Source organism: Medicago truncatula, unplaced genomic scaffold, assembly GCF_003473485.1.
Source record: "Medicago truncatula cultivar Jemalong A17 unplaced genomic scaffold, MtrunA17r5.0-ANR MtrunA17Chr0c01, whole genome shotgun sequence".
Taxonomy (NCBI): domain Eukaryota; kingdom Viridiplantae; phylum Streptophyta; class Magnoliopsida; order Fabales; family Fabaceae; genus Medicago; species Medicago truncatula.
The window spans coordinates 364,146-436,234 of record NW_024340360.1 but is presented as its reverse complement, the minus strand read 5'-3'; the positions used below and the strand labels follow the sequence as shown (position 1 = coordinate 436,234).

Genomic DNA, 72,089 nt, shown 5'->3' with positions numbered 1-72,089 from the left:
GTGGTTTCAAAGGGAATTTCCAACGAAGGAAATAAAACACCTGAAGGACAATGTCGAAGTATGGAAAGCTTATTTGATTCCCACTTTTCATCTTGTGAGAATAACTACTGGCAAAACTGATTACAAGTTGATTGGCTATCATCCTCATTTGGTAGCGCGTCAATTTGGATCAAGCCAATTCAGATCAGCGACCATTGCCACATTTTGTGAGACCATTTATGAAAACTTCGACAAAATGTCAAAAGCCCCGTACCACCAACACCTTAGCGCTTTTAATGGTCTAGCCCCAACTATCAAGCCTATTTCCTTCCAGATTTCTCATGAGTGTACTAAAAGTTTATCTTTGTGGTGGCCTTCATGTTATTCTGCTCACCTTGTCGATGAGACGGCGTTGCATGCCTAGCTGACCAATGCTTTTCCTTCTTTGTAGAGCAAGTCCAAGAAACCCAAAGGTATGCACATCAAATAGATACAGGCTTTCCATAAATTTTTTGAAGTTGTGTATAATCCGTTAAATGTTGAAAGAACTGTAAAGGAGGCTGTATTGGTCTTGAAACATAAAATGCTTGAAAAGCTTCCAAACATAAAGTGTTGGTCTATATGGATAGATGGTTACCAAGCTATCCATATAAAACAATGATACAAATCAATGAATCACAATCAATGAATCAACAAGAAGCATATACGTGGAATAAGAATTTATCTTAGAATTGAGAGATTCATGATACAAATCTTTTCACATAATCAATTATCCATAATACTTGAACAAAGTACAAAACAACACACAATTTCAAACCAGACCTATATGACAAGAGCAATGATATTTGTACATTCATTTAATGACAACTTTGGTGACAACTTTGTTTTCCTCTCTTTTGATTGGTCAAAAACAATGGAGAGAGAAAAAGGAAGAGAGCGAATAATAACATCATGTGAGTATGAGAGAGAAAGTTGTCAAAAAGTTGTAGCAAAATGGTTGTACAAATATCATTTCTCATATGACAATAAACCTAATTATCAATAGAAAATACAATACACATGAAATTGAACAATTGAGTGGGTATTGCAATTAATTGATCCAAGTAAAATTGTTTTAACCTAAATCAAATGGATTTAGATTAACCTTTAAGAAAACACTACTTAGATCAAAACTAGCAATTCACTAATCAACTATTTAATTAATCAAGTGCAATATTAAAAAGTAGAGAGAGAGAGAGAGAACACCGATGTTTATAGTAGTTCACCCTTGTTCGTCCTCGCTAAGGGCTACCTCTACTCTACTTGATGAAGTACACCTTCACCAAGGTCATCTAATATGTTTGAAAAGTTGATTACAATGTTTACAAGAGTTCCGTTAAATTAAATCCCTAAATTTTCAACTCCTATGTAAAACACTCCCCCAAACTACAAGTACCCCTTGAATTTGGTGCTCCTTGAATTACTCGTGCACTCCTTCGAACTCTTCACTCGAGTCTTCAATGCTACGTCCGACAAGCGAACCCCCTTCGACTTCAAGAATGGTTAGAAAGACCCACAAGTCCTTTGGAGGTGGAATGAGATTATTTACTTCCTTTGAAGCCTTGATTAAGCCCAATCAATCTTCTTGAGAGAACAAACTTACAATCCCTACTAGCACCCTAGAGAATCTATACACTAAAAGAACAAAGTGATTCTAAGAAAAAGTGTTTAATCTTGAAGAATATATGAACAATGAGTTTTTGAGACCTAGAGAGAACAGTTGCAAATGATTCAATACCTTTGGAAAAGAGGAGAGGAGTGTATATATAGTAACGGGTGAAAAGACTTAATTTTCGCACAAATTTAACAAATTGAATCGATTCACTAAATGCTTGAATCGATTCAGACAACAAAAAGACAGACCAGAGAAGTATGAAGGATGATACGATTCAAAACATATTTGAGTCGATTCAAGCGCACCCAGGACGGAGATTGATGCGATTCAAACTTCGTATGAATCGATTCAAGACAAGTTAGAGAGTTTTGTGAGACGATTCAAATAGAAAAGAGACGACGCATACATGAATCGATTCAAATGGATGTGAATCGATTCACATGACGTCAGAGACTTTATTGAATTGATTCAGACTGTGATGAGTCAATTCAAACTGATCCAAAATGATTTTTTGATGCTTTTTCAAACTACACAAAGCAACAAGACCAAAACACATAGACTCCAGGGTGCTTTAACATGCTACAATCATCAAAGCGATAAACTAAGCTAAACTAAGCTAAGGAACATCATAAAAAACAAATAAACTCAACAGTGTAGTCTTCATAAAGTTTCCTTTTCGTGTGGGGGACATACAAATTAAATATAAAATGGCTCTAGCATTTCATTGCATAAAGTTCCCCACACTTCCGAGTGCAGACTTTACTTTGTCTTTTGAACCAGGTTATCCTTCTTGGTTTTACTTTGGCTATGATGCCATCCGAAATTCTTTAAAACCAAAAGAACAGCAGGTGACCTGGAATAAATTCGGTTTACACAATTACCCAAAAATGTTACACTACGGAATTCACCAAGTTCGCATCGAACGCTTGGATACTGATTATCTAACAGGTGATACACAAAAGAATGTTTGAGTTCAACATTTTCCTTCAAACATACTTATTGCTTTAATGTACGTATCCTTGATTTTACAGCTTCACCTCGTCTTAAGACTCAGAGCAGTGTATTGACAGAGGACATTGGCTCAGCTTCAAAAATTCAGACAAGACAAGTAAGTTTTGTAATTTTTTTACCTGTCGAAACGTAACTCGCTGAACTCTGAACAAATTTGCTCTTGCATTTTCAGAGTCGAAAAAGAGCTATTGAGGCCAAGTCTGAAGTTACCAGCAAAAAAGCTAAACAACCATCTAAGCCCAAGACCTAGAGGATCCCAAAATCCGACAAAGGCAAATCCGCAGCGGGTGCCTCTTCTAATTCCAACAAGAAAGCTCCGGACCTTGAAAGTGTCAAGGATGTTCCAGTTAAAGGACCGAAAAGTGTTAATTCTTGCCCTGACGTGTGACAAGGTAATAATTGTAAAATCTTTCCTTATTTCCATATTTGAAAAACTGAAGCTCTTTTTTTTTAATTAACTCGAATTTCATGCGACCAACAAGTGCAACTTGACAAACCGATTAGGTAGAACGTTCTGATAGAATCACCAATTAGATATTCTACTTAGAATAACTAAACGCGACTTGATTGATATATAATTTCAACAAATGAATAGGTGGTATTCAAAGAATCCTAACCGCTACTAACATTTATGAAACCAAAACAGGTAACTTGCTCTATTGCAAACAGATAAAAATTGCAATCTCTTAACCCTAAACTCTTTTATTATTTTATTGTTTAGAATAAGTAACGTGAATTGTTTGGACGAAACTAAAATCCATGTGGATACGATATTCTACTTATCACTTTATTACTTGGTAAACGTTTTGGTACACTTGCCTAATCCGACCATCACGTATCATGGAAACTTTCTGAATTGTGTTTAATCAATTCAAAATAGTTTGAATTATTTCAACCATCATCCTGAGTCTCCTGAATCGATTCAAAAATGGTCAGATACGTATCAATCTTCATAGTTCATCTGACTTGTCTTTTAGCTGTTTGAATCGATTCAAGCCTTTAATGAATCAATTCACTATGTTGTTTTTGGCCGAAATTTTGCACTTACCACCCTTTTCGATATAAACTCACTTTCACATACCACCCAAATTATTCAATCATTCGCATCTATTATCTATAGAGTCTCCAAAGCTCATTGTTCATAAGTTCTTGAGATTAAACACTTTTTTAAAGAATCATTGTGGATCTTTGAGTCATAGATTGCTAGAGTGATATAGGGATTGTAAATTGATTGCTTTCAAGGATATTGATTGAGTATCAAGGATCTAAAGTGAATTGAGTAATTTCATTCCACCTCCAAGGGTATTGGGTGTGAGATTTCATAACAAAATAATATTAATCAATGTAATTCGAATCATAAATTAACATTAACATCATATTCAATCTTAAACAACTTTGCATATTTGATAAACAATTATCACATATTCACGTATTCAATCATCATCAACAACATAGCATCATAGACACGACAATGCGACAATGCTCTTAGACTCCTTATATGCATGTGGTACCAATCGTCATCATAAGTATTAATATACTTTAAACGTGCGGAGGACAAAGCTCCTAATAAATCGTGCGGAGAACAAAGCTCCTAATAATCGTGGTGAGGACTAAGCTCAATGAATGCTAATGCATGGACTCTTATCAACAAATCACCGTAATCATCATATCAATATGCATCCAATAATTTGGAGCTAAACGTCATCTTATTCATCATATATATAGACATTATGCACTTAGTTAAATAACAGCAGCAGCATAGTCAAGTCACACAACAACAGGATGATATCATTATATCAATTGCAATTCAATAGCATCATAATATTTCATTCATATCTTACATAATGTATAATACATTAATTCATGCTCAATTAATATCAACATATCTTAAACGGCTTTACAGATTGCATTAAACGTCATCATTAGGTCTCATTACCATAAAGGGATTCACTCTTGATCAAAACGTGCGACACAGATCGCACAAACACTCAATGCACTCCAATCTGGAAGTGCTCGCGAGGCGAGAGTATCTACTCGCCATGGCGAGTTCAAGCACTCAAAGGCAATCAAGGTCTAACTAAAAAGTCGAAATTGCAAAATCTAACATGCTCTCTGCCTTAGCTCGCTATGGTGAGTAAGGTTGCTCGCTGTGGCGAGCTGTACCAAAAGGACTCGCGAGGCGAAGGGAAGGGCTCGTGTGGCGAGCGATGAAGTTCATCACTCGCGAGGCGAGATTCATAGCTCGCCATGGCGAGCGATGAATTTAGGCTCGGACTTGATGCATTTTCTACACGAAAATCATCATCTAACAAGGTTCTAAGCCTAATTTCAATTTCAGAATTCATCCTAAACATATTCTAAGGTTTTAGGATGGTTTCTACATCAATCTAACATCATTATACCGTTTGATCATCAATTCCTAGGTTTTTGACCTAATTCCAAAACTTTTCTAAATCAATCCTAACTTTGTCAATTAATCATCGGAATTACAACAACTAACATTATTGAATTATTAGTCTCACCCTTACCTTAATGTGTAGAAATCGCAGCCCTCCAAGGTCTCTCTTGCTCTTCTCTTGGTTTTCTCCCTTTTTCTCCAAAAACGTACGTACAACAATGTTTTTCTAAAACTAGGTCTATCTCTTTTATATCTCCTCTTAAATACTTATCTTATCTCACTTTCTCCCCCAAAACTATCTAAAATATCAAAACAGCCCTCAACTAAATATTTTTATTTTCTTATCAAATCTTATTTTATTTAACAATAAAATAAGTCTCATAATCTTATCAAATCATCAAAACACGTCAAATCTTTCAAATCAAATTAACTCCTAAATTCAACAAAACTCACATATATATTATAAAAATATAATATAATGGCATAAACTCGATTAAATAATTAATTAAACGAAAGTGGGCGTTACATTGGGGGTTCTTTCTAAAGTTCTTGTGTTCAAGGGGATCCAACTGTCGGACGGAGCATCAAAGATTTTGAGTGAAAAGCTTCATGGGTTGCACGGATGATTGAGGATTCGAAGACATCAAGAAGCATCGAGTTCAAAGGGTATTTGAAAATTGGGGGAGTGATTGCATATGAATTGAAGAACTAGGGTAGTTTCTGAAGGAAGGGTTGAATTGTGGTTTCTTTTTCTTTTCTCCTAAATTGAATTCACTGTTCAGAACCTGATATAGTTCAGCTTCTGAAGTGATGTTCAGATTCTAAATGCAGCGGATAAAAACAGAGAGAGAGAAGAAAGACACAAAGCAATTATACAGGTTCCTTCAACAAACCGGAAGTAGTCCTGTCCCCCTTGCACTTCCAAGGAGAGTTCACTAAAATCAATATCTGATCACAAATGCTCACTGCTCAAAATAGCAAGAGACTTCAAACTACGCAAGTACAACTGCAAGAGATTTCCTATGCTCAAGAACAATATCAAGAGACTTCATATGCTCAAGCACAACTACAAGAGACTTCTATTCAAACAGAATTACAAAGAAAATTGTTTGAGGTTGAACACTTGATATACAATCAATGGAGTTCACAATAAAAATCAGATACAGACTTTTAAGGCTCTAAAATTTCTAAGATATGAAAGTTGTTAAGAAATTCTAAGTGAACTTTGATGTGGAACAATTTCAGCAGAGGTTTGGCTCTTGTAAATTGTTGTGAGAGTCTTGCAATTCTTCAGGTCTTCACTCCTTTATGTAGAGGTGTGAAAGATATGTTGTTGATTGCCACCACATCAAAAAGAGTCGTTTGAAGCTTGATCAAATCACCAATGATCTATTGCTTGATTTGGTTATTATCCTATGAAGGAACAATTTTAAATTCATTCCATGTATAGAGGAATACCAACGTAGTCACAGCTGTTGTTCTTGTACTATTGCAGACACAAAAGAGAGTAGTGGAGATAGTGGTTGTACAATTGTACTATTATCCTTTTCCAACGCTCTTCAAGGAATAAGCATCCAATGACTTCAAATTCCTCTGAATTAGCCGTTGCTCCAGGCTTCTATTCCTTCTGCAATGATAGGCATGATTAAAACACTGCTCTTGACAAACTTTGAAGCTTCCAGTCTTTCAGCTTCAGATGATCTTCAACTTCTGATGATCTTCAGCTTCTGATGATCTTCAGAACCTCTTGTCTTCAGATGCTTCCTTGCAACTTAAGCTTCCTTTTTGTAGATTCCATTGCTCTTATTTGTTCTTTCAAAACCTATGCTTCATTTAAAGACATTCAAATTTTTGTCTATGGTCATGCACAGTTGAACAAATATTAGTATATCCAATTAACATTTTTTAATACCTTGTTATCACCAAAACTCAAAGGGTAATGTTAAACACATTTTTTCCAACAGTTTCAAGGAATTCTTGTAATTACACTGTAATCAAACATTCATATTCTAGTGGAAGTCCTTGGTGGAGTCATTTTCCATCAAGAAGAGTAGACGTAGGCCGAAGCAAGGACGAAAGGGCGAACTACTATAAATCTTAGTGTCTTCTCTATCCTTTTTAATTTCGATTAATTGTGTATTTCATTGCTTGATAAATTGCAAGCGTAGAAATTAACAGTGATTTAAGTTTATTCTATTAAACTTGAATTTGTTCTTTGAATTAGCTTTATCTCACTTTATATAGATCACACTTAGTTTCAATCTATTGTCTATTTATCAAACACTTACACAATTGTGTTCATTAGTATAATTGATTAATTGCTCTCATGTTTGGTTTGGGATTGAACTTGTTTTGTAACTTGTGTGAAATTTATTAATAATAGATTGTTAAGATTTGACTTAGAGTCTCTCAATTCCAAGTGAATCTTATTATTTGTGCATAGTCTTAATAATTTTTGTCATAGCCATTGAACCTTGCATAAATCCAATAAGTCGTAAATCGTTTTCTTCAAATCACTTTCTCTACAAACTCGATAAAATCTTAAATCTCTATTTACCCCTCTAGTGCATATTACCTTGCCATATAAACCAACAATTGGAGCCCTCATTCAATGAAGTAAATTAATAAAATAAGCTCAGTTGATAGTAACATTACATAATAATATATGTAAAATTTGGGATTCAAATCCGACCACCACCAAAATAATTAACGAAATATAAGACAAGAGGCTATATCACATAATTACAACGGTTTGGCTTTAATATATACAAAAAGTTGGTTGAAATTGAAGAATTTATTAAAAGTGGCCGACTAAATATTTTGATTAAAACTAATTAAAGATAAAATTTGTGAATAGTTCAAACCAAATAACATGTTATATAAAAGAAGCAAATAATAATTTTGTTCTTTAAATGTGTGAAACACTATCACTATAATCCTTAACCCTATCAAAATTGTGAACATGTCGTTAGCATCTTTCTTATTAATCATTTTATGAATTAAATTGGTTGAGGAAAAATATATATTTGAACACAAAATAAATTATCTAAAAACATAGTATTCTATAATCAAAATATTAATAAAAAAGATAATTATAATTAAGGGTTAAATATATTTTTAGTCTTTACATTTTGCTTTCCTTTGAAGAATAGTCCCTGCATTTCATTATTTTTAAAATCCTTGCATTTTATCTCCGTTATCAAAATTAGTCCATGCTATTATTTCTCTAACGGAATGCTGATGTGTTGGTTAGTGGATCTCAATTATTTTAGGGTTAAATATATTTTTTGGTCCCTATATTTTGCGTGACTTTGAAGAATAGTTATTACATTTTGGGATCCACTAACTGCCACATTAGAATTCCGTTAGAGAATTAACGGCAGAGACTAATTTTGATAACGGAGATAAAATGTGAGAATTTTAATAACATTGAACGAAATGTAGTGACTATTAATCTTCAAAATGGTGCAAAATATAAGGACTAAAAACATATTTAAACATGTGATTAATAGAAAAAGACATTTATCTAAATATTATCAAATGTCCCGTATGTTCATAAATGAAATCAAATACTCCTTTCGTTTTAAAATAAGTGTCGCTTTAATCTTCAAAAAAAAAAAAAAAGTGTCGCTTTAGTAAAAAAAATTTGTTTTATAATGAATGTGGCTTTACATTTTCAATGCAACTTTAATTTTTTTTCTTCTAACTTTATCCTCAATAAATACTCAAACTTTTTTCTCTCACACAATTTTCAATGTAACTTTAAGTTTGTCTTGTTGCTATAAAGTAAGGTTATTTTAGTAAAATTGCTATGACATTTAACTACTTTATTTCATTTCTTAATCGGTGTGTAATTGGCTAAAACGACACTTATTTTAAAACGGATGGAATATTGGTTAAACTAAAGAAAGAAGGAATGATGAGACAGAATACTGTTGCTGATGTTATATATTCAAGTGAGAGAGATCCGCAAGAAAGATGTGTCGGCGAGACACGTGGGTATGAGGCACAAGTAAAAGGGACACAGTTTAACAGACTAATATGACTTGGCTTGAAGAAATGATGGTATAGGGTGCTAAAAAGAGAATGGACAAATGAGTATGCGTGCCACACTCATGTTACTATGTCTATCAAGTGTTGCTTTCTCAACCTACTAATTCAATGGGAATTAGGGGACACAGGGAAAGTGGTTATTGGAGGGGTGTATTTATTGTCAAAAAGCATTGCAAAAATCAAGGGAAAAGAGAGAAAAAAAAAATAAAAATCCTTATCATCAAATGTTGTTGACAGTTCATAAAATGAAAGATTGATGTTTTTTCTTGATTTTATAACTTTTTTTGGTTAAGTGCACATAGTTAATAGTTATACTTATCATCAAAATATGCATGCGATGCAAGTGTAGATAGTAACAAGTAATGGAGTCACAAAAGAGTTTAGTCTCTTCCCTACACAATAATGCCTGCAGGAGCTAGTGCTTTATTTCTTTTCTTGCACATATCTTTTTCTCTATCACTCTTTGTTTTTTCTGCAAAGAAAACGTAAAGGAAACGCTTCTATGCACCCTCAAAATCATATTCAAAATTCTCAACTTTTTATTACTCATAGAATCTGCTTCTTCAAGCTAAGTATTTTCTTTTTTCCTTTTTTCACTCACACCTCTCTCTTTACCATTTTTCACTTTACTTTTGAAACTAAATCTAGTTTAGAGTAAAGCAATGAAGGAGAGAAACAAAGGTGTTGAAGCTTATAGCAATGACATGGATTGCTACTATTCTACTTCTGATTTTCTTCCATGTAAGAAGCATCCTTCTTCTTCTTCTTCTTCTTCTGGAGGAATCTGTGCTTACTGTCTTAAAGAACGTTTGGTCAAGCTTGTGTGTTCAGATTGTGGAGAACAAAGGCTTTCTTCTTGTTCTTGCTCTGATGAGATCACTTCGAATCGAAATTCATGCTCTGTTGAGGTAGGAAGTGTTGGAAGAGTCTCATTTCTTATTGAGAATGAAAAGAATGAGACAAACCCAAATCCATTTCAGCATTTGAATTCTAAGGTCAAGATGCAGGAGAAAGAAGAAGAAGAGGTTGTGGTGCTTAAGAGAAGTAGTAGCAGTTGTGTTGATATAAAAAGACATGGTTTTTGGAGAATTGGGAAGCTATTTAGGAAGAATAAGAAGAACAAGGATTGTGGTAGAAGTGTTGGTGGGTTTGATGAGAAGAATGAGATGTGGGTGGTTGATCATCATGGAGGTGTGTCAAGATCAAGATCTCTGTGCAGTTTCAGGGGTGGAGCTATATTTGGATCTGAAGATGGTGGTGATTCAGTTTTATCAGGTGCTAGAAGCTCTATTTCTGCAGCTAGAAGTTCAGGTGTGAATGGTGGTTTGATGTTAGAATCAGGTAGGAGAAGTGGTTACAGTGAAGCTGAACCAAGAAGAAGTGATTTCTTCTATGAATATGAAAATGGTAGAAAGAGTGGTGTAATGGAAATTGATGGAAGCAGCTACAATAGGCGTGTGTTTTCACTAAGAGAGAGTGATTTTAAAGGCATGGATGAGTCTAGTTTTATTGATTTAAAGCTTGATTATTCATCTGAATTAAAAATGGCAGATACACTCTCAGCTTTTGGAAGCATAAGAGGTGGAAATTTCATGACACATGATGCTGGTGGCGGTGGTGGTGGAGGTGATGGAGGTTCATGTAGGTTCACTATGAATGAAAGAGGAATTAAGAGGGAAAGAAGAAAAAGTATTAAGGGTTGGAGATGGATTTTCAAATATCATTCAAGTTCAAGGAAAAGAGATCAAGACCTTATGTTCAAAACCTAAGATCATCGTGAGCTTAGATCAGTTGATTTGAACAATGAATAATATATGTAAGATTCGGGGTTCAAACACTGATCACCACCGGAAAAGAAAACAAAACCTAAGAAAATATCACCAAATACATCTTCCTATGTAACTTCATTAGTCTTAGTCTCTGGTTTAAATTGTTGTAGTTGCTCATTAGACATTTTATCTTTTCTTATCTACTAATTAATGTCACATTTTCTTTCTTCAATAATCCTTAATACATAGAACTTCACATTTCTTGGTAAGTCCCTCTGTCAATTTTTTCTTCTATGCCAGGAAAATGGAAGGAAAGTGCCTATTAATCATAATATAGAATTTTCAATGTAGAAAACTGTGTGATGTTGTTGCCACAATAGAACTATGTCAACAACTTTATACATTGGTGTCTGTCTTATTGAAAGAAAATGCCAGGAAACTGAGAAGGGGATGCTATTTTGACTGGTCCCATGTTTGATTAGGCAATTTTGTCCTTAAACCATTATTGGCCAAATTTGTATTGACTTTTATGAATTAGCAATTTCATATCTAATATTGTAAAATGTAAATCAAAATAGTCATTTCTTAACTTTGGTAGTTAGAAAACACCGTGGATTTTTGGTGAGTTTAGTCAAAATGATAAATAAACATCATGTATACTATCAATTGGTCACTCACAGATTCAAACCTTGAAACTTGTTTATTGGGTGAATGTTATATCTCTAGAAAAATAACATTAAGAATTATTCAAGAATAAAGAGCATCTAATCATAATGTACTATTTGTCACAATTTAAGGAGGTGTGGCTGAAAAATAGAAAGTGAAAGAATAAATCATGTAATTAAAACTTGCCAGCTGTGTCTTGAAAAATTCTTGATGCTATTTTTCTAGAGTCAAACCAACCAACAACATGGGGATTTAAGAAAAGGGGAATTAAGAATAAAATTATTTATCAACTTATATAATTTTATATTTATTTTTCAACTTAATATGAAGTCAAAATTTAACAAAAGGAGATTCATGAAAAAAATTATTTATGGAGGTACAACACATGTTTAATTACAATGATTAGTGCAAAGTTGTCCACAACTAAGATAATGCGCGAGAATTTCAAATAGGATACTTAAAAGTTAAAACTAAATAATTAGAAAACATAAACAAAACCAAACCAAAATGCTTTCATGATGGACTCTACAAGCAGCCATAATTCAAAATAGAACCTACTAGCTAGGGCCTAATTTTGTTAATCGTATGAAAAGTGGACCATATTTCGACAACAACCATATAACAAAGACAATTGCTTTTCTGACATCCAATGTATCTTAGAAATACATGTAAAAGATTAAAAAATTCAACAGTAGTTAACTGCTGTTAGATTTCTAGTTAAAAAGTCAGCGTTAATTAACTATCGTTGGAGATATTTTAGTATGTTAGTTGTGTTTTTAAGAAGTTTATGCTAAAAAAGCAATTGACGATAATGAATTGTTAAAGTTGAAATGCTTGAACTACATGAACCCCACCTACGAAACATCCACAAATTTTTTTGTTTGTTTTATTTTGCATGCCTGGTCCAATCTCTTCAACTTGACAACTCAGCATCCTACTCTAATCCCCAAATTTTATTCTATCTCCCCTTTTTGGTTGAAACTGTCCAAATAGACAAAGCTAACAAAGCTTACCAAAATGGACTCTTTCATTGTGATGTGGGGACCAAATTTGAAAATCCCAAAATAAGTACTCTACTTGCTTATTGGAAAAAATTAATTTTCTTCACTAACTTCAGTCAAACATGGGCATTTTATACACGTTTGGTTAAATTATCATTCATTGACCACGTCAAAATAAAACCTCATATATATTTAAGTTCAAGTTCATCCATTTAGATCAACCTCAAACAAGTTATTCTTGAATATAAAGCTAGAAAAAAAATATTTAAGAGTAATTGTGAGTGAAGAGAAGCAAAATTAGAATATAGAATATGTATGTGACTAGGCCTCTTTCTTTGTACAAGAAGTCTGAAGAGGCTCTCTCATTGCCTCCACCAGAAGGCCCTAATTCTGGTGTTTTGGTAATTCAAGATAATGATTTGAAACCAACCTCTTGTTTTGGGTTGGGAGAGTACCATGAAGTTAAGGGTTTGCCTTTCCCTCAAAACATGAACCTTGAGCTGTTTTATAGATCAGGCATTTCTCTTAACAGAACTACTCATAAACACAATGTTGCCTTCATTCCAGTTCTTAATCAGCCATTGTCCTCCAATCAATACTATGTGATACATCTTCATGGCAAGAAAAGAGGGTAAGTCTTAATTTTGTAAAAAATAATAATTTCTTAACTTGGTTGCGTAGATCACTTATTTTGCACCAATTCAACCGAACGTCAGTTATATAGTAGTACTACGACATAAAGTTGATATAACGGGGAATATACTTAGGTGACATTGAATTTCGATGACTTTGGTGATACCAGTGTATTTTGATAAGAGATGGTTAGGAGAGAGATAGCGACAAAGTCACAAGTCACCGAAACTCAAAGTCACCAAAGTGGAACCCAAATATCAAACGAAAAATTTAATCTTGATCATCAAAGCAGGCGTCACTTAAGCGGAATTAAAGATGGATTTCTCATTTTACATTTTATAGATTTTCATCATTATTTCAACTTTTTCTAGTATTGTAGCATAAGGGTGATTCAATTCAAGTATGTGAACAAATCAAAGTCACTAAAATTTCATCATGAGTACATGTGCATGAGTTTGAATCCTCTAACTCTGTTGGACGATGCAGCGGACTTCAGAGCTGTTAGATTTGAATACAAATTGGGTTTTGATTCAAATCCAACAGTTCTAGCACTCGCTGCCACGTTCAGGGTAATAGAGATAGCCGTGTTGAACCAATTTTAAATTTTTGACATGAATGATTAACCTTCTTGACATGTTCAAGTATTATACTGATGTAATTTGGTTTTTCTTCTGTAGGGAAGCATACAATAACTCAAAGGAGGAAGATGTGGACACATTCTGTTTCTACAATTCTGTCTCTGAAGTACCACTTCATCCTTTAGATATCAGTGACAAATATCAAGAGTTCGAGATCTATCCTCGTAGAAGCAAAGTTACATTAAGGAGTGGTTTCTCAGCTAAATCTGTTGCTGAAGATGGATACCCTCCACGGTTTTTAAGTAGAAGGTGGAAATTGAGTGCTTCAACATCAAGTGATTCAAGTCTTGGAGAAGCATCAGGTGTAGATGATTCCCTCCGTGCCGGGAAACCAGAATTCAATTTCACCATAGCAAACAGATGTTCAGAAAGTGTTGTCGTGGGAAAATGGTACTGTCCCTTCATGTTTATCAAAGAAGGAACTCACAGAACATTGAAAGAAGAAATGAGAAAATCGATGTTTTATGAGATTACACTAGAGCAGAAATGGGAACAAGTGTTTTCATGTGATAATAATGATGGTAAAAAGGGAAATACTGTGAATGTTGATGCTGTTGTTCAAAAAGAAGTGGTTGTAATTGCTGGGTGGGAAGCTATGATGGATAATAAGATGGATGTAGCTGAAAGTTTTTTGTGGTTTAATAGTATGAATAATGTTGGAGAAAAGAACAGTGTGGGGTTGAGTATGGCAATTGTTGAAAGAATGAAGTGGGAGGAGGAAAGGGTTGGGTGGCTTGGTGGGAAAGAAAAGGGATTTCAAGTTAAGAAAGTGGAAGAATTTGAAGGGACTAATAAGGGATGGAAAAAATTTGGATGTTATGTGTTGGTTGAGACTTTTGTTATAAAGAGATTGGATGGAAGCATAGTATTGACCTATGCTTTCAAACACCATCATCAATTAAGGAGTAAATGGGAATGAATGTCTGATCCATGAGAATGAAAATAATGGATAGGCTTGTAGTACTCATATTCAATTTTGTGATCTTTAATTAAGAAGAAATTTGTTTATACATTCATTTTTACAGATTTGCAGTGCAACCATTTTGATATTGCAGAGATTATAAGGATAAACAATTGAGATCTTTCTCTCTCACAGTTTCTTTTGTTTTATCATCAGCCCATGCAAACCAAAACTTCTAATTTTATCATCAAATAAATATATTTTTAATGGAAAAATGGGCTATGACCCAACAAAGACAATAAAACAAATTTTCTTTTATAAATAGACTCGGGTCGTGCTCCGGTCCGATTGGTAAGGTCCGGGCCAGCTGTCTGATCCAATAAAAATGTGACACACTGTCTTTTGTCTTTTAGCAAATGGTCAAATTTTCAACTCACTTTGTACTTACCACTTTGCCCTTTTAATAAAAAAACTATCCAAATCATCTTTTTTGTGTCTTTTAAACAAACACCCCTAGATCTTCCTTAAAGAAAAAAAACCTAGATCAATTCATTTCATTCACTCGTGTTTTTTAATTTCTCAACCAAGAACCAATAACCACCACTGCCTAAGTCTTCTCTGCCACCAACAACCAGATCTGCCTCTCTGTCCAAAAAACTATGTCGTCTTTTACTTACACACACGCACAATTTCTAGTTTTCTTCCTTGTTCTCCCTCGCAAGTCATTGTTCATCATCGTTGATATCTACCCATAGTCATTGTTCATTGCAGTCTAAACGAGTTCGACCATTGTTTCTCCAAGACCATTGTTGACCATCATTCATTCAACTTCCACATGTGTGTGTTGGTTTTCTATCTTGATTTACATTATCCATCAGTGAGGTATGTATAATATCTTTCAAACTCATTATTGTTGTGATTTGAATAGAGTTTCACGATTTAAGCTATATGTACTTAGAATCAAGAATAGTTGTCAAAGATAATTGTGCAGTATTATTCATAGGTTAAATAATTTTATAGAACAAACAATCATTTCAGTCCTTTGACTATTATGATTAAATTAGGGTTCCACGATGAACCCCTTCTTATTTGTTGGAATTCATTAACAAAATTTCCATTCAGTTTATTTATTTTATTTGTGTTGAGATTTAAATTAAACTATTGCCCGTTCTTAATGCTTTTGCAATTGGTTAACTACGAGAGTAACCTTGTAAATTGATTTGTAGGGTAAAAGTAGGCACCGACAATCCGAAATCTCCAAGTTCATTGGTCTTTTTAACGACTTAATCTTTTTTAGGTTAGGTTTGTGCTGTCATGGTATTGATTTTCCTTCGTTAGCGTAGCACTTAACTCCAGTTGGTTCTACACAAGTTAACCTAGAGACTTATAACGAGTAATATCGTCATGGCACATTAAATCAATGATCATGAAATAAGTTGTTTAATTTCTCAAAAGATAAATTCCATTCAAAGACAAAGGAGGGATTCAAGGAAACCCTAATCGTCTTTTACTATTTTCCATTTTAAAATAAGTTTTTCTTATTATTGAGTTGAACGACAATCCATGTGAGAACGATACAACTTACTACTTTACGTTACAATTTAGTGCACTTGCCAATTTCGTCCATAAAGTTTCTGGTGCCTTTGCTGATGATTGTTGATATTTTGACAAGGTAATCAGTGAAGATTATTTTTTTTTTTAAAAAGTACGGTTAGGTCTAGGTAATTTTTATTTTTATTGTTTTTAAAATTTTTCAGATTTTATCTTTTTTGTTTAGAATAGGGGTCGATTTTTTTTAGTAGAAATAGAAGTAATAAGTTTGTTTTATCTTATTTAGGAAGTAGATCTTTTTAAAATTCGTTTGCTTTTCCTATTTCTTTGGCTAGAATTCATTTCTAGATTAGGTTTAAATTTATTTTCCTTATTATTAGGTCAAATTTGTTGCTTTTTCTATTTTAGATTAGTCATTTTTATTTTCCTAGTATCTAGGTTAGATTTATTCCATATTTTCAGGTCGTTATTTTTATTTTCTTATTTCCAAAAATAACAAAAATATTTTTATGTTTTATTTAATAAAAGTATATAGTATATGCTTGACCAAAAAAATAAAAAAATAAAAATTATATAGTATATTTAATTAAAGTATATCTTATTTAGTTCATACAATTTTTACACTCTCTTTCTCTTTAGTGCAAATCGAAAATTTAACATATATATATATATATATAGACACACACACTCACACAGACACACACACATATAATTCTCCTTCTAGTCTAATTCTTTGCTGCAAGTTCTTGTTCAAAAAATTCCCTTGCAAGTTAATCTATTTATATTGCAGGTTTAAGCAGTTTCCAACAAAGCAAATCATGGCATGCGTCAAACTCGAAGACTATGGGAGACTTGACAACCTAGATGAGGTGGCTCAAGGATTTCAACCTGCAAACCTTGTTTTCTTTGACATTAGAAACCCAGTTCTCACTGCTTTTAAAGTGAACCAATATTCAGGTAAGGATGATGAAGACCGTAAAGTTCATCTAAATGACTTTTTAGAAGCTTGCAGCACTATCAACCCAGATGGAGTCTCGAAGTCCAACAAACGACTAAGGTTGTTTGGCTACTCTTTGAAGGGACGTGCAAAGGATTGGTTGAACACACTCTCAAGCGGAAGTATAGCCACTAAGGTTGTTTAAAATCAGAAATCTGGAGAATCGTGCCACGATGGAGAAGCATCGCGCCACGATTGTTGAAGCAAGATTCCTGGGAAGCTACTGGAAATTTCGTGCCACGATGGCATCGCTGAAGATAAAAATAAAACGTATTTTCAGTTAGATTTGTTTCAGTTTTTTAAGGGTTTACTTTCCACTATAAATATAAGCCTTGTATCAGATGATAAAGTGTGTAGAAAAACATGGTTTAGAAACCAACATTCAAACTAGGGTTATAGAGAATTTCTCTTGGTAACAACTCTAGGGTTGGGATTGTTTTGATTCACCTTGAACAAAGCATTATTAGGATTGAGTCTCTTGGTCACGGGAAGAGGCTGGGACTTGGGTAGAATTAGGTTTGAAGACTGATTCTTGTTACTCAATATCTCTTTGTAAAGAAACTCATATCATTATAGTGGATCGGAGAGCTGCTCTCTCCCCTAGACTAGGTCATCATTAGACCGAACTGGGTAAACAAATATCTTGTGTTCTTTCTCTCTCTCTTCCTTTTATCTCTTGCTGTTTTTTTTTTGTTTGGATTATTTGCTACCCGCTTGATTTGATTACTTGGTATTAATTTGCTCCACGCATCAAGTTTTTTATTGGTGTGGTTTTCTCAACGAATTCACAACAATTGGCGCCCACCATGGGGCAAAGGTCAAATCAATAACTAGGTATCATGGGTTCGAAGTGGTATATTGAAAAGTTTACCGGTAGTAACGACTTCGGGTTGTGGAAGGTAAAGATGAAGGCAATTTTAATTCAACAAAAGTGTGTTGAAGCATTGAAGGGAGAAGCACAAATGGCTGCACATCTGACACCTGTTGAGAAGACGGAGATGAATGATAAGGCGGTCAGCGCTATCATTCTGTGTCTTGGGGATAAGGTGTTGAGAGAAGTATCAAGGGAGACTACTGCTGTGTCTATGTGGAATAAACTTGATTCATTATACATGACCAAGTCTTTGGCACATAGACAGTGTCTGAAACAACAACTCTACTTTTATCGAATGGTGGAGTCAAAACCTATAATGGAGCAACTGACGGAGTTCAATAAGATTATTGATGATTTGGCGAACATAGATGTAATCTGGAAGACGAGGATAAAGCCTTACACCTACTGTGTGCTTTACCTAGGTCCTTTGAGAATTTCAAGGATACTATGCTTTATGGCAAAGAGGGCACTATCACTTTGGAGGAAGTTCAAGCAGCTTTGAGAACCAAAGAGTTAACCAAGTTCAAAGATTAGAAGGTTGATGATAGTGGAGAAGGCTTGAATGTCTCAAGGGGGAGAAGTCAGAACAGAGGAAAAGGGAAAGGCAAGAATTCCAGGTCAAAGTCTAGGTCGAAGGGTGATGGCAATAAAACACAGTACAAATGTTTTATTTGTCATAATCCAGGTCACTTCAAGAAGGATTGTCCGGAGAGAAAGGACAATGGAGGTGGTAATCCATCCGTTCAGATTGCAAGTAAAGATGACGGTTATGAGAGTGCTAGAGCACTAATTGTGACAAGTTGGGAACCTGAAAAGGGCTGGGTCTTGGACTCTGGGTGCTCTTATCACATCTGTCCGAGAAAGGAGTACTTTGAAACGTTAGAGCTGGGAAAAGGTGGAGTAGTTCGCCTTGGCAACAATAAAGCTTGTAAAATTCAAGGTATTGGTACTATCCGTCTCAAAATGTTTGATGATCGTGATTTCCTTTTGAAGGATGTGAGGTATATTCCTGAACTTAGGAGAAATTTAATATCCATAAGCATGTTTGATGGTCTAGGCTATTGCACTAGAATTGAACGTGGTGTGATGAGGATTTCTCATGGTGCATTGGTTATAGCTAAAGGGTCTAAAATATATGGTTTATATATTTTAGAAGGTTCTACCGTAATAGCTCATGCATCGGTTGCTAGTGTTGACACTCTGGACATAACTAAACTATGACATTTGAGGTTAGGTCATGTCAGTGAGAGGGGTTTGGTTGAGCTAGCTAAACAAGGTTTGCTAGGGAATGAAAAATTGAACAGACTAGATTTCTGTGATAACTGCACATTAGGCAAACAACATAAGGTGAAGTTTGGAGTGGGTGTACATAAATCTAGTAGGCCTTTTAAGTATATTCATTCGGATCTTTGGGGTCCAGCATCTGTTAAGACTCATGGGGGAGGTTCATATTTCATGTCTATCATCGATGATTATTCTAGAAGAGTATGGGTTTACATTCTGAAGAATAAAAGTGATGCCTTTGAAAAATTCAAAGAATGGAATATACTTATAGAAAATCAGATTGGAACTAAACTAAAAGTGTTGAGAACTGACAATGGCCTGGAGTTTGTTTCAGAGCAGTTTAATGAGTTTTGTAGGAAGAAAGGTATAAAGAGGCATAGAACCGTGGCATACACACCTCAACAGAATGGTCTTGCTGAAAGAATGAACCGGACTTTGTTGGAGCGTGTGAGGTGTATGCTGTTGGGAGCTGGATTGTCCAAGAGTTTCTAGGGAGAGGCTGTTAGTACTGCAGCATATTTGATTAACAGATGTCCATCAACAGAGATAGATCTCAAGACACCTATGGAGGTTTGGAGTGGGAGACCGGTAGACTACTCTAACTTGAAAGTTTTCGGAGCTTTAGCATTTGCTCATGTGAGACTAGACAAACTTGATGCTAGAGCTGTGAAATGTATTTTCATGGGTTATCCTGAAGGTGTGAAAGGTTACAGACTGTGGAAGATGGAACCTGGAGGATCAAAATTTATTATAAGCAGGGATGTTACTTTTGATGAGACCCGCATGGGGATGAAGTGCAAAGACCTGGATACAAGCTCGGAAACGAAGATAGAAAAAATTCAGTTTTAGGTGGAGCCTATCACTGATGAAAGGGAAGAGGAGGATCAGACTCCAGTACCTGATGAGAGTGAAGGCCAAGAGATAGTTAATCTTGACTATCAGCTAGCAAGAGATAGGGCAAGGAGACATATTAATCCACCTAATAGATACGGTTATGCTGACCTTATTTGTTATGCTTTGAATGCGGCTGAAGAATTGCAAGACTCGGAACCAAAGAACTTCAGGGAAGCATTAGAAAGCAATGAAAACAATGACTGGCTGAAGGCAATGAATGAGGAAATGCTTTCATTGGAGAAGAACCAGACTTGGAAACTTGTTTCATTACCTAAGAATCAAAGGGTAGTGGGAAGCAAGTGGGTGTTTAAGAAGAAAGAAGGTATACCAGGGGTCGAAGCACCAAGGTATAAGGCAAGACTTCTAGCAAAGGGTTTTACTCAAGTGGAAGGGATTGATTACAATGAAATCTTTTCACCGGTGGTAAAACATTGTTCTATAAGGGTACTTATGGCGATTGTTAACATGTATGATCTTGAGTTAGAACAAATGGATGTGAAGACCGCATTTCTACATGGAGAGTTGGAAGAAACTATCTATATGCAACAACCAGAAGGTTTTGTAGAAGACAATACAAAAGTGTGTTTGTTGAAGAAATCTTTGTACGGGTTGAAGCAAAGTCCAAGGCAGTGGTATCGTCGGTTTGATGAGAAAGTGAAGTTTATAAGAGTTATTACTAGGCAGCAAAGGTATCCTTTTTCTAACAACTTTAATTCTAATTGGCCAAACCGTTCTAACTTCTTTTCAAGAGGAAACAACGGTTTCAATTCTTTTCAACCCACAAATTCTCAACAGCCCAAGAAAGGTAGAGGAGACTCTTGAACAATACATAAAGTCGATTCAGACTCAAATTGAATCTCTTTCAAAAAGTCAAGAAGAAACAAGGAGAAATACCGAAGCTTCCATTAAAAATTTGGAGACTCAAATTGGGTAGATTTCTACAAAAATCGCCTCTTCTGTAAAATAAAAAATGAGGAGTGTAAAATGGTGATAAGTGATGTAAAGGGGGCATGCGATGATGTCGTACCAACATGTCACGACATATGGTCCAACATCTTGCTGGAACACTTGTTTTAACAAAATGCGGCCAATTACAATATAAAAACCTAACATTCAGTAAAAACCCGATTTTTACGCATTTAATACGATTCATTGAAGGTGAGAAAAACACAGAGGAGGGGGTTGAATTGCGTTTTCTTTTTCTTGTTCTTAAACTAAGTCCAGTGTTCAGAGTCTGATAGAGTTCAGATTCAAGAACAAAGTTCAGAGTCTAATGCAGCGGATAATATAAAAGTAGAGAGAGAGAAGAGAAAGACACAAAACAATTATACAAGTGTTTGCCTATGTTTTCGGCAAACTACAGGCTAGTTCTGATTATTACAAGCAAGACCGAACTAGAGATCTCAAGGGCATGTTGTGCAATGGTTTTGAACGAGAAAGGTTTTAGAAAAGGCCACGAGATGCACTCAAGTTGCTTAGAGAGAAGGAATGGTTTAGAAGTAAAAGGGTACTGTCTCTCGACAAGTTTGAGATTGCAAGTAAAAGCAATATAAAGTTAAAGGAAAAGGTAAGAGTTTAAACACATAAACTTAAAGGAGAGGTAAAATGCATTGCATTAAAAATAAAGGTGGTCTACAAATCAGTTTACATACATTCCGTATAACTCGTTTCCCTAGACGCCGGTAGTTTGAGTGTTGTAGAATTCTATAAATGATTTGCGACCCATTTTCAGGCTTGGAAACACTTATTTATACTAAAATACCTAACTGGTGAACCACTAATCCCATGATAAGCACTTCTTCCATCTTGGAAAACCGATTGCCCATGTTCCCACTAAGGAAACCGTCTTTAAGCTTGAAATCGTGTCTTACCCACCTTCATTGCTTTCTTCGACGCGATTGCACTCTCAGGCTTGTTCTGTCGAACTTCTGACTATGCACGCTAGGCTTGCCATCCTGTCGTAATCCTCAAATTGTAATGAGAAAGCCTTTGATTCCTGCAAAGTTAAAGGTCAAACAAATGTTGACCATATTAAATGAGCCTGTCGAAATTACAGGCTAACAAAATGTCATTTTCGACAATTCTTGTTAAGAAAAGGAGAACATTGGCATTTTTGAATACTGTCTTGAGTCACTTTGAGAAGATGACATCGCCCACTCATTATCTTCCAAACATGATCTTTTGAGTTTCTCTCCCTTTGATCATTTTCGAGCGTGAGTGGGTCACATCTTCCATACGTGCGTAAATGCTTTGATAAAAATGTTCTAAAAAAATCTCTTAATGGCATTAGCTAAGTGCCGTTTTCCAAGGAAACAACGGTTAAAAAACTCCTTTTAAAGAAACTTCCCTATGTTTAGAGAAACTGCTTTGTAGTTAGTTTCCCGTTATAAGTTCTTGAGTCCTATCTTCCAAAACGTTCCTCTCTTAGTGTATCATGAGATATTATCTCGCTCATTCCTTAAACATGGAAATGCTTCCGACCGATCTCCTTATGGTTATCACCAAAAAGGTTGCTGCCTTTGGAACTCAAGACCTTTTGAATTTTAGTTCCACATCTAAACTCCACCATCAACTCGCTAACAAAAAGGCGGCGCTCAGGGCGTTGAATCAGGATTTTCTATGGTACATTGTTGATCCCACTTTGTTCCTGGCTAAATGTCGATTTGTGTGCAGGATGTCCAGTAGTAGACATTCCTCTTACAGTGTAGCGATCGCTGTTTTCATGCTTCACCAAATTCGTCCTGATTTGGAAAGAATCAAACAAGTTCTGGGGAAGGCGATGAAGAATCAAACAAGTCCTGATTTGGAAAGAAGAAAACAAGTTCCGACGGGGCTACCTATTTCAACCTCATGCTGGAGGTTTTTGCCGCAGATAATCTTCCTGGCGGTCGAATCCTTCCCGTGTTTCAAGATCTTTTTGACTGTCGTTAACTTGCGAACTTCCGTAACGCTATCCTGCATACGGCTGCTTCCGTTCGGTGCTCCCGAGTTTAAGATACCAATTTTCTTGCCCTCCCTACAAGCTTTGCAACGGAATCAGACAGATTCGTAATGTTGCTTCACCCTTTCCTGGTTCGGACGAGGACTATTCTATGACAAACTTTTGTCTGTCATGCTGCCTCGACTTCGAGCTTGCTTGGATTTTACAGCATTTCCGTTTTTTGGACCTCGGCTTCTTATGGTAGTGGGTATCCAAGATTTTTAGGCATCCATAAATTGGCATCAGCTTCGTCTTAAACTATAATGCCAAATTTTACTTCCTTTTGTTTTGGTACTGTTATGTGTTTGTGTTGTGACATAGCAGTGCCCAATTTTGTAATGTTTCGGCATTGTTTTGTATTGCTCCGTTAATTCAAAGCCAAATGTTTGCTTCTTGTCGAAATTTTAATGTTTGTGCTATTTTATTTCCACACAATAGGCTTATACTTCTAGTATGTGCCTTTGTTTCGACATATCTATCAAAGAAATTTATTCCTTCGACAAATTGTAAATTGTAAAAACTTCTAATTTTCTAAATAGTAATTTATTTGTAATAAAAGACACTTGCAAATGAACCAAAGTTTTGTAATGAAAACTTCAATAAACATAACTCTTTGCCCTCGCGTTTTGCTAATGACAAGCCTGTCAAAAGGATACTAGACAAGAATTATATCTATTTTAGTTTCAACCACTTCTTTTGGTTTCTTACCTAAAATTTTGAATATCAAGGCAACTAATGCCAAATTTCACCATTTGATTTTAAGTAGGAATGATACTAATTCCGCATCATAGATTTTTGCTAATGGCTTCTTAACCATCTTTTGCTAAATACCAGCCTCTAAGGCCTTCTTTATCTCAAGATACGGCTAAACAACCGTTATTCTGTTCTAAGCATCTTGCTTAGATGTGATGACCATCTTCATCATTCCCTAAGACTAGGGAATTCAGATCTTCCACATTAGGTGTTGTGTCGAGAGTCTCCCTTTCCCATATGAAACCATGAGTTGGATGGAGTCTTACAGAACTTGCATCTGCTTGATTAGTATCATCATATTTTGCAGATGAACATGGAGCAATATTTGCTAGATTCTTGTCGAAAGTTTTTCTTGTAATCTAATTCACTTCAGCAAAAGAATATGAAATTCTAGCACACTTGTTTTAATACATTATGTATGTTGTTTCAGCGTTTGCAATGATACGATTAATGTTTCAACATCACGCGATAAACAGAAATAAAAACAAGAAAATAAATGACAGGAAAGTAAAGAACACAATGAGTTTGTTGACCCAGTTCGGTGACAAACACACCTACTCTGGGGCTGATGAGTCAATAATTAGTTATTTTAATATAATATTTAAGTCCGTTTTATTTATATTTGAGTTTATTTTAGGGTTAATAGTGTTTTTCACCCTTGTAATATATGTCATTTCCGGTTTTCGTCTATAAAATTTTCGGTTTGAATTTCACCCTCGTAAAATTTTTATTTTCCAGAAAACACCCTTAATAGGCCATTCAAAAACCAAAATTTCTTGAAAAAAAATTCTGAAAATGGCCTATTAGGGGTGTTTTCCGGAAAATAAAAATTTTACGAGGGTGCCAATCAAACCGAAAATTTTATAGGGGCGAAAACCGAAAATGACATATATTACAGGGGTGAAAAACATCATTAACCCTTTATTTTATTTAAGTTTATTTCCTTTTTAGAACTCTTTTACTAAAATTGTAAGTTATTATATTTCATGAACAAATATTCTAAAGATTGAGTCTTGGAGCAAAAGAAAGGAGAATTGGAGTTGATTCGTGCCAAAAATATAAAAGATCTTATACAAAAATATCTAGTGCAAGGATTGAGCACAAAAATATGAATATCTCATACAAAAATATCATGTGCAAAGAATTTGAAGATCTTGTACAAATATATACAAGAGGCGCGCCCCACTTTAATCCTTTTGCTGCTTTTGCTTTTCGGACAAGCTACCTATTAGTTTATTTCTTACCTAAAAGCCCTTGGTTTCTTGTGGAACATTCTAGTGATGTATTGCTTAGGTTTTAAGTCATTATAGACTATAAATAGAGTAGCTAGCTATCATAACAATTCATCTTTTGTTCTTGGAAATAATAAGTGACAATTGTTTCTTTGAATAAAAGTTCAACCTTTATTTTATGTTGTTCTTCTTCTTCTTCATCTCTTCTATGTCTACAATGAACGTTAGTGAGTAGATTCTTCTTGTCTTAGGATTGTTGGATAAGTCTAATGACATAATCCTAATCAAAGCAAGCCTTAAACCCTAATTTTATGTAACCCTAATTTCTACTCTAAATTCACCGTTTTAACATCAATTAACAATTATCAAACTGTAGAAGCGAAAGTGGAGGGTTAGTAATTGTTAATTCATCATCTCAAATATCAATTCATAAAACGAAAGTGGAGTTTTGATATTTGAAAAAGTGAATTTAGACAAGGATTGTGAAACATGAAAATAGTCTAGCAAACCTTGAGACATATAAAGTTTTGAACTTCAAGGATTCTAATAGCAGTAATCCATGAAAATAGGCGTGATTGCTTGAGGAACACACTCATTGAGACTGAAAGGAACTGTGATAGGCTAAAGAGAAACTTGTCTTTAGAAATTAGGTCTAACATAAGGTTCTAGGTTTAAGGGTTTGGATTGAGAAGGGTTTGTCACTTTGACGGACCAATAATCCCAAGACACCCTTTTATTATTATTGTTATTTTCTTTTGATTAAAAATCCAAACTTTTTAACGTTTGAAACTTTCATCTAATCAGTATTAAAAGTTAATTGAATTCATAACTCCATGTCGAAACGATACTCTTTTTACTACTTCGGTAGAACTGTGCACTTACGGTTTTATCCCATCAAATTTTTGGCGTCGCTGCCGGGGAGTTATTGCGATTTGATTAATTTTTTTTTTTAACGATTAGACTGAAGAAAAAAAAGAAAAAAAAACTTTTTCTTTATTTTTATTTTTCTTCTTTCTTTCTTTTTCTATTTCTTTCTTTTACCTTTAACTTCTTGGGAAATATGAAATAATAACGATATGACTGAGGAACGCACTCTTAAAGAGTATGCAACCCCTTCTACGGAAGAGCCACATGCTATTATTGTGTACGCAACAGTTGAGGGTAATAATTTTGAAATAAATCCTGCACTTATTTACTTAGTACAGCAAAATCAATTTTTCGGATCACCCACTGAGGATCCGAATCTCCATGTTTCAAATTTTTTAAGACTCAGTGGAACTTTAAAGGCAAACCAAGAGGCCGTAAGGCTACACCTCTTTCCTTTCTCTTTGAGGGATAGAGCTAGTGCTTGGTTTCATTCACTGCAAATCGGTTTTATCACTTCATGGGACCAAATGAGGAAGGCATTCCTTTCCCGATTCTTTCCCTATAGTAAAACTGCTCAAATGAGGAATCAAATCACATAATTCACTCAAAGAGATGGAGAATCTCTTTACGATGCGTGAGAGCGTTTCAAAGAAATGTTTAGGCTTTGCCCCCATCATGGTTTAGAGAAGTTTCTTATTATCCATACTTTCTATAATGGTCTTTTAATTACCACAAAAATGAATGTTGATGCAGCTGCAGGTGGAGCTTTGATGAATAAAACATACACAGGAGCATATGCTTTGATCGAGGACATGGTCCAAAACCACTATCAGTGGACAAGTGAGAGAGTCATCACTGCTTCTTCACCCTCTAAAAAAGGGGCAGGTATGTATGAAATTTCTTCCCTTGATTATCTAGCTGCTAAGGTTGACGCACTAACACAAAAATTTGATAAAATGAATACTAGTGATGTCACACCTGCCCCTGTATCACCTCCTTGTGAAATTTGTGGTGTATTTGGCCATATTGGCATTGATTGCCAACTAGGTAGTGTTGCTGAAAGTATTGAGCAATTGAATTATTCTCAATATAACCTAGGGATGAGGCCAAACCAAATTTTTTACAAAAATCCTCAAAATCCCTTTGGACAGCACCACCCGGTTATGTAAACAACCAAGAAGTCCCTCAAAAATCCAGCTTGGAACTTTTATTGGAAAATTATGTTATAAATCAATCAAAGCAGCTCCAAGAGCTTAAAAATCAAACTGGATTTCTGAATGACTCTCTTGCCAAAATTGTAACAGCCCGATTTTTAGCTAGTTTTATTTAATTACTTTTATTGTGTGATTGTATGTGATTAATTGTGCTTGTGTGTATTTAATTGTCATTGGGTTTATTTAAATGGATTACCGTATTAGAAGGGTATTTTGGTCATTTGACGAGTAAGGGTAAAATGGTAATTTTGGTGAGAATTATTTTAATAGTTAGTGAGAACCCTTGTTTTACTAAGTTACTAGTGTAGTGATTAGTTTTTATCGTTAGTGACCGTTGATTATATTTTACCGTTGTTAGTAATTACCGTTGAGTGTATAGAAACTTTTGAATTGTGTTAGAATGGGTTAGGCCCATTATATTTTGAGTTAAGCCCATTAAGGGGGATAACACTAGGGTTGTCTTAGAATTGTATTCATTCTCTACAAAACATTTTCCTAGAGAGAAGGAGAGGTAGAGAGAGATAGAGTGAAGAGAAGAACAAGAGTGTTGGAGGGGAAGCTTGAGGAATCAAGTGGGTGACCTAGGAGCTGAAGTGAAGCTAGGGTTAAGGATAATCAACTTCAAAGGTAAGGGGGTTAGTGATTATCATAATCATGTAATTTTGCATTTTCTCATGTTGTATAAAAATGGGTTGATGAACAATTCATGCTAGATTCGTGCTCTTACTGTGATGTTATGTTTGTATGCATGAATTGATGATAATTGTATGATTGTTGGTGAAATTACATGTTCAAATATGTAAAAATGATAAGTTGTGAAAATGGTGCTCAATTGGTGAATTTTGCTAAGTTATTGTTAATTTGATATTTTGATTCTTGCTCAATTGATGTTATGGTTGTTAATTGATGTTGTAGTTGATGAATCATTGCTTGGGTATGCATATTCATGAATTGATTATGAGAATTTGAATTGTTGTTGGTGTTTTATGTAAATGGGTTGATTTGGTGAATTGGTTAAAAGTGAGATTGATTTTCATGTTCAATGTGTTTTTGAGTATCCTTGTGAGTTATATGACCTATAAACATTCTTTGGAAACATGTTTGGGCATTGGGAGATCAAAATTGGGAGTTTTGGGTGAAAAATGGGTGAAACCCGTAACTTTTGTTATGCAGAATTTTGAATGGTCGCTTAAGCGACGCTGCAAGCGACGCTAGTTGCTGTCTGATGAATGCACGCTTAAGCGTGCTGTAAGCGAGCTGGTAAGCGTGTAGTCACAGTAGCTACTGGAAGTTGGACGCTTAAGCGTGCAAAACTTTTTCCAGCACTTTTAAAACTTTGTTCCGAGCTTCCGAGGGCCAATCCGAACTTCTTAAAACAGTTCTTTTAACTTATATAATCATTGTTTGTACAATTAATCCTACTGGAACACTTCCTTGAACAAGAACGTTGATTGTTCCGAAATTTGAAATTCAAGGAAATGGAATGGGAGTAAAGTAGTGTAGTGATTGTATGATAAATGAAAATGATTGAGATTGGTTTCCTTGAGTTTTATTTGGTTTTGGTTTTGAAAATGGAAGATTCTTGTAAAATGTTAAAGAGAGACGAACATTGATGAAAATATCCTTTTAAGCCAATCACCTTATAAATCTTTCATATTTAGTTTTGTATGACTATATGGAAGTATTTGATGGTTAGTTGAGTATTGAATGTGATGTTTATCTTAAGGTGATGTATTTTCCTCTTGACTTGGAAAGTAGGCAAATCATGTATTTGATGTGAAATTATGTGGAGGTGATGATATTGGTGAATCCATATATATTGTTTATTATGATATGGTGGGTGAATATATATGTTGTTGTGAATGTGTTGATGGTTTAAGAAATATTTTGGGCGGAGTTGAATAAGTTGCCTGGCTTTAAAAATTGTCAATGTTGGCCGTTTGCCACATGATTTAGATTTTTGCTGGAAATGTTTCTTAAGTAAATTGTCTTGTGAGTTATTGAGATTATTCTTGTATGACTAAGTGAAGTTGTATGAATGAATGATTGTATTGAATATGATGTTTATCATGAGATGTGTATGCTATCTTACTTAGAATGTAAGGAATGCTTGAATGGTGAAACTATATGTGATAGTTGATGTTGAATGGTTATATGTTGGATATGATATTTGTCATGAGATGTTGTATGTTCTCTTACTTGGGATATGAGAATTGTTTGGAATGGTGAAACTATATGATATAGTTGATGTTGAATGACATTGTTGATCATTGATAATCATGTTGATGTGTGATGGTGAATACTATGATTTATTTGTGTGGGCATGTTTTCTTGATAATGCAATGTTGTGGAGATAATCAATATAATTGGGTGTCGTCCTATATATTGAGTTGAGATTGTGAATTGTTGTCGCATTATCAAGTTCTTACACATGTCCATGCATCAGAGTCGAGTTGTTGTAAAAGAGTCCGGCTCTTTTACTTCGGAGATTATGTAAGGAGTGACCCCTTACATGCGATGTTGACTTGTCCATCGGAGGTGACGACCTTTTGGAGATTTGGTACCACATGCATTTATGTGTCCATAAGTGCATATCATAGCATGAGTCTTACGTGAAATATGTGATTGGTGATGAATTGAGATGAATGATTATTGATGATGTTTGTGATTGACGATTGTGAATGAATATTTGTGAATTGATAATTGTTCATGAATTATGATAATGATTGTTAATGACTTTTGATTGGTGATTGTTCATGATGTATATGATCGGTGATTGTTTATGATGTATATGATTGGTGATTGTTCATGATGTATATGATTGGTGATCGTGTATGAATGACTGTGAATTGATATTTATTTATGATACAAGTAATTGGTGATTGTTCATGAAATGTGATTAATGATTATTCATGATAAACGTGATTGGTGATTGTGAATGAATAATTGTAAATTGATAATTGTTCATATGATTGACGAATATTGATGTGAGATATCGGGGTGTGATGTAAGTATTAATGTGTAATTATTATTGATCAAGTGCATGATGTTTAAATTGAAATATTCATGTTAACTGTTATTTGGATTATGATAATGTAATACTTACCCCCAGTGGATCTGTTATGGACCGCCTGCCTATATGTATGGATGGGTAGACGTTGTGCAGGTTTAGTTGCTTGGTGAGTTCTTGTGCTTGGTGGATATCTGGAGCTTTCTCCGATATCGGTGTTTAGATGTTTAGTCGGCTCTGATCTAGGCTTAGTTGTGTCAGTCTAGATTATCTTTTACTTTGGTTTTGTAATGTTTGGAGATTACCCGTTTGTTGGGATTTTTGAGATGCATCTATGTTGATGTAATTTATTTATTCATAACATGTATATTTGAATTTACTCTGGTTTATATTCCGCTGCGACTGTTGAGGTTTATATACATGTTTATTGGTTTTTGAATTTTGAATGTGGCGTAACCTCTATTTCTTGAATAAATGTATTATTCGCATGTTTAATTGCTTTAATAGAAGTAGGGTGTTACAAAAATCACATCCAAGGTAGACTCCATAGCAACTCACAATAAGATGTTTGAAACCCAAATCTCTCAAGTGGCACATCAAGTGGTTGCTTCCTCTCAAACCACTGTAATCTTTCCAGGTCAAACTGAAACCAACCCCAAATGCCATATAAGTGCTATTACTCTTAGGGATGGTAAACAATTAGAGGACCCCGTTGTGAAAGTTAAGAACAATGAGGGAGAGATAGGGAGTGATGAGCCTAAAAGTGAGAAAGCCATAGGAGGGAATGAAAAGCCACTTGTTTCACCACCTCATGAGCCTAAAATTCCATTAACACAAGGGTTTGCTAAATCCAATTTAGATGAGCAGTTTAGGAATCTTATTAAAATACTTCCAAACAAATTGCCACCTCAACTTAAGGATCTAGAGATTTTTTCCATACATTGTGTCATAGGATCTAAAACGATTGAGAAAGTCATGTGTGATTTGGGAGAGAATGTCAGTTTGATGCCATTGTCCCTTAGGGAAAGATTGGGTATAGGGTAGAGAAACCTCTTGATTGTCAAGCTAATGACTTTAAACGAGCGCTTCGTGGGAGGCAACCCACGAGTTTAAATTGCTTTTATTTATTTTGTGTTGTTTTAATTTGTTTTGTAGGTATTTGTCCAAATATGATGCGAAAAAATGAAGAAAATTGAGTCTAGCATGACCAGAAGCTTGGCACGGCCACCACACACTTCCCGTGCCTGTGGTGGCACGGCCGTGCCTGTAACCTAGCCAAAAACCAACATCTTCTAGAGAGTTGGCACGGCCCGTGCCTGTAACACCCTCTTTAATTATTTAATTATTTTATTAAGTTTAGAGTCCACTTTGATGATTTATGTGATTTTATGTGATTAGGTGATGTGTTGATATTTTATTGATAGGCTTATTTTAATATTTAATAGAATAAGATTTGAAAATAAAATAAATATTGAGATGTGGGGATGTTTTGGAATTTAGAAGAGTTTAGTTGAATAAGATGAATAAGATAAAGTAAATAGAAGAGATATAAATAGGAGAAGACCTAGTTTAGAAAAATGAGTATGTACGATCAGGTCTTGGAGAAAAGGGAGAAAAACCCAAAGAGAAGGGAGGAAGACCTTGAGAGCTGCGATTTCAATTTCTAAGGTAAGGGTGAGATTAACTTTGCAATTCTATTAAGTCTGTAATTCAATGGTTAGATTTAACATGATGTAGGATGAGTTTTAGAGGAATTGAAAACTAGGTCAAAATTGTAGAATTATTGATTAAACGGTGGAAACTTGTTAGATTGATGTAGAAACTGTTCCTAGACCTTAGATAATGTGTAGGATGAATTCTGGAATCAATGTCAGGCTTAAAAACATGAGAAATTGTGAATTTTCATGAAAACTGCACTTCTACCCGAGCCAACATTCATCGCTCGCCCTCGCGAACGATGATCCTCGCCTCGCGAGTGATGAAGTTCATCGCTCGCCTCGCTAGCAACTTTTACCCGCCTCGCGAGGTGCACCTTGCAGCTCGCCATAGCGAGCAGATTCACTCGCCTAGCGAGTGTGACCAGAGAGCTGTCATGATTTCGTAATTTTGACTTTTAAGTTGAATCTTAGATATTTTTGAGTGCCTGAACATGTCTAATTACGATTGGAAAAGATTCTAGATTGAGATTTAACCTGGAATAGTTTAAGAATGGATTTTTTGGAGTTACACCTGTATTCGCCATGGCGAGTAGAGGCTCTCGCCTCGCAAGCTTGTGTTTGACAGAACACCTTGTTTAGGAATAACGTGACCTATGTTACATGAGTTGATGTGAGCTGACCTTTGAGTAGGACTGAAGCTTAAATGATTATAATGAGGTTCAGAGAGGATGATTAAGATGATTTAATATTGTTGATTTACGTTGATGATTAAATGTGAAAAGATCTATATAATGTGAAAGTTGTTGATATGGAGTTGCAAATGTTATATATGAAGATTATTATTGATGGTTACTTGCTGTATATGTTTAAATGATGTTGTCTTGCTGTTGTGATGAATATGATTTACTTTGATGATTAATGTGAGAATATTTATATATTGTGAAAGATGCTGATATGAAGTTGTAATGGTTGTATTTGATGATTATTGTTGATGATGACTTGCTGTAAATTATTTGATGATGTTGCCTTGCTGATGTGATGTATTAATATCATTAAGATGCTAATGTTGGTTTAAGTTGTTTAAGTTATAAGATGTTGGTCCAAATTATTGGAGTCATAAGAGATGTCTAAGTTGTTAAGTTGTTAAGATGTTGAGTCCATTGCATACTCATTTACGTTGGGTGAGGGCTTGATGCTCTGTAATGTATATTTATACATAATATGTGAAGGGAGAGGGCTTGATGCTCTGTGAGCCTATTTATGCTCAATACGTTGGGGGCTTGATGCCCTGGTTGGTACCACATGCATGATTAAGAAGTTGAAGTTGCATATGTTGAGTTTAAGTTGTAGAAGTTGCATTGTCGTTGTCGTTGAGTTGTCATTTGTTAATGAGTTGTTAATAAAGAACTAAGTGAAGTGTTAATATTTATTAATCATTGTTGTTTAGGTGGTGTTGCTTATATTATTATAAGATGATGATTATGCTGTGCGTTTCTGTATAAGATGATGTTTGTAATGTGATGATTTACGATGTCATATGATGATGGTTATGATTTGATTATTATGTGCTACGTGATGATGTATTTAATACGTTGAATATGAAGTGTTAATGATTAGATTACTATCTATGATGAATATATGATGTTTTCATGTTGTTAAATACAATTGTTGAGTTATATGTTTAATATTATTGTTTAGTGAAATCTCACCCCTTCTGCTTGGAAATGTTGCTCTTCGTGTGAGTAACTTGCAGGTGATCGAGAGTAGGTTGCTGTGTTTTGCTGTCGTGAGTGGTTATCCCTCACTGAGTCGTTTAGGTGCTCTGATACGTAACGGGATGGGATCTTTTGTGGCTATTTTATATTCCTTACGTATTTGATTTATGATGCCAATTGATTAAGTTGTTTAAACTGAATTTTATGAGATGTTTGATGAGGCCTGCGTGCCAAGACTTAATTATGTTGATGACTTAATCCGCTGCAATGTTTTTGGAATTGATTTATGTTGAAGGATAATTAGTTAATTATCTCATTTATGATTTTATGAAGTGTAGCATTCCGTTTATATGTTGAATACTCTGATATATGTTTGAAATTTTTAAGTTGGGAAAACGGGGTGTTACAATTGGTATTAGAGCAGGTCGGTCCATCCGGCCAAGTAGTTGAGTCGAGTTGTATCGAGTAACAGTGGTATTACTGTCTTTATGCTGTTTGATTGATGTTTGTTGTGTATAGAACTAAGATGGCTGGAAGAAACGATGTTGCTATTGCTGCTGCATTGGAATATGTGGCTCAAGCTATGGGACAACAGCCTAATGCTAGTGCTGGTGTTAATGCTGAAGTGAGGATGTTGGAAACTTTTATGAGGAATCATCCGCCTATTTTCAAAGGAAGGTATGATCCAGATGGAGCTCAATCGTGGCTCAAAGAGGTAGAGAGAATCTTCCGAGTTATGCAATGCAATGAAGTCCAGAAGGTGCGTTTTGGTACGCACATGCTAGCTGAGGAAGCTGATGATTGGTGGGTTAGTATTCAACCCATCTTAGAGCATGGAGGTGGAGTTGTTACTTGGGCCGTGTTTAAGAGGGAGTTCTTGAATAGATACTTTCCGGAAGATGTTCGCGGGAAGAAAAAGATTGAGTTTCTTGAGCTGTGACAAGGTGATATGTCCGTGACCGCGTATGCTGCGAAGTTTGTGGAGTTGGCTAAGTTTTATCCGCATTACACTGTTGAGACTGCTAAGTTCTCCAAGTGCATCAAGTTCGAGAATGGTTTGCGTGCCGATATCAAGGGGGCCATTGGTTACCAGATGATCCGTGTCTTTTCTGAGCTGGTGAGCAGTTGCAGGATTTATGAGGAGGATACTAGAGCTCACTACAAGATAGTGAAAGAGAAGAGAGGAAAAGGGCAGCAAAGTCGTCCAAAGCCTTATAGTGCTCTTGTTGACGAAGGGGAGCAAAGACTGGATGATGAGAGGAGACCTAAGAGTAGAGATGCTCCTACTGAGATTGTTTGCTACAGGTGTGGTAAGAAAGGCCACAGGAGTAATTTCTGCAATGGTGAGGAGAAGAAGTGCTTCCGATGTGGGAGGAAGGGGCATCTGATAGCGGAATGTAAGCATGAAGATATAGTGTGTTTCAACTGCAATGAAGAAGGACACATTGGTTCGCAGTGCAAGAAGCCTAAGAAGCCTCAGGCAGGTGGAAGAGTGTTTGCTTTATCTGGTACTTAGACAGCGGATGTGGATCGTCTGATATGAGGTAAATTTTCGAGGACGAAAATTCTATAAAAGGGGGAGAGTTGTAACGCCCTCTTTAATTATTTAATTATTTTATTAAGTTTAGAGTCCACTTTGATGATTTATGTGATTTTATATGATTAGGTGATGTGTTGATATTTTATTGATAGGCTTATTTTAGTATTTAATAGAATAAGATTTAAAAATAAAATAAATATTGAGATGTGGGGCTGTTTTGGGATTTAGAAGAGTTTAGTGGAATAGGAGGAATAAGATAAAGTAAATAGAGGAGATATAAATAGGAGAAGACCTAGTTTAGAAAAATGAGTACGTACGATCAGGTTTTGGAGAAAAGGGAGAAAAAGCCAAAGAGAAGGGAGGAAGACCTTGAGAGCTGCGATTTCAATTTCTAAGGTAAGGGTGAGACTAACTTTGCAATTCTATTAAGTCTGTAATTCAATGGTTAGACTTAACATGATGTAGGATGAGTTTTAGAGGAATTGAAAACTAGGTCAAAATTGTAGAATTATTGATTAAACGGTGGAAACTTGTTAGATTGATGTAGAAACTGTTCCTAGACCTTAGTTAATGTGTAGGATGAATTCTGGAATCAATGTCAGGCTTAAAACCATGAGAAATAGTGAATTTTCATGAAAACTGCACTTCTACCCGAGCCAACATTCATCGCTCGCCCTCGCGAACGATGATCCTCGCCTCGCGAGCAACTTTTACCCGCCTCGCGAGTTGCACCTTGCAGCTCGCCATAGCGAGCAGATTCACTCGCCTAGCGAGTGTGACCAAAGAGCTGTCATGATTTCGTAATTTTGACTTTTAAGTTGAATCTTAAATATTTTTGAGTGCCTGAACATGTCTAATTACGATTAGAAAAGATTCTAGATTGAGATTTAACCTGGAATAGTTTAAGAATGGATTTTTGGTAGTTACACCTATACTCGCCATGGCGAGTAGAGGCTCTCGCCTCGCGAGCTTGTGTTTGACAGAACACCTTGTTTAGGAATAACGTGACCTATGTTGCATGAGTTGATGTGAGTTGACCTTTGAGTAGGAATGAAGCTTAAATGATTATAATGAGGTTCAGAGAGGATGATTAAGATGATTTAATATTTTTGATTTACGTTGATGATTAAATGTGAAAATATCTATATAATGTGAAAGTTGTTGATATGGAGTTGCAAATGTTATATATGAAGATTATTATTGATGGTTACTTGCTGTATATGTTTAAATGATGTTGTCTTGCTATTGTGATGAATATGATTTACTTTGATGATTAATGTGAGAATATTTATATATTGTGAAAGATGCTGATATGAAGTTGTAATGGTTGTATTTGATGATTATTGTTGATGATGACTTGCTGTAAATTATTTGATGATGTTGCCTTGCTGATGTGATGTATTAATATCATTAAGATGCTAATGTTGGTTTAAGTTGTTTAAGTTATAAGATGTTGGTCCAAATTATTGGAGTCATAAGAGATGTCTAAGTTGTTAAGTTGTTAAGATGTTGAGTCCATTGCATACTCATTTACGTTGGGTGAGGGCTTGATGCTCTGTAATGTATATTTATACATAATATGTGAAGGGAGAGGGTTTGATGCTCTGTGAGCCTATTTACGCTCAATACGTTGGGGGCTTGATGCCCTGGTTGGTACCACATGCATGATTAAGAAGTTGAAGTTGCATATGTTGAGTTTAAGTTGTAGAAGTTGCATTGTCGTTGTCGTTGAGTTGTCATTTGTTAATGAGTTGTTAATAAAGAACTAAGTGAAGTGTTAATATTTATTAATCATTGTTGTTTATGTGGTGTTGTTTATATTATTATAAGATGATGATTATGTTGTGCGTTTATGTATAAGATGATGTGTGTAATGTGATGATTTACGATGTCATATGATGATGGTTATGATTTGATTATTATGTGCTACGTGATGATGTATTTAATACGTTGAATATGAAGTGTTAATGATTAGATTACTATCTATGATGAATATATGATGTTTTCATGTTGTTAAATATAATTGTTGAGTTATATGTTTAATATTATTGTTTTGTGAAATCTCACCCCTTCTGCTTGGAAATGTTGCTCTTCGTGTGAGTAACTTGCAAGTGATCGAGAGTAGGTTGCTGTGTTTTGCTGTCGTGAGTGGCTATCCCTCACTGAGTCGTTTAGGTGCTCTGATACGTAACGGGATGGGATCTTTTGTGGCTATTTTATGTTCCTTACGTATTTGATTTATGATGCCAATTGATTAAGTTGTTTAAACTGAATTTTATGAGATGTTTGATGAGGCCTGCGTGCCAAGACTTAATTATGTTGATGACTTAATCCGCTGCAATGTTTTTGGAATTGATTTATGTTGAAGGATAATTAGTTAATTATCTCATTTATGATTTTATGAAGTGTAGCATTCCGTTTATATGTTGAATAGTCTGATATATGTTTGAAATTTTTAAGTTGGGAAAACGGGGTGTTACAATGCCTGTGGTGGCACGGCCGTGCCATAGTCCCAGGCCTTCTTTTACCAATTTTTTTCTACTTTCTTCTTCTTCCTTCATTCTCAAACACAAACTTTCCTCATCCTTCAACTTCTCTCTCTAAACCTCCATAACATCAACCTTCAAACCTTCGTATCTATCTTCATTCATCATTCCAAACATAAACCATCAATCAAAATCAACTTTCATCCATCCAAACACCAAATTCGTACACCATTAAACCATAACCAAACACCAAAAATGCTTCACCAATCTCCACCATTCAACTCATAAACCTGACTTAAACCCAAACCCCATCACTAAACCAACACTTCCCACACAAAACCATACCAAAACATAACCTTCACCCAAACCAACCAAAATCAAAACTAGGTCGATGGCTTCAAAGTAAAAAGGTGAAAAATTTACTTTATGTTGGTACTAACCCATAGGACAAGAAGATGATGGTAGTGATGAAGAGGAGGAAGGTGCACACTTGCACCATGAACAAGAAGCCGTTGGTAACTATGATAATGAAAGATGAGCATGGATGCAAACTGAAGTTGAGAGGATAAGCACCGAGCAACAAAGACAAGGTGTTGAATTATCTGGGCTAAGAAATGATGTCATAAGAGGCAACCGCATGACCGAAGAAAATAACCAAATGCTTCAGAACATGATGGAGCAAATTCACCTCCAAGGTCCTCCTTATGGACCTCAATGATAATGTGAGCTTTCCTCTTCCTCTCTTCCCTTATCTCTTATCTCTTTCTCCTACTTCTTCTTCTTTTTCTTCCCTTTTATTTTTCTTGTTTTGAATCATTGAGGACAATGCTTCTCCCAAGTGTGTGTGTGTGTGTGTGGCCCTAATAAAGTGTCTTGAGTGTTTTAAGTATTCTTGATATACCCACATCTTGTTTTATTGTGAATAATTCTCCAATGAGAAAAGCACGAGTTGCATCCCTTGAGCAAATGTATGAATAGGTATTTTAAGGAGCACGTTCTAACTCTAAAGGTAAATTAACCCTAAAAAAATTTCAAAGTAAAAGTAGTATAAGTTAGTGTAGGGGAGTTTATAAAACCAAAATAATTTCAAGGTTGCTTCATTGAATCTAGATTGGGGAAGGGGGTAAGCCCTCCGACTTCCTACATGAAAGTGATGTTTTAAGGGGCACCATTGAATCTAGATTGGGGAAGGGGGTAGGCCCTCCGACTTCCTACGTGAAGATGTTATCTCCATAAAATTAATAAAAATTCTGCTGAAATCTCAAGAATGTGCAAATGACAAAGATCCAATGATCACAAATACTCCCATCTCTCTTATATGAAATGGGGGGCGGGGGGCCCTAATAAAGTGTCTTGAGTGTTTTAAGTATTCTTGATATACCCACATCTTGTTTTATTGTGAATAATTCTCCAATGAGAAAAGCACGAGTTGCATCCCTTGAGCAAATGTATGAATATGTATTTTAAGGAGCACGTTTTAACTCTAAAGGTAAATTAACCCTAAAAAATTTTCAAAGTAAAAGTAGTATAAGTTAGTGTGGGGGAGTTTATCAAACCAAAATAATTTCAAGGTTGCTTCATTGAATCTAGATTGGGGAAGGGGGTAAGCCCTCCAACTTCCTACATGAAAGTGATGTTTTAAGGGGCACCATTGAATCTAGATTGGGGAAGGGGGTAGGCCCTCCGACTTCCTACGTGAAGATGTTGTCTCCATAAAATTAATAAAAATTCTGCTGAAATCCCAAGAATGTGCAAATGACAAAGATCCAATGATCACAAATACTCCCATCTCTCTTATATGAAATGAAGAAAGAATTTTTCTCGGTTGGTGTAGTCATAAGGTTAGAACCTGTTTCCTCATAATATCTATCTTATACAGGCGCAAGAAAAGGGTTGGAATACACACACACACACTCACTTAGAACTTGATTGTTGGGTTGAATAAAGATTAAAGGAAATGCTTGAGTTTGTGATTAGTGTATGCTTGAAATAAAAGCCTTTGAGGAGACACAAATTTTAATTGAATTGTCATATGTTAAGTCTTGCTTATGCTACTATGTCTATGCCTTTTGCTTGAGGACAAGCAAAGATTCAAGTGTGGGGGAGTTTGATGAGTCAATAATTAGTTATTTTAATATAATATTTAAGTCCGTTTTATTTATATTTGAGTTTATTTTATTTAAGTTTATTTCCTTTTTAGAACTCTTTTACTACAATTGCAAGTTATTATATTTCAGGAACAAATATTCTAAAGATTGAGTCTTAGAGCAAAAGAAAGGAGAATTGGAGCTGATTCGTGCCAAAAATATAAAAGATCTTATACAAAAATATCTAGTGCAAGGATTGAGGACAAAAATATGAATATCTCATACAAAAATATCTTGTGCAAAGAATTTGAAGATATTGTACAAATATATACAAGAGGCGCGCTCCACTTTAGTCCTTTTGCTGCTTTTGCTTTCCGGACAAGCTACCTATTAGTTTATTTCTGACCTAAAAGCCCTTAGTTTCTTGTGGAACATTCTAGTGATGTATTGCTTAGGTTTTAAGTCGTTATCGACTATAAATAGAGTAGCTAGCTATCATAACAATTCATCTTTTGTTCTTGGAAATAATAAGTGACAATTGTTTCTTTGAATTAAAGTTCAACCTTTATTTTATGTTCTTCTTCTTCTTATCTTCTATGTCTACAATGAACGTTAGTGAGTAGACTCTTCTTGTATTGGGATTGTTGGATAAGTCTAATGACATAATCCTAATCAAACCAAGCCTTAAACCATAATTTTATGTAACCATAATTTCTAATCTAAATTCACCGTTTTAACATGAATTAACAATTATCAAACTGTAGAAGCGAAAGTGGAGGGTTAGTAATTGTTAATTCATCATCTCAAATATTAATTCATGAAACGAAAGTGGAGTTTTGATATTCGAACAAGTGAATTTAGACAAGGATTGCGAAACATAAAAATAGTCTAGCAAACCTTGAGACATATAAAGTTTTAAACTTCAAGGATTCTAATAGCAATCAACCATGAAAATAGGCGTGATTGCTAGAGGAACACACTCACTGAGACCGAAAGGAGATGTGATAGGCTAAAGAGAAACTTGCCTTTAGAAATTAAGTCTAACATAAGGTTATAGGTTTAAGGGTTTGGATTGAGAAGGGTTTGTCACTTTGACGGACCAATAATCCCAGGGCACCCTTTTATTATTATTATTATTGGTATTTTCTTTCAATTAAAAATCCAAACTTTTTAACTTTTGAAACTTTCATCTAATCATTATAAAAGTTAATTGAATTCATAACTCCCTGTCGGAACGATACTCTTTTTACTACTTCGGTAGAACCGCGCACTTGCGGTTTTATCCCATCAGGGGCTACCAAGCCAGGAAGGAAATCCACTAGGGTAGTCCTTATTCTATAGCCCTTAGAAAACTCATCGTTTACACTATATGACCTAGGACCTACCCGTATAGACTTCAACCTAGGAACTCCTAGATCTGAGATCCCATATCACTATCCTAATGGTCAGTCACAACCCTTGTGACCTATCAGACCTAAACTAAAACAAAGATAGAAGTTACCTTCCAACACAAACAACTAACACCTTGTTTCAAAACTTCGGTGTAGTACAAGGAGTAATCAATACGTACACAAAGTCCTAACAAGTATCATAGACGATAAAAGAAAGAACACACAGTAGATTCTAAACTTGCATCACAAACGATACAAGAGCAGAACACATGAAGACTCAAACCCTAAAAATCTAACTTTTTAGTATGACGGCTTGAATGAACAATTAGGTCTTGAAGTCTTCCTTATATACTGAAGCAGCTTGGGCTAAATAATTCGTTGGGCTTCAGCACATTGCAGATCGGTTCAGCTAAGCTGCAAAACAAGAATCAAAAATAAATCTGGAAGTTCCTAAAGTGTCGGAACATTTATAGGATCGTTCCAAACAATAATAAATATTTACTAAAATATAAAATTGGACCGTCATAATATTCCTAAGGACCTGAAAGACCTCCAAAAAGGCTTTTAGACCCCTCAAGAAGGCCTTAACACCCTTCAAAAAAGCCCTACGGCCCCGAGCGCGCATTATTCAGAGCGCCACCTCAATAAACTCTAGAATCTTCTAGAAACCGCCCCTAAATACATAAACACCCCTATTACTTGGAGATTAAGCAACCGAAACCCAAGCCCATAGAAGGCTATAAATACTACTCTTGAGATCATTCTCAAGGCATCCAATAATCAGTCTAAAACCCTAGTATACTGAGAAAACCCTAATTTTCTTTACCGTACTTTTTCGACAAGTACAAAAATACACTTTAGAAATATTCCACAGCTGATTCTTAGAAAATATGCGCGTTGCTTAGTCAATAAGTTAAGGAAATATTGTTTCCTTAAACAATAAAGGGCGCACGCACAAACAGGTGACAACTCAGGCACACTGAACCGTGCCAAGATGTTGGAGCATCATATCCAACATCTTACAGAGACGCCTAAACACATGTTGGAACATTGGTTCCAACTTATAGAACAAAGATATTTGTTTTAGCAACAATGCAGCAAATACAAATACCCAACAATCTCCCCCTTTGGCAACTTTTTGGCTAAAACAAATTAAGACCAATACTTATAAAACAGAGGGATACAAAAGACCATTTCTCCAAGATCAAGAACACACCCCTATGAAGAAACAGCAAGCACACAGAATCTAAAGAGACTAGACCATTGACCTGTGCTAACGCACAGGTCATACAACAAAAAAAATTATAGCGCAAATATGAAAGTAAATATTTTTCTTGAATCGTTAAAATAGTAAAATTCAATTCGTAAAAAAAATTGCCAGAAACGTCTTTAAGTACCATATTAAACAATTTTCATGACATCGATCCTGTTACGGAAACATAACATATAAATATAATGACATAATTTATTGAATAAAATGAAATCCAACGTCTGTCGACATAAAAATAGTACCATGTCGACATAAAAATAGTACCAATATGCAATCACAACAACACTACAAAACAAAGTGCTACACATTACGGAAAACTTCTCTCTAGACCACATTTGATGTCACATCAGTATCTTGGTCGTCCTCGTCATTGATCAACATCTTTAAACCATCCCTTGAAGTAACCCTCGATATTGCGATGTACAATTGTTCATGTGAAAAAACAGGAGATGGTAGATAGACACCAACATTTTTCAAAGACTGACCCTGACTCTTGTTAATAGTCATTGCAAATGAGACAGACAACAGAAACTGCCTTCGTTTAAACTTGAACGGAATTCTAGTATCAGACAGCTGTAGCGATAATCTTGGAATAAACACCTTTTCACCTATATTAGATCCAGATATTACCTCTGCCTCGAGCACAAATTTACCCATCTTTGTAATAATCAATCTTGTACCGTTACATAAGCCCAAATTTTGATCTATTGTCCTCAATAACATCACAGGTACTCCCACTTTCAATCGAATCCTATGATTTGGTAATTCGGAGGCAACAATGGTGTTGAGAAATTCAGGCGTGTGGATGTCGTCCACTGCGTCACCGCCTAGGTTTTTATGATAAGGTGTATCATAACTCAAATAAATTTTTTCCTCACCAGGAATCAAGTCTAACACATAATCATTAACCTGATCAACAATTGTATTCTTTGGTGCCAATATTGCTCTGCTTTGAAAATATTCTGCTTTACCAATGTGTCCTAACAAATTTGTGTAAGTGCTTTGAACAATAGATGCAATAGGATTACCTGAACTTGGAATAAGCAAGTTAGACGGGATTTCAACGGATATGTCGACATCATTGATTTCCCCAATTGTACCATCCCCAACTCTTAAAACCCAGTCAGAAAACAACTTCCTCTCTTCAATGTCAGCTTCAGATGCGCCGCTTAGAACCCTCATATTTTTTGTAAGCGTAAGGACTTCACAGTACCTCCATAAATCAGATGAGTAAATTGAAGCATAGACAATCTCTGGCCTGGGAGCTTTGGGTATGACTGGTAATATCTGTCTAAAATCTCCACCTAAGACAACAACCTTACCACCAAACGGTATGTCCTTGTTTCTTTCATCTACGGTCTTTAGAACATCTCTCAAGGATCTATCGAGTGCTTCTAAACAATGTTTGTGCATCATTGGCGCTTCATCCCATATGATAAGTTTAGCCTTAATCACCAGCGATGCCAACGGTGTATTTGGGGTAACTCCACACATTGAGGTCTCATCGATTATAAAAGGGATACTGAATCTCGAATGTGCAGTTCTTCCACCGGGTATAAGCAAGGCAGCAATCCCACTCGATGCACATGCTAAAACAATCTCACCATCAGACCTTAAAGCAGCTGACAAATCTCTCCAAATAAATGTCTTCCCCGTACCACCATAACCGTATAGGAAAAAAAAACCAGGCTTGTCTTCCCTGACTCTTGTAATGATTGTATCATATACATTATGTTGTTCTGAAGTCATGGTCGAGATCAACCGGGTATGTTCAGCAGCTAGTACAGACCTATTATAGTTCATCTCATCATAAATCAATCTACTCCCGACATCTGGGACCAACGATGCATCGGCCTTTGGCATTGGAGGAAAATCAGACAAACTCTTCCCAGCACTCTGCAACAACATTACTAGTTCGGCCAATGTATAAGCCTTCAACTGCTCATCAGTCAAACGTAAATCTGGGAGACAAATCAGAGTTGTTAAAAATCAGCAGGAGTTGTTTATCGAATGAATGAGAAAAAAACAGCCATGTTAATGTAATTTTCATAAAAAAACAGACGTGTGAATGCACTTAATAGAGCTTAATTTTTTCAACTTCAGCCAATATACATTTCTGATATAAATAGTTATTCATTCATAATTTATGTAAATTGTCGTTAGAATAAATATTTTGCACAAACGCACAACCACTATTAGATTTACCAATATCATTGCATGTATTTTGAAAAAACAACGGTAGTTACCTTCGTATAAAAACAAACGCATGTATTGTCAAAAATGGAAAATTATTTGAGAAGAAAGAAGGAACAAGCATAATTATTACGCAATTGAAAAAAATAAATAAGCAATGAAATAAATCTGGAGCTCCAAGCACCCACCTCTGTTTGTGGAAAATGTCATCAATCAAACTTGCGGATGTAGAATTCCAGACAACATCTGGTCTGGCAAACTGATCAGATACCATAAGTTCCGCAAAGAGTCTACGTAAATAAGTGCCAGTTCCCCAAAGACTTGCTTCCATTATGGCGTCTATAAACTCCTTGTCATCATCCAGTAACCCCATAGCGTAGCAGGCTTCCTTGAAAGTATTGTATTTGACACTGTCGACTGTCTTGATGTCATCGAAAGATGTCGGACCTTTGATGTAGTTTAAGAGAGTTCTCAGGAACCTGGTGGAGCAAAATGGACCCTTCCTATCGAAAAACCAAGCTGCCTAGGAGTCCATTCATGATCTTGTGCTTTCCACACGAATTTTGTCGGGAATTGATTGTAAGTCATATTTCTTGCTTCTTTATACTTCTGATTTGCTTTCATCCAAGCCAAAAACTTTGTAGTTTTTCTATGCGATCTTTCAATGACATCTGCAATATCCTCGTTCTCTTCGTACGTAATTGAATGCTCATTTTCTAAATGATAATTGATGAGTCATTTATTGACTATTTTAATACGCTTTTTAGTTTAGTTTTATTTAGATTTTATTTTATTTTATGTTAGTATTATTTCCTTTTTAGGATAGTTTACTTTAAATTGCATTTTATTTTATTTCAGGAATGAATATTGGATGGATTGAGTCTTGGAGCAAAAGAAAGGGACTTGGAGCCGATTGGATGCAAAAATATGAAGATTGAGAGACAAAAATATATCTCCCCCATGCCAGAAGCTTGGCACGGCCCGTGTTAACCTTGGCACGGCCGTGCCACCCTCCAGTCTCACTTTTGCTGCTTTTGCTTAGATTTTAAGCTACTCTATTTTTAGCCCGAATGTAATAGCTTAGATTTTAAGTCGAACAAATGCTATAAATAGAGTAGCCATCCATCACAAATATTCATCTTTACTTGGAATTCAATAAGTGACAATTGCTTTTCTAATTAAAGTTCTTTTCTTTTCCTTTATTTTCTTGTCATTTACTTTTATGCTTTCTCTCTTCTCCCCCATGTCTACGATGAACATGAGTGAGTAGACTTCTCCTTGTCCTGGGATTGTTGGATAAGTCTAAATGACATAATCCTAATCAAACCAAGCTCTAAGCCTTAATCTTATGTAACTCTAATTTCTTATCTAAATTCACCGTTTTAACATGGATCAACCATTATCAAACTATGGAAACGAAAGTGGAGGGTTTGATAATTGTTTATCCATTATTCCAAATATCAATTCATAAAACGAAAGTGGAGCTTTGATATTCGAACAAGTGAATTTAGACAAGGATTGCAAAGTCAGCGAAATAGGCTTTGCAATCTTTGAGACATATAGTTTCGATCTTGAAGGGAATTAACTAATAACAATCAAGTCAGCGAAATAGGCTTGATTGTTAGAGGAACCAAAATCTGATAGTAATCAAGTCAGCGAAATAGGCTTGGTTGCTAGAGGAACATAAGAGAAACTGTCTTGAGAAATTAGGTCTAACATAACATTATAAGCTTATAGTTTTGGTTTGAGAAGGACTTGTTATTTAGATGAAACCAACGATCCCAAGGCTCTTTTTATTATATTAATTTTCAACCGTTTGAAAACCCCCAACTTACAATTCTCTTCTCTTCTAATCATCTCTAAAGGTTAATTGAATTAAACTACTCCCAGTCGAAACGATACTCTTTTAATACTACTTCGGTAAGACCGTGCACTTGCGGTTTTATCTCATCAAGTTTTTGGCGCCGCTGCCGGGGAGTAAACTAATTTGATTAACTCTTTCTTTGTGATTAGAACTCTCTTCTCTTCCTCTTTTCTTCTACTTCTTTCTTTTGTATTACCACTAACTTCTTGGGTTCTCGGGTTCTTATGCGAAGAAGTAAAAGTCTCGGAGAATTTATTCCTGAGATCGAAAGGTTTTTGCATAAGAAAAAGAGAGAGGCACAAAATAATACTACTATGGCTGAACGCACTCTCAAAGAGTATGCTACTCCTTCAACGGAAGAGCCACAAGCTATTATCGTGTACCCAACGGTTGCGGGTAATAACTTCGAAATCAAGCCTGCACTACTCAATTTGGTGCAGCAAAATCAGTTTTCTGGATCACCCACTGAGGATCCAAATCTCCATATTTCTTCCTTTGTTAGACTCAGTGGCGCCATAAAAGAGAACCAAGAAGCCGTAAGACTTCATCTCTTTCCCTTTTACTTAAGGGATAGAGCTAGCGCTTGGTTCCATTCCCTAGAAGTCGGTTCCATCACTTCATGGGAAGATATGAGGCGAGCATTCCTTGCCCGATTTTCCCCCCCATCTAAAACCGCTAAACTTAGAGATCAAATTACTCGTTTCAATCAAAAAGATGGGGAATCTCTCTATGAGGCGTGGGAGCATTTCAAGGAAATGCTTAGACTTTGTCCCCACCATGGCCTAGAGAAGTGGCTTATAGTCCACACGTTTTATAATGGCTTGTCATATACCACTAAGATGTCTGTTGATGCAGCTGCAGGTGGAGCTCTAATGAACAAAAACTATACGGAGGCTTATGCTTTGATTGAGGACATGGCTCAAAATCACTACCAATGGACCAACGAGAGAGCCGTCACCACTCCTACTCCCTCTAAGAAAGAGGCAGGTATATACGAAGTCTCTGAATATAATCACCTTGCTGCTAAGGTTGAGGCATTAACCCAAAAATTTGAAAAACTTAACGTTAATGCTGTCACACCTTCCTCTGCATCCCCTCCTTGTGAAGTCTGTGGTATATCCGGTCATATAGGTGTTGATTGTCAGTTAGGTAGTGCTGCCAATATTGAGCAACTGAATTACGCTCAATACAACCAAGGAATGAGGCCAAATCAAAATTTTTACAAAAATCCTCAAGGTTCCTATGGACAAGCAGCACCACCTGGCTATACAAACAACCAGAGAGCGGCTCAGAAATCAAGTTTGGAGATTTTATTGGAAAATTGCATTGCTAATCAAAATAAAAATCTTCAAGAATTGAAAAACCAAACAGGATTTCTGAACGACTCTCTCTCCAAACTCAATACCAAGGTTGATTCTATCGCCACACACACAAAAATGCTTGAGACCCAAATCTCCCAAGTGGCCCAACAAGTGGCCACCTCTTCTCAAACACCAGGAGTCTTTCCTGGTCAACCTGAAACAAACCTCAAAGCCCATGTCAACGCTATTTTTCTTGGGGGTAGTAAGCTAGAAGAGACCGTTACTAAAGCCAAAAGTGTCAAGAGGGAGAGTGTTAGGTGTCTAGGTAAGAAAGGTGTGATAAAAAGAGAAAAATCGCTTGACAAGAACAAAGCCCTTACACTATTAAGGCTTACTAAGCTCAACTTGGAGGCTCAATTCACTAAATTCTTAAACATAATTCAAAAGATTTGCATTAAGATCCCCTATGCTGAAGCTTTGTCTCGTATGCCCCTATACGCCAAGTTTTTAAAAGAAATTTTTTCAAAGAAAAAGGCTATAGATCATAATGAAACAATAGCTTTGACAAGGGAAAATAATGCAATCATCAAGAAGCCACCTACAAAGCTTAGAGATCCAGGAAGTTTTGCCATCCCTTGTATGATAGGGAATGAAACCTTAAACCGAGCCTTATGCAATTTAGGAGCAAGTGTTAGTTTGATGCCCTTACCCCTCTTTACAAAGCTAGGGTTGGGCGAGTTAAAGCCTACCGAAACAACATTGAAGTTAGCCGATCGTTCTGATATCCAACCTGTCGGATATGTCGAGGACATCCCCGTTAAAATAGAAGGGATAGACATCCCAACTGATTTCATGGTGCTTGACATAGATGAGGACAATGCGTGCCCTATAATCTTAGGACGACCCTTTCTCGCCACTGCGGGTGCTATAGTAGATGTTCAAAATGGTAGGATTGTTTTTCAAGTGAGTGATGAGTTGATAGGATTTGAGTTGGAGAATTATATGAAAGGTCCCGCCCTCTATTCTTGTAATGTGATTAAAGGTCATGATGTGCAAGAACGCTCGTTAGCGCCATCTACACAATACGACCTCTTTGATCCTTTCTAACGAACACTTTCTTATAACGTCAAGCTAATGACTATAAAGAAGCGCTTCGTGGGAGGCAACCCACGCATTTAACTGCTTTTGTTTTGTTTTGTTGTTTTGTTTTTAATTGTTTTATAGGTAATTGTCCGAGTATGAATCGAGAAAAGGGAAAATTTTGAAGCCCCGATATCCAGAACCTTGGCACGGCCCGTGCTCACACTGGCACGGCCGTGCCAGACCTCACCTTCCAAAACCATCCAAAAAACTACAGAATGTTGGCACGACCCGTGCTAAGGTTGGCACGGCCGTGCCCGACTACAGGTAAGCATATACCTCACCTTTCATCTTCTTCTTCCTTCATTCTCCACCACAAACATTCAAACTTCTCTCAAAAACCTCCATAACCATAGAAATTTCAAACCTCCATATCTCCCTCAAAACTTCACCAATTAACAAAATTTCTTCACCCAATCAACCACAATCCACATTCCAATCATAACCCTTCACTCAAAAACAACTTTCCTCCATCCCTACCAAAAATCATCAAATTCGTAGCCCCCATTCACCTACCTAAAAACCCACAAATTCTTCACCAATTCACCCAACCCAACTCCCAACACTCACTCAAACACCAACCCTTCACCCAACCAACCTTTTCCACCAAAACCACTTCCCAAAACCCAACCTTCACCCAAAACACAAAAGGTCAACCAAGGTTACGGATAATGGCATCTAGGAAAGATGGAGCAAGCTCTTCCGGAGGACCACAATCAAAGAAGAAAACGCAAGCCAAGAATCATGGCATAGTCTTCAAGGACACCAAGCAAAGGGACAGGTATAAAATTCTTATCTCTAAACCTTTGCACCCTTGTCGATATCCTGATCCTTATACTTTGAGTGTGCTAGGACTAAGGGATAATGTGTTTAGCTTACTAGGAAATTTAGGATGGGTTGATATGCTTAGACCTATGAAAGGTTTTGAAAATTTCACTTATGAATTCTTAAGTTCTATTGAATTTACGAAGGATAAAGTGAACTTTGATAACCCCGACCATAGAGTCTCCTTCCGACTTTTGAATGTGGATTACGAGATGTCTCTTGAAAATTTTTGTTTAGAAATGGACTTCGCAAATGCGGGGTTCATCCATGACTCTTGGAATCCAAATCTTAAGTCGGAATACTATGACCCCGCTCTCTTTTGGAAATGCATTACCGGGTTAAGGCAATATAATCCTCGCAACAATAAGGCTAGTAACATTCACAACCCAGTGCTTAGATACCTCCAGAGAGTCATGGCTTGTACCATTTGGGGTAGAAAAGAGGTAGGAACAACTAGGACGGATGAACTTTTTATGCTTTGGGCAATGCTTAGTAACAATCCCGTTAATACTTGTTTCTACCTACTTGATTACCTTTCCTCCATAGGTGCTAAACCGGATAATAGAGCTGAGATAGTAGTCGGTGGTATCATTACCTTCATAGCTAGGAAGTTTGGAGTGGGTGAGGAAGATGGGATAAATCCAATTGAGGGTAACAATAGGCTTAATATTGAAACTCTTGTTGCTATGAATTTCATTAAGATTCACCCAGCCATGACTTATGCACTTCAGCTTCGCATACCTCTTTTGTTGGAGGTGGAGGAGAATTTGTTGTATGTTGGTGATGGAGAATTTGGTACATGAAGAGCATAATCAAGGCGACGAAGACGGTGCACACATGCACCATGAAGACGAACCCCATGACCATAACGACGACAATGAAAGATGGGCATGGATGCAAACCGAGGTACAAAGGATAAGCACCGAGCAACAAAGGCAAGGTGTTGAATTATCCGGGCTAAGAAATGATGTCCTAAGGGGCAACCGCATATCCGAAGAAAACAACCAAATGCTTCGGAACATGATGCAACACTTCAACCTCCAAGGTCCTCCCTATGGACCTCAATAAAAATGTGAGCTTTCCTCTTCCTCTTTTTCACCTTATCTCTTCAATTTCTATCTCATTCTCCTCCCTCCTCTTTTTCTTTTATCTTGAATCATTGAGGACAATGCTTCTGCTAAGTGTGGGGGGAGCTTAATAAAGTGTCTTTAGTTGTAGTGTTTCCAAACTCCCTTGAACTTTATTCTTTTGTTATGTTTTATTGTGAAAGGCATGATTAAGCAGCTCGTTTTTATTGTTTTATTATGACATAAATTTTTTGTTGTCTCTTCAATGGTCGTTTCTTGTACACGAAAGTGATTTCTTGTGTTATAAGTATTCTTGCTATACCCACATCAAGTTTTATTGTGAAATTAATTCTCCAATGAGAAAAGCACCTAGTTGCAATCCTTGAGTAAGTGTATGAGTAGGTATTTTAAGGAACACGTTCTAGCTTTAATGGTAACCTGGACCCTTAAAAATCTTCAGAGAAAAAGTAGTATAAGTTTATGTGGGAATAATTCTAATGTGATGAAATGTGTAAACCGAAATGGGGCGGAAGGATATCACCACACGTGGAGGAAATGATACCCTCTCACTAACTTCCTAAATGTGGTGATGACTTCTCAAATAAACTGTGCTTGAATTAAACCCTCTAAAAAGAGGAACTTCCTAAGTGAAGTAAACAAGTTGTAGCACTACTTAGGGTGATCATAGAAACTTGGAGGAAAGGATACCCCCTCACGGACTTCCAATGTGAAATGATAGCCCCTAGGCATCTACAAGCCCCCAAATGTATAAATTCATCAAGTCTTTCTTAACTCTCCCACTTCTCTTATATGAAATGAAGAAAAGATTTTTCTCGGTCATTTTAGTGTTAAGGTTAGAACCTGTTCCTCATAATATCTATCTTATACAGGAGCAAGAAAAGGGTTGGACTACACACACATACACTCACTTAAGATTTGTTGTTGGGTTGAATAAGTTTACAAAGAATACTTGAAGTTGTGATTAGTGTACATTGAAATGAAACCTCGAGGGAGACATAAGCTTTTATTTAAAGTGTCATATATTAATCCTTTTGTTGCTGCCATGTCTACGTAAATAAGTGCCAGTTCCCCAAAGACTTACTTCCATTATGGCGTCTATAAACTCCTTGTCATCATCCAGTAACCCCATAGCGTAGCAGGCTTCCTTGAAAGTATTGTATTTGACACTGTCGACTGTCTTGATGTCATCGAAAGATGTCGGACCTTTGATGTAGTTTAAGAGAGTTCTCAGGTAAAACCTTTCGCTGGAACCTGGTGGAGCAAAATGGACCCTTCCTATCGAAAAACCAAGCTGCCTAGGAGTCCATTCATGATCTTGTGCTTTCCACATGAATTTTGTCGGGAATTGATTGTAAGTCATATTTCTTGCTTCTTTATACTTCTGATTTGCTTTCATCCAAGCCAAAAACTTTGTAGTTTTTCTATGCGATCTTTCAATGACATCTGCAATATCCTCGTTCTCTTCGTACGTAATTGAATGCTCATTTTCTAAATGATAATTGATGAGTCATTTATTGACTATTTTAATACGCTTTTTAGTTTAGTTTTATTTAGATTTTATTTTATTTTATGTTAGTATTATTTCCTTTTTAGGATAGTTTACTTTAAATTGCATTTTATTTTATTTCAGGAATGAATATTGGATGGATTGAGTCTTGGAGCAAAAGAAAGGGACTTGGAGCCGATTGGATGCAAAAATATGAAGATTGAGAGACAAAAATATGTCTCCCCCATGCCAGAAGCTTGGCACGGCCCGTGCTAACCTTGGCACGGCCGTGCCACCCTCCAGTCTCACTTTTGCTGCTTTTGCTTAGATTTTAAGCTACTCTATTTTTAGCCCGAATGTAATAGCTTAGATTTTAAGTCGAACAAATGCTATAAATAGAGTAGCCATCCATCACAAATATTCATCTTTACTTGGAATTCAATAAGTGACAATTGCTTTTCTAATTAAAGTTCTTTTCTTTTCCTTTATTTTCTTGTCATTTACTTTTATGCTTTCTCTCTTCTCCCCCATGTCTACGATGAACATGAGTGAGTAGACTTCTCCTTGTCTTGGGATTGTTGGATAAGTCTAAATGACATAATCCTAATCAAACCAAGCTCTAAGCCTTAATCTTATGTAACTCTAATTTCTTATCTAAATTCACCATTTTAACATGGATCAACCATTATCAAACTATGGAAACGAAAGTGGAGGGTTTGATAATTGTTTATCCATTATTCCAAATATCAATTCATAAAACGAAAGTGGAGCTTTGATATTCGAACAAGTGAATTTAGACAAGGATTGCAAAGTCAGCGAAATAGGCTTTGCAATCTTTGAGACATATAGTTTCAATCTTCAAGGGAACTAACTAATAACAATCAAGTCAGCGAAATAGTCTTGATTGTTAGAGGAACCAAAATCTGATAGTAATCAAGTCAGCGAAATAGGCTTGGTTGCTAGAGGAACATAAGAGAAACTGTCTTGAGAAATTAGGTCTAACATAACATTATAAGCTTATAGTTTTGGTTTGAGAAGGACTTGTTATTTAGATGAAACCAACGATCCCAAGGCTCTTTTTATTATATTAATTTTCAACCGTTTGAAAACCCCCAACTTACAATTCTCTTCTCTTCTAATCATCTCTAAAGGTTAATTGAATTAAACTACTCCCAGTCGGAACGATACTCTTTTAATACTACTTCGGTAAGACCGTGCACTTGCGGTTTTATCTCATCAATAATTTAACCATTCAGCCGAAGGTTCTCTGTAATGTATGTCAAAAGAGAATATTCTCCAGGCAGCTTCACACGCGGACAAATATCGACAATCATAATATATTTTTATCTCATCCAAAACATTTTCACCTCCACCACCATAAAAGTTTGCGGTGATGCAATCATGTCCCTTGTTTACATATTTGAAAAGGTACTTGATTGAACGAATTTGGTTGCACCACTCAACATTGATATGAGCATTGTACTTCAAGAGCAGTGTTCTATTATACGGCACAACAAACCTGTTGTCTGCAAAACACTCTCCTTTTTTTACATAAACTCCATTGTCCCTTCTTCTGTAAACTAGATATCCATCGTTATCGATCACGGTTTGATCCACAAATTTCTTTGGAAAGTGCTTGGTACATCTATTTTTGAGCATGCAAGGCGAACTTGTGTTTTGGTCACCACATGGGCCGTGAATCATCAGCGTAGTCACTATATTAAATAACTCCACATTTGTATCTTTGTTTGGAATCTCTGCTGATATAATCTTGTCAAGATCCTCAGGCTTCTTACAACGATATCTTGGCTTCAAAAACACCAGTATGTGTGCATGAGGCAGTCCACGTTTTTGAAATTCAATAGTATATATAACTGCACACATAACATAGAAGGTTGATATAAGTTAACTTCATGGTAAATTAGTCTAAAAAATAAAGTATTGCACAAATGTCATATAATCAGGGAGTCGTGGCTAACTACTGAATATTGTGTATAAAATACCTCTAATAAACATTATATTTACATGGTAGATGCATAATATACGACATGGATTAACATGCTATCTCATCAATGTGCCGTATGGATTCAATTGAAATTCATTTTAGTTCTTGCATCGTGTGTTACAATAAAGAGACGAAGTAGCAATAGAAAGTAACTTCAAATACTTTACAACAGAACATAACATATATAAATAAAATGCTACAGTTGAGACCAAAACTTTAGTGTATACATTACTTACCTGCCCGGACTTCTCCAAATATTTGGCCCTTCTTGATCTCCTTTATGAGATGATCGAGTTTTAACTTGAAAATTCTGCAAGACAAATCTGGTCTATCTGCTGGTCTTCGATTATGCAATTTGAGAAAATCAACAACCTCCGGCCATTTATGATTGCAAGTAAACGTGATGAATAGATCGGGATATCCAATCCATCCACAGATAGCCATTGCATCCTGATAGTTTTGGATCATGTACCGTGGACCACCAACAAAAGTCGACGGCAAAATAATTCTTTTTCCAGTAGTAGCCGGATTTGTCTCTCCTCTTAGAAGTGCTTCAGTTAATCCTTTATACATATCCGCCCTTAACTCTTGTTGATGATTTCTTGCATACCTTAACCTGGCATACTCTATCATACTGAATCCGTCAACTAAAAATTGGTGGAGCAGCCTCCGTGAAAAAACAATAGTTGAAAAAATCCTTTCTCGATGCTGGACCATATAAGCCATCCATTCTAATTGAGTGACATATAACCTTTTTTTCAGTGTCTTATTGGATGATTCATTGTACCCGATATCTTTTCGATAACCATCCTCTCCTCTTGGAAACAAAAGTGGATATTGCAATGGGAAGTAAGATGGCTCAAGAATTGAAATTCTCTGCAAAATACCAGATCTCTCTTCGACAACAACATCTCTTTCAAAATCAGAAGAATCAAAGTCGCCAACTATTAAAGCTGCAACCTCTGACGCTGTAGGCAAATTATACCTCCGACCATCCCGATTTCTCTTGCCTAATATTCTTAGCTTGACAGTAGGGGCATTGCTCGCCTTTAAAGTATCTCTTGCAGTTCTATACTGTTTGACATAGGAATTGACATCATCAAGAATGTCCCTAAGGTCAGCAACTATTGACGATTTGATCGTATCGTTCTCGTCGTCCATCCTACAAACAAAAGCAAAATATCAATATGTATGGTATGAAAGCTTTACTTCAGAGAGTGCAATAAAAAATAAATACCGGAATTACCAAACTGTAAAACATTTTACCTCACAGCGGCCATTCTATTCTTGATTTCGTTGTCGGTGTCATAAATGTACAATTGAGCAAACTTCGGGCCATTTCCTTCCATTGGCAGCAAACTACCGATCCGATGATAATTTTTGCCATTCAGAACAAACGTCGGAGGAGCGTTCCCACTATTCATAGAGCTGTCAATCTTGCCACCCATTGATGTGAAGGCAAACATACTGTTAAAAGATCGAATATTTTCCATAAAGTACTTGCTTCTTTTATTGTCAGAGTAATACAAATCAGCGAGAGGTTCAGGCAACGGTGGGTACGCAATTTTTATACTCCCTTCCTTGCAACACATAGAGAATTCTGGCACAATTGGCTTATACTTCTTGCGATTCCTCTCTCCATACCACATGTGTGATCCACAATATTTGCATATACAATCTGGCTGCCCAAAATCCTCGTAACTTACACTTTCAAGAGAATCTGAAAATAACGCGAGTATCATCAATTGTATATATTGTAACAATGTCTCGGATGAAAGCAAACATATTTATATTTTAATTACAAATAATGGTACCTGATCGAAGAGATGAAAATATTTCCAACAACATATCGGTGCAATTCTGATGCACAATGTCAGAGATGAAGTCTGTTCACATACAACAGCCATATACGTTAAGAAATCATTGTTCGACCAAGATAATTTTCCGATGAAAATTCATATTCATCCAATACGATATAAGCAACACAATTAAACATAAAGTTACAGAGACAAAAAGCAACATTACCTGAATTTGGTGGAATATCTTCGTCCTCCCAATTTTGAAGGCAGTTTCTTACAATTGATTCTTCATTAGCAGATGTGACAGACGACAAAATTTTGTGTGTGGCTTGAAAAAGATGGTTCTGGTTTACAGTTGCATCATCATCCAAATGAATCACTGAATCAAATGAAATAAACACATTTGAGAGGGTTTTAATGTTCTTTTCAGATTAATTGTTTTTTTAAAATCAATCATATGGAATCAATTTCTATGTTTTTTGAATCATTTTTGCATACTTCACTCTCAACATTTTTGCACACTTCACAAAATAATTGAACACACAATATTTTACTATCAGTTTATGCGGAACATATATGATTATGCAGCTATGTAGTAGTTTCTCTATTCTCTCTTTTGTTTCATTAGCTGCTAGTCTGCTACCAAGACATTGAAGATATTATGCTTAAATGATTAAGTTTTATACATGAGTTATTGGATGCATAAGGAGTGAAAGATCATTAAATCATGTCAGTGAAAGACCCTTAAATCATGTACTAAATTGTTTCCATTTTTGAAAACATTGAAAATGTCAAAAATGAAGATATATTGTTTTCATTATTTCCAAAAATGCATAATCCTACTATAATTCATATTTTCATCATCATCGTCCAATGGAAACCAAAAGTGTTCATTGCTAGCTTACCTTCATTGTCTGGTATATCAGAATCCTCGCGGTTTTCTCCGCATATGCCATCGAAAGATCCAACAGATTGGTCGTGAGACATATGTGTGGCATTTGTTAAAACATGTCCACTGGTTCCAAGGATTTCATTGGTTTGGCTGTTAGAACCGCGACTATTCGGTACTTCTGTAAAGAAACATCCATGTTTTAGCAAAATTAGGTGAAACAATTACTAATAGTGTTGCGGTGTTTGTGCTTGACTAACCATTTGTGATGTCGGACAAAGGATTTCTGTTAGAGAGGTTGAAACTTTTATGAGATGAAGGATGATGTGAAACAATTTCTGAATTATCATATATTTGCACAATTTTTCGCCTCTTCCTATTCTCCATTAAGCAAATAGGAGCATGAGATGAAACAGCACAACTAAAAGGAATTGTTGTTCTGTGTAAGTGAAGTGGATAGGCTAAATGCTCTCATATCAGTTGACTGCAATTTTATTGCTGTTTAAGTTATATTATAATTCTAAAAATAATGCACTTATAGTTGAAATTATTTAGGAAGGATCCATAAGAATAGGAGCAGATTTTGTGTCTAATTATTTGTTCTGAGACAAATCAAGATTCTGCAAGCATTTTTAGTTTACAATTTCATTAGGAATCTCACAAAGATATTAGAAACACGTGGGAAAAGAAGTATTAATCATAGTTACAAAAAAAAATAATCTCATAGTTATAAATAAATAATAAGAGAAAATTTATGTTTGTACTTTTCATGGTTGACATGTGTAGAGCAGCAGGAGATCAAGAAAACTTAAGCAAGATAATGGTCAGAGGGAATTGGATCATTATGAAGACCATGCATTTCAAAATAATTCCTTCCCTTCATTATAATACTACCTCCCAAATAAATGTTTATATAGGACTACACAGGTTTCTAAGTTTAATTTTAATTAAGGTAGCAACTTGAGTAAATCTGCTACTCACCTTATCATATGAATTTAGCTTGTAAACCTTATCATATAGAAGAACTGCTACACATTGTGGTAAAAACAAAATTTGCTGATCATTGCATATTTACCAAAGCAATTTCTCTCTTATGGTCACCTGAAAAAGTATTAATCCAAATAAGTTTGTCTAGCCTTTTCTCTAGAAGTAATAAAATGTTGTTATTAAGTCTCTAAATTAATAGTATACTTTTTGCAATGAAGTTACCAATTCATCACAGTTTGGTTAACTGTTAACTGATTTTTGTATTTGTTTTGGTTTGCAAATGTGAAAGTTGATTCATCTTGTTGACTAATATTACCACATTCATGCTTGAACAAAACTTTATTTAGGTGTACTGACAAAAGTTTGCAGAGCTAAGCAAGTACAACCAACACAGCAATACAATGAAAATTAAAGACCAAAATGTAAAAAAATAAAGGAAAAACACTGAATCCTAAATGTCTGATTCATGGAGATTGAAGAAATTCGGTAACAAAGCAGATAGTTCCAGCATTAGAGAAAGTTAAACAACTCTAGTGTCTTTAGGCTCAATCTTGACACGAACAGCCCTGTTAGGTTTTGTAACAGATGCTTGACCAGCTTCACCGTGATCAACAGCCACAGAGTCAATGCTATCAGAGGACCGCTTAAGACCTGTCTTGCTGGTTGGTGTGCCAATCACACAGGTATTGTTGCATGAGTCTTCAGCCTCTTGTACATCCTGCAGACATTTGTGTTAAAAAAATTTGTTTAAATTTCCTACAGATTAAATTTTCTGCATTTGATTGGCAATTGTAGATTATATATAATTAATCAATGAAGTGCCACCTGAACATTATAATTGTTTGCTGCAACACCATTCACACTAAGCTCTTCCACAGATCCATCGTTGGGTTTCTATCACACATACATCAACAAAAGAACCAATTAGTCATAGGATGATTTCCTTATGAACATTAATTAATCTAAAACAGTTATGAGATTGTAATATCAGATATGAACTACCTCCAAATTATACTTAGACATGAACTGTTCGATGACACCAACATCGTCAGATGCCTTCTTAACGACATAATTCCTATACTTCTTCACGACATTTCCTTCACCAACCTCAACCTTGAAAAGAACTTGCTTTTCAATAAGCACATTAAAATCAGGAGGATAATCATTGGTGCCTTCTCCCTGTTGAAAAATCAGAAGATGTTAGTTGAAAATTCCTTGCATAAAAAAAAAAAAAAAAACCTCATATATAGACCATGCAATTATCCACTACCTTCTCATGTTCATTGATTAAGTCCTGCACATTACGCCCAATAAATTGCGTCACTTGGCGATCAAAAAGAACAAAAGTAGCGGACCCTGTATCGTCCATCACAATGACATGCAGCTTGAACCTAACAAATAATCAACCGTATCAATAAACTTCTACGTATGATAAAAACAATTATTATATTCGGATGAGATTTAGATACCTAGGCACAGCACTTTTGCAAGTTTTGCACTTGCGACACCGGAGCATTCCATTGTCAACAGTGACCAATGTAGCACATTGAGTACACGATCGAAAGTACCACTCAACCTCAGTTTCGATCTCACATATAGTGGCAAGTACCGAACCTTGACACACCTGTAAAAATTTCACCGCCTTTTGCATAAAATTCTTGAACATAAATATCAATGATGAATCAGAAAAAATATTCAAAAATCTCTAAAATAGACAACTACCTGAGTTGACTCAATCATACTTTCGATTGTCATTCTCTTGGTGTTGAGCAAGTCATCCGAAAGAGATGCAGAGCTGTTTATGGAAATCTGGCTAACACTTTGGGTCAACTGGAGCGATGTTTTTTTCATAGTGATAAAAGTATAACAATCTCATTAAAAGAATGAAACTCAAGCAGAACAAATAATAAAATTCAGGACAATTATGCAAAATGTCAAGCTCCATCTTGTATTTTTATTTTTTTAAACAAACCATATATGAATTAATTCTTAAGTCTGTAAATTGTAGAAATATAAGAGCATAAATTAGAGTCGCCTAACTCTTGGTTGCTATGTCATCATATGTGGTATCAAGTTAAACAATCATAGCAGCTCATGGTTTCATTGATGCAATAATTATAGGTTATCAAGTTTTACAAAATACGTCCACACCAATCATAAGATTTTAGTGTCTACTTTCTATAAAAACGTAAATGCTTACCCTGCGATGTAAGTAGAAACTTCAGGTAAATCGCCGTTAAGTATCAATTTAGTCCCATAAAACGCATTAACAATCCCCATTGCACCTAGTTTAATCAAATTGAACAGGAAGTGAACATTTTCTACCAATATTTCATGTGTAGATATTAACAGAAAGTAGAAACTAAAAACCGCGAAATACCTAAATATTTGCGTGTCTTGCAAAACTGCAATATCAATACAACAGGAGAAGAGTTGTCGTGGTTAACAAAAAAGCTCACAATTTTGTCAGCATGTTCACCCCAAAGAGAGCAATGCAAACGGTTGTTCCTGCAATCAAATATTAGGCACAATGTTTATCAAAATTATATTACATGAAAGAGGCAAAAATCAAAAGATAAAACTCACTCCAAATCTTGCAAAGTGAGATCAATCACTTTGCTCTTCCTGCCCTCATTTTCAGTTTCCTTTACATCACCCCTTTCAATTACATGACCAATAACATCTGATATAGTGTATAGAAAAGTAAAAACAACTGTAAGTATTTTCTCAGCTCAGGAAGTGCAGAGAGTTATAAGTAATGCACATCACACATTCACAATTGAAGTCTTACCAACAGATGTCTCCTCGACATTTGAAGAGAGGATTTCATTGAATGACATAAACTCAAAAACATTGATAGGGATAGTAGGTAAGTCTTTTTTGGTAAAACTTTAGTTGTGCAGCATACCAAGTTTGTGTTTGTGAGAAGTTATCTTATATGGACCTTCATTAATACCGACGATTGCATTGTGAAGCTCATATGTAGCCCCTTCCTCAACCATTGACCTGAATCTTGCCACCAAATCCTTTCTAACTGTGGCGTGGATACGTCCACCCTATAGATGACAACAAAAGTAGGAAATAGGTGATTAAAATAATAAATTACAGAGAAATATAAACCATCATGTATGGAGGTACTATTAATAGCTCATATTGATCATATTCATTTGTCATATTCATCATAGTGCCGCAAAATATAAACTATATGCATGGACGTACTATTTATAGCAACTATATATATGAGTATAAGTTCTATTTACATTAACTATATATGTTTTCAGATTGTAAACTATATAGCAACTATATATATGCTATCTCAATTTTTCTTAAAGCATGCAAAAATTAAACAACGCAGTAAGTTAAATCGAACTTAATCTAAGTAATTTATGTCATATTCAATTCAATTAGTGATTCAAACATGCATATGCAACAAAAAGAGAATGGCAACAATATATGGTTGTAAGAGGTTAATTTAAAAAATAACATTGAAAAATTGCACAAACCTTTGCATCCACCAGCAACATGTTCATGAATATGATGTTAGTTGGATCTTTTTTAGCTGGAATTAACCAAATGTGAGCAACACGCACACACATCTTCAGGTTCTTCCTTCCTCCAGAAACAGCTGATAGCGGGGTGTATATGCTAGACATTTTTGTTTGGCGTTTTTGAAAAAGGAAGATGCTTACTTAGAACCAGATTATATTGCTATTAGGTTGTGATGTATATATAGAATGAAGGGACAAAAACCGATGAGTAGTGTTTGATGCAAAGGAAGCGATATGTATGATGTTTTTCATAAAAAACAGGAAATACTGTTAGGTAGGGGAGGATTGTATAGTGGAAACGATCTGTTTAGTGTCTTTCATTGAAAATAGCACATTTTGTTAAAGTGGTGAGTGGGGTTCGATGGAAAGGAAAGGATATGTATGATGTTTTTCATAAAAAAAAAAAAAAAGAAAATATTGTTACTGCAAACGATCTGTACAGTTGCTTTTGAATAAAAATAGCACATTTTGTTAGGTAGGAAAAGATTGCATCAGAAGGAAATAATTGGTTTTTTGCTTTCCTTAAAAAGAGGACATATTGATAAGTATTGGCTCCCAAAAAATTTGGAACCAAACTTAATAATAATTCTAAGTTATTCTAATTTCTCAAAAGGAAATAATAATAATAATAAAAATAGAAACCACAAATAAGAACACCAACATATTCATCGTAATTATACCTTTGTGCATCTTTCCGAATGCTGGGTGTACCCTCAATTAAAGTTGAAAGACTCTCAGGCGCAACAATGAAGACATTGGCCAATCTACAAAAAAAATGTTCAGAAATCAGTTTGACAAAATTGGTAGGCAAGGGCAGAAATTCAAAGTTCTATTTGCATCTGTTGCTCAGCTTACAGGCCCAACAATTCAAAGTTCTATTTACTTTACTTATTATATATGTTTTATATTCAACAGGAACACCAAGATAAAAAGTAGATATTTTGCTATGGAGTGTGTCATTATGAACAATATTTTGCCACAGAGAGAAATTGCTTTCAATATTTCAAAATATATTTTTGGACATAATGGATTGTATAACTTGATCAGATAGTTCTCCTTGTGGATTTTCTACAATATTATGTGTTTTATATTCAAGAGGAACACCAAAATAAAAAGTAGATACTTTGCTATGGATAGATAGTGATTGGAACATGGAAAATACTTCAGAAATTTAAAACTACAAAATAGAAGGATCTGATAAAAGCAAATGTTTGCAAGGTTCCGAAGCAATAAAAATAACACGGTGGATCTGATAAAAGAAATTTCTTGCAAGGTTCTGAAGCAATTAAATGAACATGGTCTAATTGTAAACAACATCGAGATAAATGAAATCATTCATTCCAGCCATCGGAGCTCCCAATCTGATTTTGACACCTTCACGCAGCCTGCGAGCCTCCACAAACCTATTCCACTACCCACCTATCATGCAGTGTTCGTAAGGAAGAGTACCAAAAATTAAGTCACAGTCCCATACATTACCGCAATCATCCACAATCTTCACATTGGTAGCAGAAGTATCCAGCATTTGCGCAACATTTCCTGTGTAAATGAGTATCTGCATAAACCAAAATGGAAGCAATCATAACTTAGTCAATGAGAAGCTAATTAAAAAATGATGTTTATCGGAAAAGTGTATCATACCAAAGCACCCTTTGTTACATCATATTGAGATAACTTTTTTCCGAAATCTATAATCATGTAATTGATACTATGACGATAAGAGAGAAGAGATGTTTTGGGTTGGAGATGTTTGTTGAAAGTTGTGTGCACATTAGTTCTGTCAATAAGGAAATGCATGGGTGGATCAAAAACGGGATAGTTAATAATCTTGTGAAACCTATCAGTCAGCTTCATATCAAAATGTCCAACACCAACAAAAATCAGAGTAATCCAAGCTCCTAGACTAATCCCATAAAAGTCGCGAATTTCTTTCCATCCCTTTGTTAAAAAAAAAGTCACCATTAATGCTATCGACTAAGACCTCAAATTGATTGCCCTTTGGATCAGTCAATGTTGCAAAGCGCCCAATCTGATCTCCAAAATCACTGCCGAACATTCTTGGCAAGCATACGACACCCTGGTGATAACAACAAAATTATTTGTTTATTATAACTGTTTTAAATTGGATCTATAAATATTTATCACACTATGGTAGGCAAGACCTACCGTAATTTAAAAAAAAAAAAGGACATTGAACTAATATGGATGATTAGGCAAATATGTGGCTTATGAACACCGGTTGATAGATGTGCCTCTTAATTTAAAAAAAATCAAGAGGTGATAAGAACAGAACTATACAGATAGCAAACAACACTATTCAACTACTCTAAAAGGTTAAGACGACTCAATTCCATGGTTTCCAAACAGCACTACACATACGAAAATCATTATACATATAGCAAACAGCACTATACATGTAGCAAACAACACTATACATATAGCAAACATTTATAATTTTAGTTTCTAAGATGACTCAATTCCATGGTTTGCAAACAGCACTACACATATAAACAACATTATTAGTAACCTGACAAATAGGTGAGAACTAATATCCATGATTAGGCAAATATGTGGCTTATGATGAACAAATATTTAGTTTATGCAAACAACTATCTGTCAATTTTCATATAGCAACATTTATACAAAACAACACAATATATATAGTAAACACTTAGTTTCTAAAATAGAACAAACATTTACAATATACAAACAGCACTATAAATTTAGCAAACAACACTATTCAACAACTATCTGTTTATAATTTAAAAATAACATTATAGCTTGTTCTGTACAACGAAAATGAAAGTATACTCACAGCGTCGAAGTCGTACTCGACGATGTATGTTATGTACTTTACTTGTAGCTTGTTGATTGCCTTGTCATATTTTGAAAGTGGGTTTTTGAGCAAAGGACGTATAAAAAACGAAAGTGAAATTTTTGTCATGTATATATGGCAGAAAAAATATAATTAGATTAAAGGAATATGTGTTAAAAAGTTTACCAGTTAGGCAGTGATAGGACAAAAGAGTCTCTATATTTATGCCGGCCATGTTTTCTAAAATAGCGATGAAAAGAATAGGGTTAATAGTGATGAAAAGAAGAGAATCAAAGAATAGAAAAAGGTATGTTAACTAACCAGGAGTGATGTTGCTTCTAGTATGTGGTGAAGCAAGAGAAAAGGAAGAACCGATTTCTTTTGTTGAAGAAAATAGGAGATTTGGTTATGAGTGTGATTTGGCAGATCTGTTGAAACAAAAAAATAGAACAAATAAAATAAGCATTAAGGTTAAAACAGTAAATTAAGGCAATAGGGTTTCCTTATTAGAAATTAGGATGTACAAATGGAAGGTGTATGAAAAAAAAAACAGAACCAAATTGACATGACTTATTGAACAACATAGGAACAAAATTTATAAGATTTTTGCTTTCGCATTTGACTTACTCTATAGATTTAAAGAGTAAATATGATTATCCCTCGGTAAGAAATCACACTTCCCCTGTTTCTGCATCTGTCATTCAATCATCAAATGAGCATATATTCAAATGAGCAAGATATAATCAGGGCTTACGGGTTTAGGTTACCAAATGGGCATAAAATCAATTGAATGAAGCTTATTGCATAAACTACAACTAAACAAAACTCACCATGATGAAGCTATTCAATATTCTGCTCTCCACATTAGAAAACATAAAATGGTTCATGATTGTTATCAAGAACCAACTCACAAATGGTTTTACAGCTCCTAAAATCTCAGCAATTTGAGTATACTTTATAGTCACCATTAATTGCTGAAGGGTTTGACGTTGATTACCTAGAAATTTAGCAAATACACACAGATAAAATAAATTAAATACATACAAATTTCTAAGGCTTATTTTTCCATACCTTTAAGTAGCGTAGCTTTCCTTTTATAAAAACACAAATTTATGATTATAAAACACAAAATCAAAAGCCAAATTAGTGATTGCATAAACTACAACTAAACAAAACTCACCATGATGAAGCTATTCAATATTCTACTCTCCACATTAGCAAACATAGAAGGACTTGCTGAAAACACAAATTTATGATTATAAATCACAAAATCAAAACCCAAATTAGTGGTAAAGATGATATAGGACAAACATTTCTCCTCAATCCCCACATATCAATCACCTTCATCGACACCTGAAGCAAAACCAAAACCAAGCAGGAGTTAGGGCAGGAGTCAGCATGTGTGGACTTAAAACAAAAGAAATTAGAGAGAGAGAGAGAGAGAGAGAGAGAGAGAGATGAACCTATGAGAAGATCCTCGTTGCCGGAGGAGACAAAGTGGCGGCTGATATAGGCAGTGTTCGTTAAAAGTTCTCTTTGGCTTTTGGTTTAGTTTTGTCGGTTTGATTTCTATTGATTTTGTTTGGGTTCTTTGGTTAATCATCTCTTTGTTGGTACAATGATTCGTCGCTTTGATTTATCGTTCTTAATGTTCTGTGTTCGGATTAGTTTGAAGTTTCGAAAAATTTGAGTGTGAGAAACTAAATTTTGGGGGAGATGAGAGTTGATCGAATATGTTGGAATTGGAGAATTGGAGAATGAATTGAGAATAGGGATATGTATCGGGTGTGAGAGAAAAGGGAGAGAGGTGTGAGAAGATTAGGTGTGAGCTAGGGTTAAAACAGTAAAATTAAGGCATTAGGGTTAGGTTAAAATTAGGGCTAAAATATGCTTAAGTGTTAACTTTAATATATAAGAAGATACTTTAGATACACTTCCTCAAGTCATCATGAACACATATTCAAGAAGAAGGAGTAGCAAACAATATCACTCTAGAGATAGCAAGAGTGTGCATACATAGAATACCTCACGAGTCTTCAATCACAACTTCAGCTAGTAGAGGTATTACACTTGATTAGAGATATGCAGCAGCATATAAGATAAAAAAGCATAGTCTCACAAGAGAAGAGGAAAAATAAATTCCTATGATACAGAGAGGAAACATAAGTTGCCTACAAACTGGATGTTTCAACATCCTTCACCACATAGAGCAGAGGAAAAATAAATTCCTATGCTACACTCAGGAAAAATGAATTTCCACACAAAAGTAGAGAGAAGTAAATTCTCTCAAGAGCAGAGAAAAATAAATTCCTATGCTACAGTCAGGGAAAATGAATTCCCAAAAAATTAGGATGTTCCAGCATCCTTTAGCACAAAGAGCAGAGGAGAAACTCCCACACTTACAAGTGACATGCATGGATGTCTTCAGAGTACTATCACTAAACACATAGAGAAGCAAGGGAAAAATAAATTCCGATACTTACAAGTGACAGACATGGATGTTTAAACATTTGATTTGACATCCTGTCAAACAGCTTGAACTAGCGCAAGCACACATAAAAGTATCACTCCCCCTGAATTTGAGAACATATGAGTGACTACTTACATGAATATTCCATTAAGCTAGCATACCTAACAAGGACCTAAGCTAGCAGACCTATCAAAGGTCACACAGAAACAATTGGACTTTTAAAAGTCATACAAATAGACATGTTCCATTAAATTAGCAGCAGCAGGAAACATGTACACATAGAACTCTAAGAAAAATAACTTCTTAGAATTACACAGAGATGTTATAGCACAAGTGCTAACATCTACACAAGTCTTCTTAGACATGTTCCAACATTCCAGAGAACATCAGCAAGGAACATGTACACAGTAAAAGCTGAGAAAAATAAATTCTCAAACAAAATAGAGATGCTATAACATCAGTAACAACATCTACACAACCTGAAATACTGGCATACATAGCTGCAAAATAAATGCAGACACAAAGATACATGCAAAAGAGTGTAACGCCCTAATTCTATTAAAGCGATGAAACTCGCGAATAATAAATATATTCAAGAATTAGACGTTACGTCATCAACCAAAATTCAAAACAACATGCATGTATAAAATCTCAACAGTCGCAGCGGATATATATACCATATAATTCAAAAGCATACATGTTATGATATCAAAAATACATCAACATGAATGAATCTCCAAATCCCAACAATGGGTAAATCTCCAACATACATAAATAATCCAAACAAATAATCTAGACTCCAAAACAGACGCCTAGATCAGAGCCATCCTAGACTCTAAAACACCGATATCGGAGGTAGCTCCCGATATCCACCAAGCATCAATCACTCACCGAAACAACTACCCCTGCACATCGTCTACCCATCCATACAGACAGGTAGGCGGTCAAAACCACTAGGGTAAGTATTACATCATCATAATCCATATAACAGTTAACATGAATAAGTCAATTCAATATCATGCATTTAATTATTAATAATAACAATACCCAAACATATATAAATACTCATACCATCATGCCAATATCTTACATTAAACAATTACCAATCACATGCGTCATGAACATTCATCAATCACATTACATCAAATAGACTCATGTTATGATATGCACCTAGTTCGACACATATATGCATGTGGTACCAATTCTCTTTCAAGGTCGTCACCTATATCTAGACCACTAAGGGTCTCTGCAAGGCCGAAGCCCACAACTAGATCACCAATGATCTTTGCAAGGCTGCAACCCAATGATGCAACAAAAACATCATATAAAATCTCAACACGACAATGATGCATGGACATAGAGCAAAGACTCGATAATGCGACATCACCCCACAATTTCCACAACAATATAAAGGACAACATCCAAATATATTGATCACCTCTACAACAATTACATTATCAAGAACTTACGTCCACACAACATTCAAGTCATAATTCAAATAAGAGTCGTCATCACATCATCACATAATCATCAACATTAACTATGTCATATAGTCTCACCATTCCATTTATTTCTCATACTCCAACTAAGAGGACATACAACATCTTATGATAAACATCATATCAACATACAACAAGTCATTCACACATCTTCATTTAGTCATATACGGGAAACATTGACAATTTCCAAAACAAGGTAACAATATAAAGTTTGAAAATTCACAAAACAATCTTAATCAATCATGTAATCAAGAGCTTAAGCCACTTACAAACTATTAGACATTAGTTCAAAGAATAGCTTAAGTTCGCATGATAAAACCCAAGTTAACATTTTCCATATTCCCACCCGAAATCTAAATTTAACATGATTAAGATGTTTGACCAACGCTACAAGTCTTACCTAAGTCTATATGAGTTGTAGGTTTAACTTGTAATCTCATTCAACACATAAAAGTTCAATTTCACAAAATCTGGAATTCCCAAAAATATCCAAGTTAGATTCAACAAGACATAGGTTAAATATTCTCAAACCTCTTAATTAAACTCCTAGTACTTCTAGTTTTGAGGTTTGGAAACATTTCATATGTTTTGGATTGACTTAGAAACGGTTATGCTGAATTTTCATAAAAATTTACCAAGACTTTCTTGGGGTAATTCCATCATATCTCAAAATCTACAAATCATTTTTAAGTCAAACCAAAGCCATTGGAAAGCTAACAAAATTATCTAAAATTTTCATGTTTATACCAAAACCCAGTTCAAAGCGGAAAAGGGTGAAAAATAGTGAAATATGAAGGATCTGGTTCACAAAAATCGCGTCACGTTTTTAAAAATCGCGGCACGTTTTTGTGTCCAGAACCACTGAACATTCTGCCACCAAAATCGCGGCACACCTGCAAAAATCGCGGCAAGGTTTGACAGTATCAGGTCCAAATTCAGCTTTTCAAAAAGTGTGCTTTTCACCATTTCGCGCGTAAAATTCAAACCGTTAACCTGTTTTAAATGCCGTTTTCGCCTACGCGCTCCTGACACTTAACTCTATCATAGTCTACAGAAATTTCATGTTTCAACCATCCCAAAAATCATTTTCCAAAACCTCACATAATCACTTATTTGCAAAAACTGTAACGCCCTCTTTGAATTATTAGATTTATTTAATTATTTAATTGAGTCTAAAATTTATTAAGAAGAGTTTAAAATATATTTATTTGATTATGTGATTTATTAAGTGGCTTATGTTGTTATTTAATAAATTAAGATTTGAAAATAGAAATAAGATTGAGTTGAGAGTTTGTTATGAGATTTTAGAGAGTTTTGGGGGAGAAAGAGAAATAAGATAAAATAGAAAAAGGGTTATAAATAGGAGAAACCTAGTGTAGAAAAAACATAACATACGATCAATTTTGGAGAAAAGGGAGAAAAAGCCGAGAGGAGGGAGAAGACCTAGGAGTGCTGCGATTTTCATCTATAAGGTAAGGGTGGGACTAACATTCAATAATCTTAAGTCATTGATTCTGAAAATTGGATTTAACATGTTGTAGGTTTTAGTTTTTGAGAATTTGGAAATTAGGGTTAAAAGTGATTATTTGATGATTTTCTAAAATAATGTTTTGGGTCAAATTTTATATGGTTTCGAGTCTCTTTTGATGTATATAAATGTTTAGACAAACTTTGGGATCAAATTTGGGCATAGGGAAGTTAAAATTGGGATTTTGGGGTGAAAAGTGTGTTTTTCCCGAGTTGCTCTCTGACAGCATGTCCTGTTTCATGTTCTTGCGTCTTTTTCACACGTTTCTGTTTTGAATTAGCCTTTAGTGTAAACATGAAAGTTGTAGATAATTGTGTTAGCTTTCCAGTGGTGTCAGTTTCACTTGAAAATGATTTTCGGTTTATGAGTTATGGTCAAATTACTGCACGTAGGTCACAGTGAATTTTTATGAATTTCAGTACAACTTTGTCCGAATTGAAATGAAAACTGGTATTGATTGGTACATAATTGGTCTTAGGTATAAACACGAAAGTTGTAGGTATGGATGTTAGCTTTCTAGTGCCGTTGGTTTGACTTCAAAAGGATTTATAGAACTTGAGTTATGGTCAAATTACTGAACGTAGGTCACAGTGAATAATTGATTATGATTGATGAATTAGTATATGTATGTGTATGTTTGTGAATATGATATTGTCCATGATTGATGAAGTGTTATATGTATATATGATGTTTTAAGATGTTGATTATTATTTGATGTTGTTATACTGTGATATAATTGTATATGCATTACTTGAATTATATGTGAATAATTGAGACGTTGTTGACTTGCATTTGATATTATTATGTCATGCTGTTTTTGTATACTGTTGTGTTGCTGTTGTTATTTAACTAAGCTGCATGAGTCGGTCTAAGTTGATTAAGATGATGAAGTTCCAAATTATTGGATTATATAAGAGGTTGTCGATTAAGATGTTTAAGAGGTCGAGTCCATGCATTAGCATTCAGCGATTGGGGCTTGATGCTCCGGAAGTATAATAATACTCAAATAGCGATTGGGGCTTGATGCTCCGGTAGTATAATAATACTCAAATAGCGATTGGGACTTGATGCCCCGTATTGGTACCACATGCATGATTAGAAGATTAAGTTGCATAGTCAAGAGGTTAAGTTGTCAAGTTATCAAGTTGTCGAGTTGTTAAGTTGTTAAATCATGAAATTGTTTAAAGCTGTGATTCTTTATATGAACTATTAAAGAAGTGAATTATGATATATTATTATCTATGATGAATATTATGATGATTACATGATGTTGTCTATGAGTTGTTAAATATGATTGATGATGCTTATGTTGTTAAATGTAATTGATGAATTATATGCTTAATATTATTGTTTGTGAAATCTCACCCCTTCTGTTTGCCCACCATGGGTAACTAACAGGTAACCAAGAATAGTTGATGTCGTGTGAGCTTTCCTTCTCGTGTGTCTTAGGTGCTCTGATACGTAACGGGATGGGAACTTTGTTATTGCTTTTCTATTCCTTACGTATTGTTTTTGAAGATTTATGACTATGTTTTTAGATTGGATTTTTATGAGACATTTATGAAGAGGCCTTCGTGCCAAAGACTGTTTTAGTTATTAAAATAAATTCCACTGCGAAGTATTAAAGATCTTGTATTTGAATTTTAAAGGATAAATAGTTATTTATTCAGTTTATGATTTTAAGAAAAGAATGTGAGATTCCGTTTATGTTGAAAAACTCTGATTATTTATGCGAAATTTTTATGTTGGGAAAACGGGTTGTTACAAAAACGCTTAAACACGGACTTCTCACACGAAAATCCCGTTTTCTCCCAAACGACTCGACTAACACAACCACCACGTGAAAACAGAAATTCTACTAGATCTAATTCATCCAACAACATCAAAATTTCAGTCAACAACCATATATATCAAAAGTTCATTTTGGTCCTTCACATGAACACTTAACTCAACTTCACCAATTCAAACTACAACTTCACAAAATGGAATATCCATGCTATAATTCAACAACAACAACACTTCATTTAGACATGAATTCAACCATAATTCAACAACACAATATCACAATCCATCAATTTGAGCAAAACTCACAAGTACCCATTTTTACAAACCAACAACAACAACTTATTTCTCATCATCAAATCAT

At 35.3% G+C, this 72,089-nt stretch overlaps 5 protein-coding genes, 1 long non-coding RNA gene and 2 other non-coding genes across 8 annotated transcripts; 2 read left to right on the top strand and 6 right to left on the bottom strand.

Moving 5' to 3' along the window:
* The first annotated feature begins 9,152 nt into the window (after positions 1 to 9,152).
* LOC25497318 (uncharacterized) lies at positions 9,153 to 11,133 on the top strand. The gene has a single exon (XM_013597238.3). It carries the CDS (start codon positions 9,758 to 9,760, stop codon positions 10,862 to 10,864), a length of 1,107 nt encoding a protein of 368 aa, XP_013452692.1. The 5' UTR covers positions 9,153 to 9,757; the 3' UTR covers positions 10,865 to 11,133.
* Positions 11,134 to 12,735: 1,602 nt separating this feature from the next.
* LOC25497319 (uncharacterized) lies at positions 12,736 to 14,895 on the top strand. The gene is made up of 2 exons (XM_013597239.3): positions 12,736 to 13,162; positions 13,842 to 14,895. The coding sequence occupies exons 1-2, from the start codon at positions 12,843 to 12,845 to the stop codon at positions 14,719 to 14,721; spliced, it is 1,200 nt and encodes a 399-aa protein (XP_013452693.1). The 5' UTR covers positions 12,736 to 12,842; the 3' UTR covers positions 14,722 to 14,895.
* An 11,816-nt stretch (positions 14,896 to 26,711) lies between these two features.
* Positions 26,712 to 26,817, bottom strand: LOC112416187 (small nucleolar RNA R71). The gene has a single exon (XR_003006494.1). It is a non-coding gene; the product is annotated as a small nucleolar RNA R71 (small nucleolar RNA).
* A 16,013-nt stretch (positions 26,818 to 42,830) lies between these two features.
* Positions 42,831 to 52,277, bottom strand: LOC112422842 (ATP-dependent DNA helicase PIF1-like). Its single transcript, XM_039829721.1, has 3 exons — positions 51,999 to 52,277; positions 44,919 to 45,222; positions 42,831 to 44,467 (listed from the first exon to the last, which is right to left on the bottom strand). Exons 1-3 carry the CDS (start codon positions 52,275 to 52,277, stop codon positions 42,831 to 42,833), a joined length of 2,220 nt encoding a protein of 739 aa, XP_039685655.1.
* Positions 47,241 to 47,347, bottom strand: LOC120577835 (small nucleolar RNA R71). The gene has a single exon (XR_005643803.1). It is a non-coding gene; the product is annotated as a small nucleolar RNA R71 (small nucleolar RNA).
* A 6,326-nt stretch (positions 52,278 to 58,603) lies between the features above and the next one.
* LOC120577827 (uncharacterized) lies at positions 58,604 to 59,934 on the bottom strand. The gene is made up of 6 exons (XM_039829720.1): positions 59,806 to 59,934; positions 59,553 to 59,707; positions 59,354 to 59,474; positions 59,086 to 59,262; positions 58,909 to 58,977; positions 58,604 to 58,801 (listed from the first exon to the last, which is right to left on the bottom strand). The coding sequence occupies exons 1-6, from the start codon at positions 59,932 to 59,934 to the stop codon at positions 58,604 to 58,606; spliced, it is 849 nt and encodes a 282-aa protein (XP_039685654.1).
* A 345-nt stretch (positions 59,935 to 60,279) lies between these two features.
* On the bottom strand, positions 60,280 to 60,923 carry LOC120577826 (uncharacterized). The gene is made up of 4 exons (XM_039829719.1): positions 60,875 to 60,923; positions 60,670 to 60,766; positions 60,464 to 60,591; positions 60,280 to 60,368 (listed from the first exon to the last, which is right to left on the bottom strand). Exons 1-4 carry the CDS (start codon positions 60,921 to 60,923, stop codon positions 60,280 to 60,282), a joined length of 363 nt encoding a protein of 120 aa, XP_039685653.1.
* Positions 60,924 to 65,055: 4,132 nt separating this feature from the next.
* On the bottom strand, positions 65,056 to 65,679 carry LOC112418029 (uncharacterized). Its single transcript, XR_003008344.2, has 3 exons — positions 65,627 to 65,679; positions 65,277 to 65,443; positions 65,056 to 65,140 (listed from the first exon to the last, which is right to left on the bottom strand). It is a non-coding gene; the product is annotated as an uncharacterized lncRNA (long non-coding RNA).
* Between the last annotated feature and the right edge of the window lie 6,410 nt (positions 65,680 to 72,089).

What these genes read in the sequence shown, in the direction of transcription:
- LOC25497318 (XM_013597238.3), top strand. Translation starts at nt 9,758, where the DNA reads ATGAAGGAGAGAAACAAAGGTGTTGAAGCTTATAGCAATGACATGGAT.
- LOC25497319 (XM_013597239.3), top strand. Translation starts at nt 12,843, where the DNA reads ATGTATGTGACTAGGCCTCTTTCTTTGTACAAGAAGTCTGAAGAGGCT. An exon ending in CTTCATGGCAAGAAAAGAGG is followed by an intron (nt 13,163 to 13,841) that starts GTAAGTCTTAAT and finishes TTTCTTCTGTAG; the next exon opens with GGAAGCATACAATAACTCAA.
- LOC112422842 (XM_039829721.1), bottom strand. Translation starts at nt 52,277, where the DNA reads ATGACTTACAATCAATTCCCGACAAAATTCATGTGGAAAGCACAAGAT. An exon ending in TTATAGACGCCATAATGGAA is followed by an intron (nt 45,223 to 51,998) that starts GTAAGTCTTTGG and finishes ATGGACTCCTAG; the next exon opens with GCAGCTTGGTTTTTCGATAG. An exon ending in CTGGAATTCTACATCCGCAA is followed by an intron (nt 44,468 to 44,918) that starts GTTTGATTGATG and finishes TTTGTCTCCCAG; the next exon opens with ATTTACGTTTGACTGATGAG.
- LOC120577827 (XM_039829720.1), bottom strand. Translation starts at nt 59,934, where the DNA reads ATGAAAAAAACATCGCTCCAGTTGACCCAAAGTGTTAGCCAGATTTCC. An exon ending in TGCAAAAGTGCTGTGCCTAG is followed by an intron (nt 59,475 to 59,552) that starts GTATCTAAATCT and finishes ATTATTTGTTAG; the next exon opens with GTTCAAGCTGCATGTCATTG. An exon ending in CAAACAATTATAATGTTCAG is followed by an intron (nt 58,802 to 58,908) that starts GTGGCACTTCAT and finishes AAATGTCTGCAG; the next exon opens with GATGTACAAGAGGCTGAAGA.
- LOC120577826 (XM_039829719.1), bottom strand. Translation starts at nt 60,923, where the DNA reads ATGTCATTCAATGAAATCCTCTCTTCAAATGTCGAGGAGACATCTGTT. An exon ending in TGTCGAGGAGACATCTGTTG is followed by an intron (nt 60,767 to 60,874) that starts GTAAGACTTCAA and finishes ACACTATATCAG; the next exon opens with ATGTTATTGGTCATGTAATT. An exon ending in CAAGACACGCAAATATTTAG is followed by an intron (nt 60,369 to 60,463) that starts GTATTTCGCGGT and finishes TGATTAAACTAG; the next exon opens with GTGCAATGGGGATTGTTAAT.